We start from the raw sequence: 72089 nt of genomic DNA, 5'->3' as shown, positions 1-72089 counted from the left end.
ATTTCTATTTCTTAACGTCATGGAGTGTGAGAATGAAACTGGCATCTTTGTACTCTAACATGCAGAGTGTCATTGCAAAATAAAAAGCAAAATTCCCCTGTAATTTTGAGTGGATGCTGTAAAATTAGAAAGGAAACAGTTCAAGGCCAGGTTGGACAGGGCTTGGAGCAACCTGGGATAGTGGAAGGTGTCCCTGCCATGGCAGGGGATTGCAACTGGATGATCTTAAAGATCCCTTCCAACCTCAAACATTTTGGGATTTTCTCAGAATTAATCAAGGAAGTTCTGTTGTGCCTTTAATGCTTTTCAGAATCCATCACTATCATGTCTAAAGGGCCTTCTGTCCCTACTGGCAGAAGATGTTTAGAGTAATTCATAGCAGGCCCTTACAGGCCTAGACATTCACAGAATTCACAGAATTCACAGAATTCACAGAATGACTGGGTTGGAAGAGACCTTCAAGATCATCGAGTCCAACCCAGCCCCAACAGCTCAACCAAACCCTGGCCCCCAGTGCCACATCCAGGCTTTGTTAAACACACCCAGGCATGGGGACTCCACCACCTCCCTGGGCAGCCATTCCAGAACTTTATCACCTTTCTGTGAAAAACTCTTTCCTGCTATCCAACCTGTATTTCCCCTGGTGCAGCTTGAGGCTGTGTGCTCTGGTTGTGTCAGTGCTGCTGCAGAAAGAGCCCAGGGCCAGCTGAGCACAGGCCCCTTTCAGGAGCTGCAGAGAGCGATGGGGGCAGCCCTGAGTCTCCTTTGCTCCAGGCTGAGCACCCCCAGCTCCCTCAGGGCTTCCTCACAGGGTTTGTGTTCCCAGCCCCTCTCCAGCCTCGGTGCCCTCCTAATTCCCAGCTAACGAGTCTGGCTGATCTCCACCCATAACTTCTTTGAGGAGAAAAGTTTTATCATTGTGTTGAAGGAAACTCAGTGTGAAAGATGATGTATCCCATTAAAAGGATTTAAAAGTGAAACTCCACTCCTTCTGAAATCAATATGATTTGATTTCAAAGCAAAGATAATTTCACTAAAAATCGGCTTTGAGGTATCTGGAATCAAATAAAAACCCATAATTGAGAATAGGTTCTTGATTTGGTAACTCCCAAAGCACAGAATAAATAAATATAATGGTCTTAAACCAACTGACTGTGTGATATTCCATTGGGCTGGCCTATTTCAGCTGGGGTTTTATGGCCATGGTGCACTTTCAGTGCTAAGTCAGTGATGGATGGTTCCTCACAAAAATAATCATATGGTCTTTTTCAGATTAATTAACTGGGTGAGCAATTACAGAGTCCCAGACAAAATGTAGCCTTGACTTAAACAGAAAAATTCTGTTCACTTAATATAAAAAAAAAAAAAAAGTACAACCATTTGGCTACACGAAGATCTTGTTTTTTATCTGTTAATTTGGGTTCCCTATCAGGGAATAAATGTCTGCACCCATGAAATTTTTACCAAAGAAGGAAAAATGCAGAGTCTTTAGCCAGGTGAAGATAATCACTCAGGACCTGACAACTGAAGGACTGTTTACCAAGGTTAGCAGGGGAAAAAAAAAAATTAAGAAAACTTGGAACTGAAACAACTGAATCACTGATTCAACAAAAAGTGGGATATGAAAAAGCAGCACTGCTAGCAAGGCAAATGAGCTGAAAAACCAGCCTGGGCCAGGGGAAATGGGACCTTTCCCTGCCCCAGGAGGATCATTAGTGCCTAATCAGTCCCTCAGCATTCCCTGGGAAGCACTTTTACAGTGCATGCTCCTCGTCTCCTTTTTAGGGAAGCGGTGTGGAGTGGATGATCCCAGAGCCTTCTTTTGCCAAGGAGCCAAAAGAATAATTTCTCTGTATTTAATCAGCCTCCTTAGGCTTGTTCTGTAAGAGAAAGGACTGAGAAGAGGCAGGAATTTGTTGCATGTGGAGCACTTTAATACTGGAATCTCTAAGACATCCCAGCTTCCTGCTTTTAAAAGATATTTCTGAAAACTTAATCCCATTTTTAATTGGTTTGCGCAATTTTGGAGCTGTCAAGGTAAGGGAAGCTTTAGGGACTGTTGATATAATGACAGAACTCCCTTGCTTTCTGTCTTTGAGCTTGGAAACAGCAGAGCAGGTTGAACCCATTTCCATTTTAACCTCTACTTGAGATGTCTCAGTCATGCTATAGCTGCCTTAAGCTTTCAATAATGTCCAGAGCTATTTTATTTCCAAAAAGTGATGCAGAATTCACATTCCCCTCTAATGACTGAGTCATTAGGCTGAGCCAATCATACCCTGGGCAGTGTGGGCAGCAGATTGAGGGAGGGGATTCTCCCCTTTTGTCCCTTGCAGAGCTGCTCCAGCCCTGGGACCAGCACAGGGAGGACGTGGAGGTGATGGAAGGAGGCACCAAGATGATCAGAGGGATGGTGCAGCTCTGCTGGGAGGAAAGGCTGGGAAAATTGGGATTGTTCAGCCTGAAAAAGAGAAGATGTGACCTCATTGTGGCCTTGCAGTGCCTGAAGGCAGCTACAGGAAAGATGGAAAGAGTTTGCAAAAGCCTGGAGTGACAGGACAAGGGGGAATGGCTTCAAACTGACAGAGAGCAGGTTTAAATGAGATATTAGAAATAAATTCTTTCCTGAGAAGGTGGTGAGGCCCTGGAATACATGACCCAGAGAAGCTGTGGCTGCCCCTGGCTCCCTGGAAGTGTCCAGGGCCAGGTTGGATGGGGCTTGGAGCAGCCTGGGATAGTAGAAGATGTCTCTGCCCATGGCAGGGGGATTGAAAGAAGATCATCTTTCAGGTTGCTTCTGACCCAAACTTTTCTGGGATTCTGTAAAAGCAGCAAGAGCTTGTTAACAGACAGTGGGGTCTGAGTGTTTGGCTTCCATATTTTGAATCCCAATCTCCCAGATTTTTGTTTTCTAACAACTTAGTAGGGAGTTGGTAAATAATGTTGAAATTCATGCGAAATACAAAAAAAAATGTTCTGGTAACTAAGGGTACAGCAAGCCCAGAAGAAGCCTTAAAATTCACTCTTTTCCATGTCTCTCTGCTGATATTATGGCATAACCAAAACTTAGTAACCAAAATCTAAACTACACCATGGTATCCAGCACAAATCATTCTCATCCATTACTGGCTCCATAACAGTTTGGAAATGAAAAAAATATATTTCCCTTTCTCTTCCCATAAATCAATGGTAACTTCTCATTAGGTTTTATTTTACATGTCAGAATAAAACTTGAATGAGGCTCCAGAGTGCAGAGTCCTAGGCAACACTTTAGTTTTATTAAAATTATTTGCATCTGTTAAGATGCATATGAAGATTACTTGATTCTTTTTTGTTCCTCTTTCCAAAATACTTGGCACTCAACCTATGTGATGGAATTTAGAGTTCTGACCCTTAATACTCCTGTCAGCAAGCCGAGGATACAAATTGCTTTGGGGTTATCATAGCTCTGAAAAGACTGAGCTAGATTTAACCTGGTATTTAAATCAGCTTGCAATCAAATAGAAAAGCAAAAATAGAATAATGGCTCATATTTTTTAATGTAGACATCTGAGATTTTTGGGTTTTTTTCATCATATAGACCAGCACTGTTGGAACATTGGAGGGCTTTATAGATGATTTCATTTTTCATTTACCCAACAGGTTTGGTCAGAGATGTTGAAGATTTTTGCTAGATACTTCTGGAAAGATATGGTTTGGCAGTTAGAGAAGATCTTACGGGGAGGCCTGAAGCTGAACAGAACTCTGTGTGCAGAGAAGATCTGCCTGTTCCCAACAGGTAGTTCTTGTCAAGGACCTGCAGGTTCAGCTCAGGTGATCTCTCAGAAGTTGATTATTCGGGTTTGAAACTTAAATGTCCTGGAAATCAGCCCAGAACTTGCATTTAAGGACAAAATCAAAACAAATCAAAACTTTCTGGAAGTTACTTCTGAGGTGATTGCCGTGTTCTGTGAATTTAAAATAGAACGAAGCTGGCTTAATTGTGTTGACTGGGTCTGAAATACCACGAATCCTACGCCTTCCGCATAATCCTGGCAGGTTGGTGTTCTGTCCTGGCCAAATCTCAGTTGTACCAAAGAAGGAAAACATGTAAGAAAATGTTATTTCACGGAATTAGTCAATTTTTCACATGTCAGGAAAGCTACAGATGAAAGCTACAGATGAAAACTGAAGTGGGTTTTCATTTGTTCAAAAGTAGATTATCATCAAAAGAACAGAGCAGAAAGAAAAGTCTGTTTTTCTCTAGAGCTGAATCTATAACTTGTGAATAAACCTTTGACAACATTTCAGTTTATGTTGAGCTGGTTCAAATTATGTGCTCAAATTTTATGCAATATTTGGCTTCCAGAAAAAGAGAGAGCATAAAAGTGGGAGATAAATTGACAGGCAAACCACAGACTCTGCCTAGAAGTGCAGAATGTGCCTTGTGATTTCTGTCAAAGGTGTTTATGAGACCTTGTTATGTGCAGGTAATTGCAAGAATCTGCCACTAAATTCACAAAATGACTAAATTAAAAATTCTGAGCATTCCATCTGGGTTTGGGGAAAAATGCTCTTTTAGATAGAGTAGAAATACTACTTAAAGAAAAAATGAAGCAGCAAAAGCAGAACAGATTGTAAATGAGAAATGTATCCCAACAGAACTGCAGCAAAGAGTGCTACAAGCAAACCTTCAGCCAGACCGCCTCTGACAAAACGCTCTCCCAACTGCTCCCAACTATGTGCTTCTCTGCCAAGGCACATGAAGCAGTTCATTAGGAAGAAATGCCTTTATCTATTGGCCCAGAGTTGGGAATGTAGGTGGGGTTACACCACTGTGTCCCACAGAAGGGGCCAAGCTCCCACAAGAGGTGAGGTTTGTTGTGTGGTTGCCCCTTCTTGTTCCCCATTGCCTTTCGTGGTCAAATCTTCCACCCTGGCCTCTCCTTGTCCTTTTCCCTTTGGGAGTCACCTCCAGCTATGTCTCTCCTGCAACCCAATCTGCTTTCATGGTTCCACACCTCACACTACAGAACAACATTTCATCAAAACCCATTTCTAATTAATATGTGCTGGATTTGGTCCTGCCTCGGAGAGAAAGTCCAACTGATTTGGGTGGGAGGAAGATCAATCTTTGTTGTGTTCTTTTCTGTTAGGAATGTACCAAGATCCTGTGAAGCCTAATCAAATAAAGGGATTTGTCTCTGACAGTCTCTCTGTCTCTCCTGAGTCTTTAGGAGGCTGTTGAGTTCATTAAAAGCACCTTGGAAAATGTTGCTCTTGGAGACGGCGAAAGGCGCAAACATGATTAGCTGCAGATGAGCAATTTCTTTTTAAAGATCAGGAAATTAGAATCCAGGCTTTGGAAATCTTTTCTGCTCTGTGGCACCAGCAGTTCCTTCTCGCTGCACTTGGGAAGGATTATCTGAGAGGTGATTCTTTCCTTGCTGTGTGTTTGGAAGTGCACCACAGCCAAGCCAAGCAATGCACACCAGCACTGCTCTGTCAAGAGAGTCATGCTCTTTAATGGCATTTCCACCTCATGAACTGGTGTAAAATATTCTGCTGGAAACACATATTTCCAGGGCTGGAAAACCAAGTAAAAAATGGCTGGGAGTGCACCAGAGCATGTGCTGGATTGTGTAGGGGCTGCCTGCTGCCTTCGAGTCGGTATTTTCCTGCTGGGAGGTGCTCATGACCAGGGATTCGAGTTAACAGAAGCCAAACCAGAAACAAAATTGGAAAAATCCTATTTCTTTCTTTTTCTTTTTTCTTTCTTTCTTTCTTTCTTTCTTTCTTTCTTTCTTTCTTTCTTTCTTTCTTTCTTTCTTTCTTTCTTTCCTTCTTTCCTTCTTTCCTTCTTTCCTTCTTTCTTTCTTTTCTAGCAATACCTACAGGTCCAAATCAACCTTGTTGATTTGACAAGACAACCTTGTGTCTTTTTGTCTTGAGCATTGTACACTTAAGCTGGGTTTATGCTGTTAAAGATGACCAGGGCTGGGCCTGCAATCTTCCATAGTGATCTACTCCCTGAAACATTTTCACTCCGTACCGTTTTTCTCTTTCCCAGAAAATTCTCAGAGATGGTTCAAATACTACCACGGGTCAGAGCCTGTTCCCAGGAGGAGGTGTGGGTGAGGCCACTCTTTTTTTTTTTTTTACATGGACAAAAATTTAGTCATATGTCCATAAGATGAATCACACCACTTGCCTTCAGGGCCAAGGAACAGGTCCTGAACTGTTTGTCCTGCTTGTGTTGGTGTATCCTTTTGTAATCAGATAAAGGGCTTGCCTTTTAATACTTGCAATCTCAACAGAAAAGAAAATCAAAAGGGAAAAATAAAAGAAATATTATTTTCCAGATGGTACAGAGAGATTAAAGACATGTTTGCCTAGTGCAATGGAGCATTGTGCAGATGTCCTCGAGCTAGTGCTGACCTGTGGTTGATACATGCTCACCACAATGATGAATAGAATATCTTTGCTGGCCTGTCCAACTTTAGAAGTCGGCTCAAATTCCATAATAACCAAAGACCACTGAGAAGACAGTCAATAAAGTAGCAAAAAGACAGTTGAAAGGAGACACAAAAGGAGGAGACTTTATTATAATCCTTGTATTTCATCTGGTGTGTGACTCCAGCACGTTTGGTTCCATGCAAAACCTCAACTGCTGAGCAGTTGCTGGTGTCATTTTCTGGTGGCATTTCCCTGCCTCAGAGCTGCAAGTCCCTTCAGCTTTTCATGGAAGGATCATCGGACCACAGCAGTGCCTGTGATCTCCATTCGGCACCTTCCTTTTTTTATCTCCTGGAATTGTAAGTTTTTCACCTTTTTAGAGTTCTGAAAGAGTCTGAATCCTGATAGAACAGCAACATGAACTCTTTAATGTGAAAATTGGGTATTTATGCTCATCATGGGCCATTCCACCTTTTTTACAGAAGGACACCTCTAATCAAAGCATACTGAAACATCCCAGCTCAGTTTCCCTTTGCTGTGGGTGGATGAACTGGGGTTTTATGACCCTGTCCTACAGTAGTTTTAATGCTGACCACATTTCCTTGATTTTTGCCCCTTTGCCTTAACCACTGGTAATTTTCCCTCAAATCTTTCTGGCTGAAGACTTGTTCTGTATCTTGACTGTCCACCCAGTGAAATACTCGTGACTAAATTTATCTGCCTTTTAAGTTGTTTTTAAATTGCCCTTAGCGTGTGATGTTTCCTTATCTTGGACAAGAGAGAGGAAAAAGGAAGGAGGCTATTTCTGCCATCTCTTTCCTCCCTCAAGAAACCCTCCTCCCCCTTCCCTTCTCCCTGCCTTCCAAAGCTTTTGTTCATTTAAAATTAGCCCTTTGAGGTGTTCTTGGGAAAATCAGGCTGTGCACGGCGAGCAACTCCCTGTGGGGAGGTTTGCTGCAGTAAACACGGGGCAGAACCTCAGTGAGTCACCTGGCTGGCGTCCCCCCACTGCAGGAGGGACAGGCCAGTAGGAAACCCATAAAGAAACATGCCACCACCACCAGGGATACCTCAGTAAAACCATTTCCCATCCCATCCAGGCATCCCACCAGCAATTCCCTGCAAGCGTCAGTGCGCGCAGTAATTAGCGGGCACTGGATGCCTGGCTCTGATCTCATTGCCATTGTTTGACCAAAGGAAGGATTCAAAACAAGGCTTGGGGCCAAAAGTAAGGTCTAGAATGCTTTTAAAATTCAGGTTATCTTGCCCCCATGCTTTTTTTTTTTTTTCCTAATTTCCCTTGCAGCTTAATTTTAGTGACACCCACTGGCCAAGACTCAGCTGTAATGAACCCCTGGTAGCCCTGGTTGGCTGGGAGAGAAGGTGTTGTTGGCCTGCAGTGCAGCAGAGCAGTCTGCCCTATCTGTCTGCTCACACCTGCTGCTCAACCCAGCCACTCAGAAATGCTTGGGGTCACTGTTGCACCCAAAAATGCCTTTTCTGCAGCTTTTCCCAATAAAGGCATTGCAGGAGCGATGCAGAAAAACAAATTATCCTTTGCCAGCCTTTGATGAAAAAAAGAAAGCATGTGGGATGTTTTATTCAAACCACCTGTCAGGATCTTCCACAGAAGCTGCGTGAAACAGGAAGGAGAAGAAATACACAAAACGACCTTTTTTGGCATCTCCATTATCTGTTTTGTTGCTCTGCAGTGGAACACATGGATGGAGGCTTTGTTTTTCAGGAGAGGGAGGATGACAAATGCTAACAGCCTGCTTCAGGGGCTCTGCTGGGTGGAAGGTTTATTGCAGCTCCTGACAGTTTTGAGGACAGAGGGAAAGGGCTTTATTTGACATTTCAGTGGTACCTGGGCAGCTTGGATGATGAACTTCTTTCCCATTCTCTTGCTTTTCTTTACATGTGGTCAAACCTGAGGTTCTAGGAATTCCAAATCTCACCTTTCTAACACTGCAGTTCTGTAGATCTTCAGTGCTTGCCTTAAAACACTGATGACTTAAAGCTTCCTTGCATTTAGAAAACCTTGTTTTCAACGAGTAAAAGGGATTTTTTCCAAAGTCTTGCCCTGCACTGTAAATGTAATTCTGATACCATGGGATGAATTTATCCCCTATTTTCAGCTGGTACCTTCAGCCAAGCCAGCTCTTGTTGTGGAAGTGGAGCAGCCAGGGCAGCAGAGGTCTCAGCATGGGGGAATTGTTCTGCCAAGGGGTGTTTTGGTCTGGCCCATCAGACACTGACCCCACAGGGATGGCATTCACTGCTCACAGCAAACACGGGCTGGGAACAGCACATGGCTTTGAGAGGCTGCATAAATGAGGGGACTGTTCCTGAGCAAGGGCCCATCCCTGTGACACTGGAAATTTACAGCTCGGGGTGGAAATGGTTGTGTGTTTGCTGCCCCACCAAACAGAAAGCCTTTCTTCAGCTGGATATTTTACTGATCTGTTAGGATTTTGTGGTTTTATGGCATGGACACGCTTATCATGAAGGAAAAAAACACAGAATCAATGGTAGGTCTGATATTTCATCCAGAATAGAGCAGTGGCTCAGAACCAGGACATTTCATATTACATTTTCATCTTCTGTTTTAATAGACATCTTTCAAATTTACATTTTAAAACCATCTATAAGTTCATTTTCAAAAAAAAAAAAAACCAAAGACAAAGCAAGCACATATCACCTGTCAGAACTATAATAATGAATAGTGTTTTCAAATCAAGGATTTTATAAATTGAATAAATATCAGAGTTAAGAAGTCATGCATATGTACACTACCAGGAAAGTATTTCCTGATCTAATTTTTTTAATAATTCCTTCATTTCTAAAGATTTTTTTAAATTAAAAAATCAATTTTGCACATTTAGCATTTCAGAAGATTGATCAAATATGATAAAGAAAAACAAATAGGAAGCCATGCCTGAGTAAAAGAATAATGAAGAAATAAAGGACAGCAAAATGTTGTCTTGAAGTAAAACAAACAAACAAACAGGGGAATGAACCTAAAGAAGAAAACCATAAAGAGTAAAAAAATGCACAGCTCGACTGTCTATGGCTGAATTCCACCAGATTTCCATTGTGGTGAATAATAGAAGGTGGACTTCTATCCAAAATAAAATTTCATCTACCTTAAAAGAATTCTGCTTGTCCTTCCCATATCTGGTGGGAGGACAAGTCACAATGTCAGTGTTTCTTCTGCCTCAAAGATTTTACATAGAAGAGTTGTTTGTGGCTCTTACTCTGATGATCTTGATATCATGCACGGAAAATGTTAAGACTGTTTAGGAATTTTTAAAGGAAAGTTTTCTCAGATTTTGAAACATTTTCCTTCCTGAGCACTGATATTTGATGTAATTTGATTTTGCTGCGCAGAACTGTGCACCCCTTTATAAGGTAATGAGGAATTCCCTTCCTTTAATATTTGGAAACAAACAAAAAGGCAAAAAAATAAGTTTTGCCTCTTACATTTTGCTTAGTATACAGTTTCCATAACCTTTTCCTTTCAGGAACAGACCAGCAGATAAAACTTTTTCCTTAACATCCTTAATATCCCTGATTTCCTGTTGTATTCTGGTCCCTCTTGAGCCATGGCCCTCTGCTGACTAATTGAACAGGATGAACGGTGTGACATTGAGCTTCAAGACAACACACAGACAGGTCCTGTTGTTATCTACATGGAAAGATGAAGCTGAGGGTTGTCTTTGGATTTCCAATGGCACCACCAAACACCGGCATCAGTCCTAGGAGAGATTGGAAGTTGCTGTTCATAGCCGGTCTCTGATGGGAGCTTGTTGACCTCAGTGTGAGCTCCTTTCTCAGGTCAGTCTCTTTCCTGGGCCCTGACCAGCTCTTCTGGGCTCTTTGATACCTCCTTGCTCCATCCTGCCTCTCTGGTCTGTGTATCTTGGAAATATTTCCAATTATAGCTCAATGAACTGTAAACCACCCACTTAGATCACCTTCTGCATGCCCTGAAATGAATTTAGCACTTGTCTTTAACAACTTCAGAGGTTTTTTTCTGAGGAGAGTAAAGAATTTAACCAGGTTATAGAGGATGATACTTTATCCAGCAATGTCCAGCCCAGACTTCATTTTGAAGTTAAGTAAATACAGGTGCATGTGGAGCTGGTTGCAAAAATACATTATCACAGAAATATAAAATATTCTGTGTTGGAAGGGACCCACCAGGATCATGGAATCCAGCTCCTGGCCTTGCACAGGACACCCAAAAAATCCCACCCTGGGCCTGAGAGCGTTTTCTAAATGCTTCCTGAAACCAGGCAGACTTGGAGCTGTGCCCCTTCCCTGGGGATCCTGTTCTGGGGGAAGGACTTTTTCCTGATATCAACCTAAACCAAAAATTCTGTTTGTCTCCATCCAAAAAGGACACTCAGGCACGAGGAGCTCAGTGTTTTAGGGGGGCCCTAGGTCTGCCGCCCCATGCACACCTGGGATACTGGGAACACTCTCTTTGTTCAAGGGAACAAGCAAAGTGATGCCCCCATTCCCTCTATTATGAATCCCCATGGCTCTTTGCTATACATGAAGGAAAGAGTGGGGGAAATAAAATAAAACATAAAAAATTCCAGAAGCATCTTGAGGAATGTCAGGAAAAATCAGGTGGGCCATGAACTCAAGCTCTGTAGCTACAAGCAGTACTTGTTGCTTTCTTTTTGGAAATCACTGCAGATGTTCAAGGAAATTGAAGAAAACTTAGTAAGAGCCTGTGAAATGAAATCATGTCTTCCGTTATGAAGCTTGTTTGCTTTTTTTTCTGAGCCCCAGAGAGGATTTTAAAATGCTTTAAATTGTTTGTTTTGACTTAAGTCAAGATTAATTAAGTTTTCCTTGGATGTAGCTGGGCATGTCCAGAAACAATTGGATGAGTATGAAATAAAAGTGTAAATGGTAGGTAAGAACTCTAACTTTTCATATTATTTATAAATCCTGAGGCAGATGACTCCCACTTTCAATATTGACTTGAAAATTATCAAAGGAATAGGGAACCTTTTGTTCTCTTGATGCTTTTTAAGCCTTTCTTTGTAAATAATTTTCTGAAAAAAAAATAGTAGAAACTGATATTGTCCCATGAATTCCAGAGAAGTTAGCAAGTTCAATAGCTGCAAGGATAGGTGGATTTAAAAGCTAAATGAGATCATTTTAATTATGTGGCTTGAACACTTCTTAACCCAGGCCAGCATATCTAAGCCAGTAATTCCTGTGGTGAGTTTCATAACATCTGGTTGAGATAACCCAAGTGTTTCTTAACTGGGTTTCATAAGGCACCTCTTCATCTCAGCCCTCACCTCTTATCAGTATATGCTGTTCTATGAAATATTCCTGTTTTATCAGTAGAATAATGGAAGGAATTTTCAGGGGCGTCTCAGAGAGGGAAGCCCTTGAATTTCAGCTGACAGAGACTTAAGCAACATGAAGGACTTCAATGCAGGTTTAAAAAGGGCTTCTCCACAACCATGGGCGTGAGGAGGTGGAAAATGAGGAAGATCTCCTCCTAAACATTTCAAATTTGCCCAGAGTGCTCACTTCCCATCCCTTGGAAAACCTGAAGAATATCCTGCATAGCAGGAACAATTTTCCGAGCTGGTCAACACTTTTCTCCCTCTGTTTTCTTCATGTTGTCAGCACACTGGCTTTGGTTTCAAACCCAAATTAATCACCATGCAGGCAAACAGGCTGGCTCTAGAGGTCTGCAGTGTTTTCTTCAGAGGGTGGGTTTATTTTGGAGGTCAAGGGAAGAGTTGCCAAGCAGCTGCCAGGGCTGATGGATAGAAGGCAATTGCAGGAATGTCCAGAAATGTTTCATTGTTCTTCAGTTGTTTAAACAAATGGATGCAGGATGAACTCCAGGTTGTTCTGGGTGTGGGCATTGGCCAAAAGAGAGGACTTTGCAAATGCATATGTATGTATATTATATATAATATAATGTACAATATCTATAATATAATGTATATTATTTTTTAATGGAATTTTGTTGTTATTTCCACTGTTTCTGCATGCTGGAGAATTCCAGGAACATAATAACTTTACATTGTTGTCATTGTTGTTGAAAAAAATTATTCAAATTCAGAATTTGTTTGAGAAAGAATTTGTAAGAAGCTGGGACCTAATGGGCATAAATCACTTCACTCTGTTACAGTGATTGCTGAAAGTGCTGCTGATACCACCAAAAAAGCCTGACTATTTTTATCAGAAAACAGTAACTCCACATGCAGTGGTGTCTTTATATTAGAAGATTACATGAGCACACACCATGAGGCCATTTCATATTCTGGGTTGAAGAAGTTTCATACCCAATTGATTCCTGGAAAAAATGCCCCTTCCAGGAGTTGGGTTGAATTAGAAAAGAAGTTATGTGGAAAAGAAAGTTGTGGAAAAGAAAGCACAGCTTTTAAAGCTGAAATTTCTCATATGCACAAACTGCATGTGAAACACAAATAGCTTATCCCTCCATCATGCCCTAGGATTAATTAATTAATGAGTATTAATTTACAGAATGAAGACAAATAATGATGACTGAGTACCACTGAAGTGCCTGATATTTAAACAATACTTATACCACAAGAAAACACTGAAATTAGCCCTGAAATTAAGCTTCAAAATCTGTCTAGAAACCAACTGCTGCTGGTGGAAAGAATGGTGTTGCACATCTGGAAAGTCAGAGAGCGTTCGAGTGTTTAAAAATTGGGTTATGATTTAGCTCTAAATAAATGGTAAAAAATTCCTTTGCCTCACTGAGGCAGCACCAAGCCTTTAAACAGATTAATTAAACGTTGACAGTGGTAATGGCAGATTAAGGGATATTTTGCCTATAGAGGATTTGCTGTTAATAATGGAAGCTGTTACCAGTTATTAGGTTTTATAGGCTGAATTTGGCCTAAGTAGGAGAGTGAGGCCCGCTGTAAGTGGACTCATTCCCTGCTATCTTCAAAGGTATTTTCAAACTTTCTCATGTGGTTTTGGAGTTGTTGAAAAGGAATGCAATGACTCTGCAACCTGCAGTATGAAATATTATTCATCATTTTGACCTTTTGAGAAGGTTTGGGGTTTTGGGATGGTGTTCTTTATTGGTTGGATTTTTTTTTTTTGGGTTTGGCTTATTCTGTGGAAAAAAAAATGGAGATTAAAAAATCAGAGAAGGAAACAGTGGAGTGAAAAATGATGTTTTCTGAAATATTTTTACTGTGTTAGAGACAGGAGTTTCTTCTCCACCTCATATTTTGTTATTCAGGGCCGCCCTGTTTTCTTGCATTGACTTGAGATGTCAAGAAATCTCAAGGATATTTTGGTCACATTAAGCAGGAATGGAAAAATCAACTAAATAAGTCAGAATCAAGTCTTATCATGGGGAATATGGCCCTTGGAGTGTCTTAGTTTTCAGTTATCAAGTTTCCAAAACTATGTGCATCCCTGTGTAGGCTCTATAATTCAGGGAATAGACATTGTGGGGAGGGAGATGTTCCTGTCACCTCATTTTAAAACTCAAAGTTTGACACAAAAGTCAGCAGTTTAGGATCCATGCACTTATTCAAAGGAGAGGGATGTGTTTGTGAGAGCCTCTGGAGAAGCCTCTCCTTCAATCCAGGAGACAAATCCCATAGCTGTGATCCTCTTCCCATGATAATCAGTCCTGAGGGACCACAGCATGGGGATTTGCAGCCCAGAAAAGGCAAAAACTGAAGAAAAAGATTATTCTTTGGAAAGAGGACAACTTCCCAGGGAGGACCATTTGTCCTGCTGGCATTGGCTTGGACCCAGTCTCTCTGAAGCAAAATTTAAGCCTTGAGTCAAAGATGTTATTCCTTGCAAGGGCTGAGTAAAGAAATGCTGTGTCTGGAGTAAATCCTCGTGGGTGATGCACCAGGGCTGGCTGTAGGGGCTGTGTGCAACCTGGATATTGGCTTGTATGAAGTGAAAGAAGCTTTAGTGAGGAAAACTTTCCTTCTTCTGGTGTGTTCTTAATGCAGCTGGTCCTCTGATATCCCCAGAGCCTCAGGACTTTCCCTTCTTTCTGCTTCCTCTGGCAAAAAAGATTTTGTCTCTCAAATCACTCGTCTGTCTTTAGTTAGCAAGAAGGAGTGGTTCCCTTTGAGATTTATTCCCTGCTTTGGGGCTGAACCCCATATCTGCATCAGTGACCATTGCATTCCCACCTGGGCAGGGGCCTGCTCTGGCTTCCAGTGAAGCCAACAGGATCCATTTTGTGGCCTTCAGTGGCCAGCTTTGATTATCCTCTGAAGGCCAAAAGACAAACATAAATAAAAATGTTGATCTATCACATCATCAGCAACACAGAGCGAAGCATCAGGAAGGCATTTATTTCACATTAGGATAAAACTGTCAGAGAAGCCAGAATCATTAAACCTGACAGGACATTAACAGGCAGGAATGATTTAGAGGAGGCTGTCAGGGAAATCCCAAGACTGAAATATAAATTATGTTGAAACAGTGCCTATTCAGTGATAAGTTAATGCTCAGAAACACATCTGCAAGGTTTTCTCAGATCCACAAATCCTGAAGCAATTCCATATGAAATTAGAGCTTCTTCTATCAAGGCATCTTTCATCTCATATCCATCCCACTCTTGGAATGGTTTTAATACAGGCACAGAAAATATCTGGAATGACACCAGGAGGTGATTCATAGGCAAAACCCACGTGCAGAGGGTACACAAGTTTGTTTTCTTGGGCAGAGACCCTGCCCTTGGCTCTCTGGTCTGGAGATAGGTGGGTCTGGAGATAGGTGGGTCAGCAGGCATGCACTGGGAACGAAGTTGGAAAATAAGAAAAAATGTTCTTCCTCTGCCTCATCAGCTTTGATTATCTTCCTTCTTGTTTTTCTGAATTTTCCTCATGACATTAATAAGTAATCACAATAACAAGGGAATTAGAATGTCCCTGTTAATGACAGGGCATGGTCTTTAGAGCAGAGCAGATGTTCTGGGCATTCCATGCTTCCACTCTTGGCTCCATCACATTCCAGGGTCACGGGATGGTTGGAGTGATCTGGTTTGGGAGATTGCATGAGCTGCTCTAGGAACTCTCCAGCTGTTTCTTCCCTTTGGACTGATGGCAAACTACTGCAAAACATCTCTGTGGCTCCTTCAATCCCCAAAGATCTTCACAAACCAGAGATGTGTTTCTGAGACCTGCTTTCACAGCTTTCTGAAAGTCTTCTTACCTTTACTATGTTTCCCACAGGAGAGGTCTAATAAATGCTCCCATTCCTTGCCAGCACAGGTTTTCTGTTCAGTGCACACTTGTTGGTTTGGAAAAAAAATCACATTTAGTATTTCAAGAAGCTTTATGCTCATCACTTCCTCAGGGGAGTTATTATGCAATAGGTCTTGTTGGGAAAGTTTCTCCTCCACCTTGATAATTTGTCCTGGATTTTCTCTTCCTAGGGGTATATATATATATAATATATATGTGATATATTATTACTTCATATATATATATATATATATATATATATATATATATAATTCAAAGAAGTTCCTGATTCTGTTCTTTTAACACATCATTAAATCATATGATACCCCAGAGCCCTTCCTGTTCTACAGCTTGGATAAACTACATACTCTCATGAGCCTTTTGCTAATATTCATTATTTTTCCAGCTTGCTTCTAGGAAGTCAGCACAGCCCCATGGCTGCAGGTCTGGGAATACCAAAATTCAGTTTCTTGCTCTGCCATATTCTTTGAATCAGACTCTGAGTATTCATCATTAGTTCTCTTCATTCCTTGTCAGTGCAAATATTTTGCTTGCTTTCCTTTTTCTCAGCTTCATCAAGACTGAATCTCACACTTTGCTATTTTCAAGTCTCTTCTTGTCCCTATTCATCTTCAATTTTTCTTATTTTTCTTTTCTTTTCTTTTCTTTTCTTTTCTTTTCTTTTCTTTTCTTTTCTTTTCTTTTCTTTTCTTTTCTTTTCTTTTCTTTTCTTTTCTCTTCTCTTCTCTTCTCTTCTCTTCTCTTCTCTTCTCTTCGCCTTCCCCAGATTAATCCCCCCTATACATGCAATAGAATTTAAAGGCTCCTATTTTTACTTTTTTTGTTTTAACCTCCCTCTCTCTCTGGAAGGCAAAAAAAAAATAAAAGCTTTCCTCAGAAACGTTGATGGTTCTGGCCAACAAGTGCTGCTCTAGAAAGGAGCAAAACTTTCTTGTCTTTATTTGTGGCATGTTTTTGGTACAGGAAATACCCCACTCCCTCCCTTCTCATCTGATTCATCCAGTGATTTCAAAGAAAATAACAGCAGATAATTTGAAAGGAATTACGGCAATTTATGCCTGGTGGGCTTGAGAAATTTTGCAGTATCTTTCCTCTACTTTTGATGAAAACTCTAAAGATTTCTGTGTGGGGAGAGATTGGCAGGTTGTTTTTGTTGTTAAGCTGAGACAGCAATGTGTGGGTGGAAGAAGGTTTTGTTTGATTCAGTGCTGGGAAATGGGGGGGGGGGGCTTTAATCTTGCCTCCAATATCCTGCATTTCTCTGTTCAGTGGAAAACGCTTGGGTGAGCAGCTAAAAGTCTCTGGGAGCAGCGAAGTGCTGGACAGTCTTGGTCAGCAGCCAAGGACAATGCCCAGAGAACACCTAAAATTGTGTTCTGTGTCTGAAAGCCAAGGAGAAGAGAGGTCAGAAGGCAGCAGCTGCAGCAGCAATATTTGCATTGCCATAATTAACATGTAAATCAGTATATTTTAACCAGGGGAGCCTTAATGGGTCACCACCTTCCTCTTTATCCTGCCTGGATTGTGCAGATCCCAAAACCTAAATAAGCCAGGGGAATCTGCTCCATGAGTTGCTCATATTGCACATGTGGAAATAAATGGAATTCTTCATCCCAATCTACATCTTAGGTCTGAAACAGGTTACCTGATTTTCTTAGTTAGGGGCCAAAAAAGAAATTGGTAAACATTTTATTCAGGTCCTTAAAAAAAAAAGAGAAAGAAACCCTTTTTGAATCTGCCAGCAAAGAAGAGTTGGCTGGATATGGTGCCCACCTAGTGTGGGCAGGGGTATGGGCAGCAGAAGGAAAACAGGAAGAAAATGCTTCCTGGGAAGAACACTAACCAAAAAAAGAATTGTATTTTTTCCCCCAAACATGATTTTATTTCACATGAAGTGCCATTCATACTGCATGAGGACTTTATCAGGCTCTTTACACAATACCAAAGGATGCTCCATGTGGAAGTAGTCTGGATTAGCCTGAAAAACAAGGCTGGCTGCTTCAGTCCAGTGCAGGAATCCTTGATAACTCTGAGCCTTCTACAAAATTTAGACAGTTTAAAAGTGTATCTTAAGAGACAGGATGAAGTTGAGCAGAAATACAATTTGACTTGAGCCAAAGCTCACCTTTATAAATATTTTTTACTCTTGAATGTAAAGAGGTCTCCTCTCTGGCATTGTTCTATGTCTGTTTTAAATTGGTCATCCTGGCTGCAAAGCAGAAAATATAAAAACTTGGCTAAAAGCAGTGATTGAGCTTTGGCAGATTTGGCTGTTTTTTTTTTTTGTAGTAACTTTGAAGAAAGATGGAGAAGCGAAAAATAATTGTTTAAGGTAAAGCATGGCACAGGGATAGTGGGAATTTTCTGAAGAGTAATATATATGTGTTTTGAAATGAAATGTTCCTGGCCATGCTTGCACTGAAGTTTGGAAACAGCTTTGTAATGGGAGAAACAGAGGAAAGAGAGGTAGAGGTGACTGTGAGCTGGAGCTTTATGCATTTACTGAAGTCAGAATATGATATGGATTCTTTTTAACAGCAGTGAATTGAATTTAATTATGGAAGAGGTCATGCAACTCACTTCACTTCCAAGAAACAGATGCTGGCAAAACCACATGGGCCAGTGAGGAGATTGTGAATGTCATTCACATCCATGCAGAGGAAGCACATGGAATGAAAATGTATCTCCCTGTTTTTCTCTAATATTTGTGCTCCAGGGTTGAGATGGTTTAAGAGATTAAGGACAGGATATGGAAGATTTCAGCAGAGGAAAGCTTTTGAAATCAGGCTGTGGTTCTCAGCAAATGAAGAGGCTGCTGTGTGTTCAATAAAACAGTGCGGTTATCTCAGTCTATTTTATTTTATGGGGATGCACATGCAAGGCTACTCCTTCATGGCCCAATTCATTGCATTCAGCAAGATCAGAGCAAATTTCTCAATCAGCTCATGAATTTGAAATAGTGGAGTCAGAATTTGAACCAGGCTATAACTGATGCCATTGGAAAATCACTCTGCTCATCCCTGTACTGGAGACCACTGGCCAGTGCCAATTATGGTGACTTTTAAGTCAAATTTAATCCAGCTGTTCCTCTTTGGGTGCTTTTTATGGTGTGCCTGAGGGATTTTAAGCTGCATTAGACTTTGTTGGCTTTCATGGTCAGAAAAGACTCCAAATTTTATTCCTTCCTTTATTCCTTTATTCCTACCTCCTGTACTAGATGAACCAATTCCTGCCATCATGGGAATTTTTATAGTTCTTCTTGATAGAAATAGAAGTAGAAATATATCTGCTGTTTGCTAGTATATACTGCTAGTACACTGCTTGTAAACTACTACTGCTCTACTGGTCCAGTGTGAGGGAAAAGTCAAAAGTAGAGAAAAGTGGAGAAACTTTGTCTGCATTTTGCGGACTCTGGCATTTGTTGCTTTTGAACTCTGGACACAATAGGAAGAGAAAGAATCTGGAAATCATTTCTCATGCCCATCCTGCCTCTCTCTATGCCCATCTCCCTCCAAGGCCCCACACTGACTCTGTGAGTTATTAAACCCAGGTGATGCATCAGCCAGACATTAAACCACTTGATCTTTACTACCTGATACTCATGTTACATAAAAGGAAAAGAAAAAATGCAAAAGCCCTGTGGCCAAGCCAGCTAGAGGAAATGGAAAACCACAGCAGCCTGCTAGGAAGGAGGAGAGATTATTACAGTGCAGTGGGACAGAGCCTCTCCTCTGGAATTGTTAGGAACAAACCTTTAGGGCAGGAGCTCTGTCCTCTGCCCTCCACTGCAGGAGTAACAGGAACCAAATCAAATGTCTGCCCTGAAGATGTTAATCCATAATTTCTTTTGCTGCCAATGCCAGCATGTGGCACAACTGGAAGAATGGGAAATATTCCATGTCACCATCCTAATGCCTGCCCAGGAGAACTGAAAGCAGTCCTGCTGAAAGTCCACAGAGGAGATCCCACCACCTCATCCTCCTGTCACACTCTTTTGGTTTGAAAAGACAGGTGTCAGCTAAGGAAGGCAGGAACCTCCCCTGAAATGGAAAATGTAAAACCCTTCCTCTGAATTATTATAATTTTGAAATTAAGGGGCTCTCAGGCAGAGATATGGGAATAGGAATAACAGTTCTTTATTAGGGAAGAAAATAAAAATAAAATAAAAATGCAGTGATATAGAACATCACTGCCAGGGTCAGAGCAGTCCCTGTCCCCTGTGTGTCAGGGGGTGGCACAGCCCCATCCCATGGGGGCTCAGCCCTCCTGCAGTGCCAGCTGTGGCTCTGCTGGAGCAGGGATCCTGCACAAGGGGGGAGTTTTCCTCTGCAGCTCCAGGGCTGCTGCAGATGGGCCTGGGCTCCCTCTGGCCATGCAGGGCAGCAGAAGCTGCTCCTCTGGCAATGCACTGGGCAAAGGCTGCTGGGCTGGGCCAGGCTCAGATTTGATCCAGGGAGGAATGCTTGGCTCCTCCCCTGGGCGGAGCATCTCCCCATGGGATGCTGGGATTGGCTCAGCCCTGCAGGGACACTCAGTGGCCATGGAGAGCAGAGATCTCCTGCAGGGAGGATTGGCTGGGGGAGAGAGAAAGAAAAAACTGCCCCATGGACAGCAGAGAACTGCCCCAGCTCTGACAGATGGGAATAACAAACCCCCAGCCACATCTTCCAACCTAAGGCACACACCTTCTGCATCCAGGTGATTGAAACTGCCTGTGTTTGTACAATAAAACTGAACAGGTCCAGGTCCTGGGGTGTATCTCCTGCAGAAAACCATTTGTGTCGTAAAGTTTCTACCATCCATCATCTCTAACATGGTGTGGCTGTCTCCACAGATTTTTCTCTGGGAAAGGTAGGCTGATAACTTTTCAGAAACACCAGAGGAGGATTTAAGCCCTCCACACTTCCTGGCTGAATCAATGAAGCTGAGAACCTGGTTGTTACAGGCTGGGATGCTGGAGTTCACTGGCTTCTCACCTGAACTTTTGGAAGGCACCCAGCTACATTTCTACTGATAGTTTGGCCTTAGTTTCCCCCCTGAATTTGTAGAGAAGCTGAGCCTACGTGGTGTGATTCACATATTATTCCCTCAAACAGCACATGCTCTGGAAGTGCTGTGGATACTTTCACAGGCACTTGGTTTTAGCAGGGCTCTGTAGTCTCAGAGTCACTCCTGAATATGGAGGGGAATGCAGAAAGATTTGAGACAAAACATTTAAAATATATTTTCTGTCATCACGTGGGGTCGTGCTCAGCTGAACACTTGCTACTACTGGTGTATATCCCAGCCCCAAAGATCCTTATTTTCCATCAGCACTGGTTGAAAAGAATAGAAAATAGCAATAGATTATTGATCACGTTTTTCTCTGCATGTTGACAATCAGTGTAATAAAAGCTGATCTCTGTGATTATTACCATGAGTCAGTGAGTGCCATCTGTCTCTTGGCACTGATAACTCAGCCAAGATCAATATCTGCATCATCCTACCTTCAAGTCTTTCTTTTAAAAATTGTTTTAAATTGCTCTGAGTGATCTTTTTTTTTTAAGGGCTTTTCAAGCTTTTGGTCTCTCTATGGAATAAGTGTATTTATAAATCCTAGAAAACAGCTTTGGAATTCTTACCCATTAAAGAATATCTGCCTTATACATTAGCAACTTACCATGCTCAAAATACAAACAGAATTTCTGAACGCTTTTGCAGGAGCAGGGGGTGTGCAGAGCAGTGGACAGTGAGCCAGGACTCTTGGATCACCCAGGAAAGGCTCTGAGAGCTCTGTGGGCCCCCCCAGGTTTGTTTTTACAAGAAATCCTTGACACCAGCCAAGGACTGGTGCACTCTAACATCCCATCCAGATGGGAGTCAGGAATGTGCCTCTGCCAGCCCCTCCCCACCTCTTTCCCTTGGCTGCACAAATTCCCAATGGTTTGTCAAGCCATTTGTATTCTGTTTTAAAGCACAAAGCTCAAACACTCTGTGACTACTGGAAGTCTTCCAAATACCAGTTAAACCCCAGCCTGAAATAAGCTATTTTCTCCTTATTTGAAGCCTTCAAAACAATGCAAGCAATCTGCTTTCACTCTGTATCATCCACAAGGCCATGGATCACTGATTAATTTCTGTTTCTCATCTTCTAGGACTCTGTTTTGTCTCTTATCTCACATTTTATTTCCATGCATTGTTATCATGGAAGTTGCTGTCAAGACTATTTTGCTGTTATTTAAATTTTAAAGATAGTTCACAAGAAGTGCAGCAAAATTAGAGTGTTTTTCACCCTGTGCCAGTCCTAGTTATAATTAAAAAAGAAAAATGGTGTGGCCCCTGAAAAGTAAAGGTTTTCTTCTTAAGCCTTTTCTCTTGAGCCCCTGCAGAAGAGATCAGCTGTGCTAATGTGGATTTGCCACATAGCAAGGAAGGCCTATGGTATATTTTTCATGGTGTGTTGTTGCTCTAAAGAAGCTGTAGATGGTATTTAACCACTCTGAATACAGGTTTTGCTGTAGGCCATGGCCTGTTGTGGTCAGTGGCAGAAAAACCAACCATGAATCTGCAATTTCAGCCTGTGAACTGCTGCCCTGGGAAGGAGCATCGTTGGAGAGCAATTTTAGGTTTGAATCAAAGGCCCAGGGCCAAAATCTTCACAACATGAGCAGGGTGAAGCTGACAGTCCCTTGGAATAAATTGCTGTGCAATGCCCCATTCATCATGATTCTGATTTCTAGAGAACTGGTTACAGCATCACAAATGTACCATGAGGAAGGCAGTCTCACAGCCCCAGCTCTTTTCACCACCAAAAATGCTTTTTCTCCATCATTCCTTCACAGTGCACCACCATTGTTTTCTTCTCCTGGAACATTTCCATTTATTGTCCTGGGAAGATCTGTGCTGGCAAATAATATCATGGAAGGGTCCTGAATTATTTTCCCCACATTCTGTAAGTTCTGTTTCCACAGGATTTTTGCTTATTCACATGTGGGTAAAAAGGTTCAGAGCTAGGCCCAGGACAGTTAAACATCCCATTTTCAGGTGGTGAAGGAAAAATGCAGCTGGAAACTCTAAGTTCACCAAGTTTATATCTAGCCGATTATTTTATTCTAATTTTAACATGTGGTGAGAAGGGGGTGAAAAAAGTGGATATTTTGAGTTCGCTGTGTTTTTGTTCTCATGAATAGCTGGCATATTGCTTTGCCAAATGGCACTGTGCATCCATGATGGAAAAGGTTATGCAGAACCCCTCATTTCTCTTCAGAATAGATGCAGCTCCTGACAGAAGAGAGCTGGATTTAAAGATGATGCAAGGCAGACCTTGGGCACTGAGGCTTATCATGTTTGTCCAATTGTGAAAGTTGCTAAGCATTCAGAAAACATCATCATCCTAAAATACAGGCAGGCAACCCACAGAATGAAGTTTTTGAGTGTTTAATAGTTAAATCTGACATGTCATGGCTGGAAAGAAATTGTTGTGAACTACATTATTCTTGATGTACAACTTCTACATAGAGACAGCAATGAATCCAGAGAAACAGCAAAAGCTATGAAAAGGCTAAAACTGATGAAGAAAAAAGTTTCATAAATAACCTAATGCAGCAATGCTGGAGTGGCTTAAAAATAATATTGAAATAATGAGGCAGATAAGTGCAACAGAGAATAAGAGACCCAGTGCTATTAATGCAGAGGAGTTAGAACTGGATGATCTTTAATGTCCCTTCCAAACCAAACCATTCTAGGATTCTATGAACATCACCAGGAGGATAAAGCAATGTGAAAGAAAAAAAAATGTAATTTAAACTTAATGCAATAAACAGCTTTATAATTGTGAGACCTGTCAGATCCTAGACCAGTTTTCCAAGGGTAGTAAATAAATCTCCACAATGAAGAGATCTAAATTCAAGCTGGAGAGAGAAATATAAAAATACTCTAATAAAAAGGAATATAAAAATAAGCAAATGTAGAATTGATATATAAATGTTACAACTGAAAGACAATCAATACATAAACACTGCAATTGAAAGACACCCATAATGGTTTGAACTGAATGTATTTCCATTTTCAGTGTTTGCATCCAGGAATTATTTTGGAGAAGTTTCTTGGAACCAGAAATAAACTGGACCTTTCCATATGACTCTTCAGTTTTGTAAATAATTGGAATTGTCCACAGCATTTGGCTGCTGAACAAATCCTAATATATACTGATTTCACTTTCCTTGGAAGATCTCCAAACCTTCTGCTTAAATAACTACAACCAACAACCCTCAAAATATTTGGTATTTTTCTTCTACATGTGGTTTTTTTTCCAGCTGTTACTTGAAACTCTGACTTGTCAAGGAATATATTGGGTTGGAGACAGCGAAATTGGAACCAGGTTGTCTAGAAATATGTGATGGGTTTCACCTGAGAGATGAAGATATTTATATATTGATATTTATATATTGAGGTGCTTACATGGGATTGTGTCCTATTTCCCACTGCAGTCTGTGGATGTAATCAGTGCAGTCTAGAGAATAATAAAACGGATTGGATGTGTGCATTTTCCTCAATGCAGTGTTCAAAACTCCCTGAGTTCTGTCACTTTTACCCCTTGATTCTGTTGTCTAAAGATGGGGTCTTGTGCCATTTGGGGTAAACCCATATGGAAAAGGTGGGCATAATCAGGAGCTACAGATTTATGGACTATCAGCTGATTATCAGATGGAAAATGGAATCCCAAATAAAATAAATTCCCCTTGACACAAAAATATGGTGCCTTGATACCTATATTTAGGTAATTTAGTTAAATCCCAGATCTCAACATACAAGGATCATATGCACTTAGTTTGCATGTAGATATGAACACTGAGGCTTCTGATTTTTTGAGCTGAATGACAACAGAAATCATCATTAATAAAAAAAAAACCAAAGCTATAAATCCTGGTGTTCCTAACAAGTTCATGCACTTTCACACAGGTAATGAGTTTTTCAGCATGTAGGTTTGGTTTCTTTTGGCAGAATTCATGGATTGTTTAGTATAAGATGTGAATATTTTATCATTTCCTAGCTGGTCTTGGAAGAGAGATCATAGAACTTCCAATGACAGGAAAATAAAATACCTCAGAAAAAAAAATACCATGGAAAATACCATGTTTCAATCATAATACTGCCCTGTTTTACCCCCAAGGATTATGTCATGTGGAATCTGAGGGTGCATCACATGAAGTGAGGCTGTGGGAAAACAAATTACCTGGGCTTCTGGAATTTACTGACCATTTGAAATGTGTAGCCAAAGAAAACTCTGAGATTTGTCTCGTTGATCTTATTGTCACAGAGATTTGAGCTATCATCCCTTTGTGGAACAGGGATGGACCAGATCCCCTCCAGAGGTCCCTTCCAGCATCAACCACTCTGGCATTCTGTGAACAAGCAGAGTGTAAAACAATAAAATTGTTCAGAACATTTCAAAAAATAATTTTTTTGGTGTATAAAACATAACCTGGGAAAAAGTCTAAGATCAGACCACGAGAAAATGGAATGAATAGGTGAAGATTTTTGTCCTCACTGCCTGCTCAGATTTTTCTATCAGCTTGTAAACACTAAATGATTGAAAAGAAGTCATTGAGAAATGACTCCTGAGAATGAAAGTGATTTTTCAGATTAGAAGAGTGGGTCTGGACTCTTCTAATCTGAAAATCCCTGAGAATGAAAATGATTTTTCAATCATTTGAATAATTCAAATGATTGGATGATTTTTCATGTGATAGGAAAGGAACGAGATGAGAGATCAGAGGAGGAAGACAAAAGATTAATAACTTCCAGTTAAGACTCATGGAGGATTTTAGATTTGGATGTTCCCAAGGCAAAGTAACCAAAATAACAAGGCAAGGTTGTGTAGCTTAAGATCTGGGATAAAAGAGAAGAGATGATAAGAACCCAAATGAGATCTGCCCTTCAGTGGATGGACAGAAAAAGCAATATTAAATAAAATATTATGTGGAATGAGGTGGGATGACTCCGGACATGAAAGTTTTTCCCAGTAACACAGAAACCTTGAAAACTGTGGAATTTTGCAGCTCATCTCTAGTTCCTCAAAGGGAGGTGAAGAGAAGAAGCCACCCTGAGCAGGGTGACAACCCTGAGTGGACAGGGCTGTGTGTCCCCTGCACAGGGGCAGGAGCTGGGAAAGGAGGCAGAGTTGAGAGGTGGAAGGGGAAGCACGAGGTCAGGGGTGCTGTGAGTCATTCTGACACACCATTCATTATGTTTCCAAGCTTGGAGTGAGATTGTGTCAGTCCTGCACTTTTGTCAAGGTGGGAAGTGCTGGCATGAGCCTGTGTGTGTGTGTCAAAGAGGCTTCCAAAGGGATTTAGGTGAGGCTGAAGTGATTCCTTATGGGTGAGTTACATTCCATCCTCTCCCAGAAAGAGAAACAGTACTGGAAAAATGTGCACTGAGCTTGATGAAAGCTCAGGATGCATATCACCTTTAGCCATCTGAGGATGAAGGAGCAGCTCTTTAGGGAGAAGTTGGTACTTCCAGGGAATGGTTTGCATCACCTGTCTTGGATGCTGTGCTGGGACAGGATGCATTTCCATCTTTCAGTACCTTCAGGCTACAGAAATGTCACCCTTCCACTTCTCCAGGCTGAACAATCCCAATTATCTCAGCCTCAGCTCCCAGAGGGATTCTTTTTCTTTTCTTTTCTTTTCTTTTCTTTTCTTTTCTTTTCTTTTCTTTTCTTTTCTTTTCTTTTCTTTTCTTTTCTTTTCTTTTCTTTTCTTTTCTTTTCTTTTCTTTTCTTTCCTTTCCTTTCCTTTCCTTTCCTTTCCTTTCCTTTCCTTTCCTTTCCTTTCCTTTCCTTTCCTTTCCTTTCCTTTCCTTTCCTTTCCTTTCCTTTCCTTTCCTTTCCTTTCCTTTCCTTTCCTTTCCTTCTTCCTTTCCCTTTTCTTTCCCTTTCCCTTTCCTTTTTGCTTTCCATTACAATGATAATTGTCTTTAATATTCTGCTTCACCCCTAACCTGCAGAATTATCACAGAGATCACAATTATGGGAAATGGTGCTGAAGCATCCAAAGTCTTGCCCAGGCTTTATGTCCTTTCAGACATGCACAGATGTAAAGAAACATGGGGCATATAGAAAGTTTTCAAACCAGACTCTAAGATGGTGTTAGAAACCTCTCAGTTTTCTCCTTTTCACCTCTGTAAATTGGATATACAAGTGCTCTTGGGTAAGACTTCCCTGTCTGCCACTAATAGGAAGCATATGTGCAAGAATACACTGGAGAAACAGTTCAAGAACATGTTATTCTAGGAGAAACATTATTTATGTGATCCTGCCAAAGATATCAAGACTTTTGATTACTGGCAATGTATCTGCTCACTGGACAATTCACTACCCACCCCTGTGCAGGCAAAAGTTCCTACAAAATATCTTTATCATTTAGGACTCTGCATTAGGGCTTATTGTCCCCTTCTTTCACAGGTGGTATGGTTACAGTGAGTCACTCAAAGTGTTTATTCTGGAAAAGTCAATGCAAATGAGCCTTTAGAAGACCAAAATCTGAGCCTCAGTTCCACTGTGAGACCCTGAGCCCCAGCCCCTCAAGAGCTCTGATTTCTGTCCTTAGTGTGAGTGAAAGCAGTAACTGCAGAGTTTTGGAGTTCTGATGAGCACGGGGAAGGACAGAAGTGTGAGCCTTTGACCCCAGGCAGTCCTCACCCACTCTCCAGACCATGCAGACATAGAGCAGCAAGTCACAGAAGCAATTTCACCATTGCTTGTTATTTAACTTTTGTTTGTAACTATAGCTTTTGGCATAAAGATTCAGAAAGAAAACTTTGGAAAGTCTTGTGTGAGTTAAAAGTGTTTCTCTTCATGTTGATAATCCTTCAGGAACCAAAGAGTCCAGCTGCCCATGAACTGCTGGCCACTTTGCAGAGGGTGTGAAGGACTGAGGTTGAGTTCCTTTGGTTTTCCCAGTGTGGGAAAATTGCACCTGGGTGCAAAAGGGTCAAGAGATAAGGGCAGACAGGGAGCATACAAACACTGGGAACCCCAGAGATGGAGAAACAAAGTGCATCTTCAAAACAAAAAGCAATAAATAAAGTAGCAGTCTGCAGGAACCTTCCACAGAAAAAGTTACAGGCATGGATGCAGGGAACTGAGAAATTGTTTATTTTAAATGCAGTAGACGTTGGACCAAATTGAAAAGGCCTCCAGAAATGTGTGAAGTGGATAAACCAAAAAGCCGGGTTTGTCTTGTACTGAAACAATAAGGATTATATTTTAAAAATTGGAAAGAATTTTTCAGTGAGCCACCAGCAGTGCAGTTGTCTGTTCTCCTGATGAGGAAATGAAAGACCCTTCCTCAAGAGCAGGTAACATTGTGTGGTCAGCAGAAGAGACGCTTTTGGAAGTGGTTTGTCCTGTCAGCCAATGATTTTATTTTATCATATGATAAACATTTGTTATGTTATCAAGTGTTCCAGAGATCTTTCACATTCTCTGGGCTTCAGGAAACCACTGAAGAGAAGAAAAACTAAAGTTAATGTTGCTTCAGTGCTGTCTAATGGTAAGGAACCATCCCATGAGAAAACTGTGAGTTCAGTTTTCTGGTATCACAAGAAAGACAACTTAGTAAATAATCAGTAGGAAAGGAAAGATTAATTATTCAAAGTCCAATCAAAGTTGTTTTAATGAAGTCAAACTGAGGCTAAAATGTCTGGCAGAAAAGACTGCAAGTTCTGTGTGTGGGAGGAGATAAATTTATCTGGCAAGTGGCAAATGAGGCACTGATAGCTTTCTCAATGGCAACTATTGCAAAATAAAAACCAGTGGAACGTTTGGATGTACATGGAGAACATTCAGTAGAAGGTGGGAAGTGACCTTGCCTCTATAAACTGCTCCATTTAAAACTTGTTAAGTGATGTGTCCAGTCATCTAAACAATGGAGAGAGTTCAAAGGAGAACTGCAAACACAATCCAGGGCAGGAAAGGAAATCTTTCACTACAGAGCCCAAGAGGCTTAAATTTCTCAGCAAAAGGCCAAGGAACAACGTCATCCCATCAAAACAGCTGCTGCTTCACCACCTTAATGGCTCTACCTGGAACTGCAATCCCCATCTCCTTGAGAAGGCTGGAAAATGTTGTAGCTTGCTTTATATGTGGCTTTCCAGCAGGTTAAAATAGAAAATGAAAACAAACACTGCCACACTAACACCTTGAAGAATTGGAATTCGACTATATTTTGGGGTAGGGTGAGGCATCAGAAATTTCCATCCAAATCTTGCATGGTATTGAATATTCATGTGGCAGGGGATATTCTAGAGATATTCTAACCACCCACCTTACCTTCTGTGACCACAATATAGCCCTGACATCATTGCTTTTTAGGAGTGGGAGATATCAAATGGAAACAAAATATTTCAAACTGCCAATCCACTGGAAAATCTGAAATAAACCTTCATTTAATTGGTGTAATTTTATTCAATATGCATATTTACTCCTCATTTCAGTCCCATTTCAGATTACTCACATTGTATAGAGTGTTAAAAAGACTGGGGATTACATTTGGTAAATATATTATTTAAAAAAACTTAAATCACAGTCCCAGTTTTCCCAGTTGGGTGAGAGAGAATGTTCTTTTCAGCCATTGCAATTCCTTGGCCATGAAAGCCAAAATTTGTAACAATTTGATGGCCTCTACATGATTTCAGAATGATGGAGACACAAGGCATGGTTGGTCTTTCACCTCTGTGGCACTACAAGAACTGTGGCCTGGAGTGGTTTGGTATTCCCAAAGGGTCAGTCCCTGATTCTGAAACCAGCTATTTAGGAAGCCCAGCTGAGCTCAGTTATTGTTCAGATCTCAGAAAATTTATGCAACAAAGCCAAAACTCCTGCATGTGCAGAGAACAATGTCCAGCTGTTCCTTTTTTATTTCCCTTGAGCTTCCCTCTCTCAGATAAACTGACATTTTTCCTTCCACCGTAATCCAAGCATAATTCTCATCTGAAACATACACAGCTGAGCCAAACTTTGCTATAATAATTTCTTCAGTTATTAGCTTTCCACTCCTTACTATTCACTAGTCTGGATCAATGGTGGTGGATAATCAAAGGAAACAGGATTACACCCTAATCCAGATCTGCAGCTGCTTTGCTAATAGAAATGTCACTCCTCGGTGGCAGTGGCAACTGTCCCTGATTTTGAGGGGTCCAACTGTGCCTCAAGAAGCTTGGAAGGTTCTGAATTCCAGGACAGCTGAAGCTCCCATAGATGCTCTTTACATTCATGCTGTAAATGTCCTTGCTCAAACTTGCCAAATCCTGTTATTTTTCTTGTCTTCCAGACCAGGGAAAATCATCCAGACCCACTCTTCTAATCTGAAGAATTTCTTCTTCTTCCTCTCACCTCCAGTGATCCAGTCATTATGGAAAAGTGAATTAATTGCTAGGACAGACTTAATTTATGGAACACTCTTGAGCCCCTATTGCTCTCCAGCTGAGCAGAGACACATCCTTCGAGGACCCACACCTTTACCAGTGCCAGTTCCAAAATCCCTGCTCATTGTACACTTTTCCATCACAGGTGTTTCATTCATCCACAAGCTGGAGCAGTTTAGGGGGCAAAAATCTAAAGGGATTGCCTTGGGAATCCCTTGGAAGCTGAAGTCCACCCTGAGGAGTTCTGCTGGATGCTATCAGACTAAGAGACTTCTCCCCTCACTTTCAGGCCAGCTGAAGGGTCTGGGGAGGAGATTCCCATTTCCTCTCCTTCCCTCCAAAGGCAAAAAACAGATGCCGGGCCAATTGAAGAAAGTCATCCACCATCTAATTCCAGGGTTTTGGGATCCAGCTGTCATGTGAGTGAACTCCTCCTCATAGAGGGAGGGAAAATGAATGCTGACATGAGTTTTGACCTTTTCTCCTTGCCCTGGAGCTGGTGGATACACTATCCCATATGATGGGAGAAATCTGGTTGGGGTGAGAGCTGTGGGAGGGAAATGACTGCAGTTTGAGTCAAACCAGGCAACTGACTGTTTTTTCCTGTTTCTTCCTTGTTTAGAAGGTCTTTGCCATTGAGTGCCATCCTGCCTTCCATTTTCTCCACCCTTCCTGAAGACACACAAGTCCTCCTACCACGTAATCCATGGGATCAAGTGGGAATGCAGAGCAGGGATAAGTTCTAAAGCCCACAAACTCCTGCAGGTCTCTCAAAAGCAGTCAGTTGAAGCCATTTTTCCTCTTCACTGGTATTCAGAGTTAAAATTCCTACGCTGAGTTGATTGTCCTTGGGCTTTGCCTTGTGAGCTTTGTTTCTCAGAATCTCTTCTTTCTTTTAAATCAATCTTATGGCAAATGGCAACGATTTTCTTTTTATTTTTAATTCTTTTTCTGGAAGTTGGACAGATCACTGCAATCTTTATGTGCTATTAACAGCAATGAACACAGACAAAGCATTTGAACTACTCACGGGTATCCTGACAGCCCCACTGGAAGAAAAAGCTTGGAAAACTGTGTCATATAAAAACACACACACATTTCTACAGCAGAACATAAATACTGAGTCTGGAATTACTGAGAGCTCTGCAAACCCTGGTGGGGGGTGTAATTATCCCAGCCTTCAGTGGCTGAAGGGAATGAATGCACAAATTGAGGGTGTGACCCAGCTCTCTCCGTGCCACATTGGCCATCGTGGGCTCCTCTCTGACTCTCTTTTCCCATTTGTTAAAGAAAAGTTTCTTCCCAGCTGGCTGAGACACACCACCACACCATGTGCACATCCAGAATCTATTTCTGTCCCAGCCAAAGGGTTTATTTTAAGTTGCTGCCTTGTGGGCACTTGTGAGTTTTCCCTGGACATGGACCGTGACCCCAGTTTACCCATGGGATGGGGACTGCAGTGCAGGGATGGCACAAACAGGTCTGAAACCTCCACAGAAAGCTCTGGAAAATCTCATTTTATGGCATCATCACTGTTCTATGCTCTGCTGCAGCATCAGTGTGAGCACACTCAGGGAGGTGCTACCTCACCCTTAGAGAGCACAAATCCATAAGCACTTGACACTGGAGTCTTATTTCCTTATGACATCAGGAAGGGATGGAAAATTAGGAGGGAATTTAATAGGGACCATTTGCTGCTGCTCAGATGAGAATGGAGTAGTGACAGAACTACAAAATTGAGAGATGACTTTGAAAGGCCGAAAGTTTTAAAGCTTACTGGATCTCAGCTTTGCTTCTGTTATGGAAAGCTGGGACCCTGTATAATTTTTTCTTCTTTTTCTTTGTCTTTTTTTCTTCTTTTATTTTTTTTTTTTTAGATGTGCATCTCTGTTTTTTGGCAAACTTTCTATATTCCATGGTGCTGCACATTGTTGCTTTTCTACAAGGAAGGAAAAGGGTGCTTCCTATAAATATACTCATGTTTTTTGTGAATTTATTAGAATTAATTTAGAATTACTTCTGCGAGGAATAATTAATTCATTTCAGGTTGTAATTGAAGGAATAATTAATCCATTCACCACTTGTTCCTGAAGAAATGGGGTAGGTCTTGCTAATAATTGGTGTCACAGACAAGCACTGTGGTTTTGTGCATCAGAGTTCACTTGCAGGTAAAGATCTGGTCAGTGTGGTTGATGGTGTCTCTGAGCATCCAAAGTGGATTTACAAACAGTCATGTGCCAAAAGTGCCTGTTTCTTTCCACTGACTGCAAGGGCAACAAATAAAATTAACAGCATAGGAAGTGTCTTATGTTAGATGGGGTGAATGCTACTATTTCTAAGGACTTTCTCTTTTTTTAAGTGATTTTCAATAGTTATCACTTGTTCTTAGTCAAGCTTTGAGTTTTCTGCTCCTGTAAGCAAAGGAGGATGAAAGCAGCTAGGATTCTGAGTTTGCAGTAAGCTGGAAAAATACAGCTAAGAGATAATTATCAACCATTCATGATCAAAACTGAGGAAGTGATGGAGGTAAAGGCTTTGCTGGGATCTTGTTCTGGTGTGGTATTTCCCATTGGTTTATGTCTGGAGTGGTGGAACAGTGAGCAGGAGTAAAAGTCACGAGCATTATTGAGTTAAAAGGGGGCAGCCATACCCTGGAGGCACAAGGTTAGAATTAAAATGAACCTTGAGGATTATAAAACTGGTCTGAAGCACAAAGGAGGTTCTCTATAGAGAAAATTCACTGTACTATGATCATAAAATATCTGATAAAGAGCTACATTGACAGGAAACAAGAGAACCAAAAGAGGAAAGTTTGCAAGAAAATGAGTTGATCAGTCTCAATAAAAAAAAAAATAAGATGGAGAACCTTTAAAAATCTTCCAAATTTTTGAGAGGGAGGGAATTAATATTTTCCAGTACCCATGTTTTTTAGCTTTTATTACAAGGGAGATTTGGAAAATCTGGATGAAAATACTGGAATCAACCACCTAAAGGGGTGCAGGAATCCCCCTCCTGGAGGAAGGTCTTTGGGACAGCCCAGAGGAGCTGCTGTCAGGGCCATTTAGTGTAATGAAAATGCAGGGAATGCTCAGGAGCTCCCAAGGATGATCCATTCACTGCAATTTTCTGGCACAGCTTTCTGTAAGAGATACAAGTGCTCTGCCTATGTTGATTTAGTTTGGTTGCCTCATTTCTGCAGCCTTTATTAAATGCTGAATTCCTTTGCTGCTGCAATGTGGTCTCACAGATTTGACAATTCCAGCTGACGCTTCCCAGGCTGTGTCTGTGTGATAAACCTGACAAAGTTCACCTCAAGGCTTTTTTTCTGCTTGGGAAATAGGTCACAAGTTTCACCTCGAGGTCTCCCTTTTATTTTCCCTATCAGTTCAACATCCAGTGCCCTATAACACTTGGCAGTTAAAAGAAATTCATTATTCTGGAGAAGTCTGTGATGTTGAATCAGCACCTCGGACTGTGCCAGAGACAAGCTGTGAGCCTGAGCAGTGGAGCCACGGGGAAACAGAGCACAGAGCACACACAGTGATCAAATCTGGTGACAAAACTCATGGAAATCACATTAAAAACCTCCCTGGAAACAGCCAAATCATCAGCATTGCTCTCATGGAGCTTTGCAGCTTAAGGCAGCTGCAGCTTGGACTGTGCTTTAAAAAATCAGGCAAACTCTGCTCCACAGTGAAAATATTCCTATAGCAATAACAATGGTTTATTCACCTCCTGTGTTTGTGATGAACTACCAAGGCTTTCATTAGCACAGTCACTGGTGTGTCATGCCTCCTATTCCTGGCAGACTTATTATTTTATGTAACACAATGTGCGGGGCAAAAAAAAGGAAAAAAAAAAATTGGTCAACCTCCCAGCGATGAACTGGGCACAGGAAATTCAAAAGGACAATTGTTGCTAAATATGTACACTAAGAAAAATGAATAATGTTTGGAGTTCAGCCCTCAATGTGGTGGTATTTTCTGAGATTGAGAAACAAAATATTTCACAAGAGAGCTGGGTTTAAATAAAAAGTATTTGAGATGGTTTGTTTGGAGAAAGACATAAGATTTTCTTCTCTTTTATGGTAAGTGTTCATACCCCCTTTCTCACAAAAATGGCTTTCCCTCAGTGTGCATTGATGTTTGTTTGGTTAATATCTATTGCTGATATTAGAAGGGCAATTATTAATATATTTATGCTGCTGGAAGTTTGCTGCTGCTATCAGAAGAATGTGTGGCTTCTCTCTCCAGCATAAGCGTGGGGAGAAAAATGCCCAGTTTGGAAGAATTTGTCTGAATTTTGCCTTCTGACAGAAGATATTCCTGATGAAAGAGAACTTTTCTGTTCCTTTTCCCTGGCACTCCATGCTGTGTGCCAGAGAATAGGCAGTTGTGAAGACTTTGTGGTCCACATTACTGCATCCTCTGGAGAGATGCTGCTGTCAAACTTGGTGGCACAAGGAAATCAAAAGGATAAAGAGCTCTGCTTCCTGATGCAGGCTGGTTTAGCAGTTCTCTGGGAAATTCCCTTTTGTGTCTGGTTTGGAAGATAGTTATCTTTATTATTTCATGTCCCAGAAGTGTCAGAAAAAGGGTAATAGCTGTCCTGTCACTGTTTGGCAGCTGCGCAGCTCTCGTGGCCAGAGAATCAGGATTTCCAGAGAAGGGTAAGTGCTGACTCTGGAGCTGGGCAGCCCAGGCAGCCTAAAAAGTTGGTTAAATGCAGGCAGTGCAGTGTAAATGTCTGAAATCAAGGGCTGTGATAATGCTCTGAAAATGTTCGTAATGAGCATTCATTGAGGGGCAGGCAAAGAACATCAGAGCAGCTGCAGCTGTTTTCATGGTAGGCACCTACAACTGGGGACAAAATGCCACCCATGTGGCTTTGTTGTTTCTGTGATGAAAAACTCTGCTGTGCTGATGAATTTCTCTCTGCATTATAGCTGTTTTTTGGAAGTCCAGTGGGGTCTTCTGTTCTCAGAGGAGAGAACAACTTGAAATTGGAAGGAAACTCTCTGAGGACATTCAAGAGCGATTTTCTCTTCAGATGCCTTCAAAATCTCCTTCAAGAGAAAACAAATCTTAAATCATCTTTTCTATCATTCTGGGCTAAGTAGTCGGTGATATCAGTATCAGCCTCTGCTGATACTGAATTTCTTTTTAATTTAATTGTACAAACACAGACTTTGCCCATTTTATATTCACTAATAAGCTTTTCTCTTCTATTGTTTTATTATGGTCTGGAGGGCAAAACCAAAAAAAAAAAACCAAAAAAGGAAAGAAAATGAGGATCATAAACAAGGAATTGCTGTAGCAAGGAGGCTCAATATGTAGTGAAAAGTTTTTTAAAAATCCATCAAAAGAGGATTATGTTATCTAGGTGAACATGGAGGAATGTACAGACACTTTTTGTGTATAAGAAATAAAAAAAATTGTTCAGTCTTCAAAACCTGCTTTGATTTCACTGAATCATGAAGTACCTAAATGAAAATTCATCATGAGAACTTTATGCCTTTGGATTTTGCTTGTTAGAGGGTGACAGCCCATCTTGCCTCCCAAAAGAGCAGGTGACTCATGTGGTGGATAAATAACTGCTGATCCCCCCAAGAGGAGTTTGTGAGAATCCAGGTCCAGCTCCACAAAGGGATTTCAGTGTCCGGCCCCATGAGGGTATTGCAAGCTCTGAGTTTTCCATACAGGGTGTGGTGTTCCACTGTGGGGAACTGCAGAGAGAGTTCTCTTAAAAATGGGTGGTTGGGAATGAAATTAGGCCAAACTAGAGGTGAAAGAAAGTCAGTGCTGTATCTGAGAACTGCTTATTGGTAATGGAAACAAGAAGGAAAAGGAATCACCCAAACAAAAGAGGGCTAGAAGAGACAGAGAAGAAGGAAAGGGAATGGAAAAGGAATGGGGGAGAGGAGATGTTGCAGTCTGGCTCTCTGCAACTCCAAGACCAGTCCAGCTGGAGGGAGCATGGCAAAAATAGAGGGAGGGGAACAATGGAATTGCCCAAAAAATAAAGAACTTTACTAGCAAAATAACAAGTGCAGAAACTGCATCATCTGAGGGCCAAGATCCAAAGATGAGGGGCATGGCAAATATAACAATTTATAGGGATATTCTAAGGGCAGGGGTCCAATCATGAACATGAACTCAGAACATGACCTTACATGTTACAGGTCACGAACCAGCTGAGAACAAGGACCAGAAACATGACCTATTCTAGAATAATTCCATTAACATACCAACTCCCATGAGCACACTCTTCTCACCATGACCTGACCTGTGACCATAGGACACAGGTTCTGACCACAGGTCAGAACAAGAAACGTGACCTATTCTAGAATAATTCCATAAACATACCAACTCCCATGACCACACTCTTCTCACCTGACCTGTCGCAATAGGACACAAAATGAACTACATGCACGCTGAAACTTCCAAGGTAAAAAAGAAGGAAGTTTATTTCTCTACCTTGATATATATAGAATTCTAAAAGTGACCCTGGATTGGAGAATGAAATTGCCACCTAATGACACTGGTCAAACCAGCAGTCCATCAAATTTCTCTTCCTCCAGAAAGGAATCCGAAACCAATCATTATTTACATACAAGTGTCTGAGAAACTCCATTACAAAAATGTAAGCATCAGAAGGTTTAGAAGAACTCAGAAGAACAGGGTGACATTGACCCGATATTTCCCTTTCAGTGTCCTGCTTCCCACGGTCTCCGGTTGATGCCTCCTGTATTCGCAACCAGGGCTAAGCTACTGTTCATCCCAGCTGGTTGTGTTCCCACAAGGACAGAGGGAGAAAACAGAGGGGAAAAGAGGGTGTTCCCACCAGCTGATCAGGGAAGAGCTGTTGGTGTCCAGCTGGCCTGTGTGGCTTCACGGGCACGGCTTCCACGGTGGCGGCCGCACACGCGGTCAGTGGCGCTCGGACAGGAGGTGCAGGACCCTGGACAGAGTCGTGGTGAGGATGGCAGTGATGGGCTGGGTCAGGAGCCAGGACATCCCTCTGGCTGTCCTGAGCAGCCCAGAGCCCTGCCAGGGGGCTCAGAGACCCTGGCACAGAGCCCAAAATGCCTGTGGTTTTGATTATGACCCATGGAGCAAGTTACCAACCTTAGATGAAGATCTGCAAGCCATGACAAATTAAGTAGAATGATAGTAAATTTATCACAAGGTGAAAAAGTTGATTTTGGGGTTTTTAGAATGGGGGTTCAGGGGGAAAGATGGAGGGAATTGGGTGTGTCCAGCCTTTCTCCTTCTTCTTCTTGGCCTCCATCTTCTGCTGTGATGTTGGCACTTTTAGATTGGTTTAGAGTAGAAGCTCAGTGTCTAACATAGGTGATAGGTATTGGGAAGTGATTGTAAACATTGTACAGGTAGTTTTTAGTAGAAAGACATAACACTGCCCTGGGGGCAGGCAGAGTGCCTGGAACTGTCTTGTTGAGCAGACCTCAGGTGGACAGGAGAAAGAGTTTTATAGATAAGAAACAATAAACAACCTTGAGACAGAGAAATGAAGAGCTCTGACTCCTTCTTCAAGTGCCAGGCTGGGAAAAGAGACTTTGAAACTCTTCTCGTGGTCACTCTGACCAACTAGAGATCCCGACAGGCTGGGTCGGGGAGGGAGGGTTGAATGCAGGCCAGGCAAGGACATGGGGGAGAAGTGGCAGGGTATGGAATGAACATAAGATAAAATCCTCTGAATCTTCCCCCCTCAGGGAACTCCCCAAAGCCTTGCCTTGGGGAGACTTGCCATAGAGTGTTTCCCCACGTGGGCGGACAGAAAGGAGTTCCTCATGGTGGTCTGCAGCCCTATTGCCAATCTACATCAGGTTGCTTTACCCATTGGCCAGTTGATCCTGCCCACCCCAATTATTCATCCCTCATCCCCCCTACAGATTGCTGCCTTTTGCCCTGCCCTTTGTACCACCCCTGTGCCCTCCCATACTTAAGCTTGTGCGCTGCACATGTTCTTTGTCTTTTGTCCCTTGTTCCCCTTCGGCATGCTGAAATGAACCTTGCTGGAACTTGTCACCCTGATTTTTTAAGATTTTTTAAGCTTTCTGATGTTTACATTCTTATAACAAACTTTCTCACACACTTTCTGTAAGTAACTAATTGTTTTGCATTCTTTTATGGAAGAAGAGAAATTTGATGGACTGTTGGTTTGTCCAGTGTCATTGGAGAGGTGGCACTGTCACCCTCCAATCCACTGTCGCTTTTGGAAAACTATAAATGTTAAAATCAGAAAATAAACTTCCCTTTTTCTTCACCTTGAGAGCAGCAGTGTGCGCTTGTGCTCTTTCATGTCCTATAGTGACAGGAAGTGACCATATATAAGGCCCTTCTTCCTCTCTTCACTGAGCTTGCCATGGTGACTGTGGTGTGCATGGACTTGGCTGCTTTGCCTAAATGCTTAGCCAAACAGCTTTTCCACAGGAAATCCTCATTGGGAAATAAGATATAGGTAGCAGCAACCACCATCTGAACCCCACGCTGCTACAGCAGGGCGTTGGTCGGGGTACAGGGAGGCTGGACAGGCACGAGGGCAAGCAAGAGTCAGCCAGAGTAGGAGAGCCAGAAGGGCAGGGCAAAGGAAGCAGAAAATGGGACAAAAACCAGCAGCAAGCCCCAGGGACAGTGGAGAATATTGGCCCAGTCCATCCTTTCTTTGCCACCTATTGATGGAGACCTTTTCGTGACCTGGTTGGAGAAGCCCCTCCACCGTGTCTCCTACCGACTGCCCCATGTGAGGTGCTGCCAGGCTGAGGCTTCCCAGAGATGAGGCTTCCCCCACTCCTGGCTGCCCCCTGCAAGTGGCACCTGTGCACTCTTTCCCTCTCTTCCTCCCCTCTCATGTCTCTGACACCCCTGACAGCCAGCATTGAGACTGAAAACCAAATTGGATCATCACTCAGGGAGCAAAGCCAGCTGAGCAGCTCAGGAGAGAATTCCCATCAGCTGGCAGATGGAGCACACGTGGGTAGTGAGACTGGCTGGTAGTGAATCCCCTGGAGAGGGGGAAGTGTGTGAAATATTCCATCTTCCCCAGATTTAGGAGTGTTAAGTCAGGGATTCAGTCTAAAGCCCTTCCCAGTTTGCTCACACTGACAGGCGTTGGTTGTGATCAGGCAGTTGCTGCAGAGAAATCTCCAAGCATCTTTACCTTGTCTCAATTTCCACCCTGTACTTTTTACATCAGCAGCATGGAGAGGTTCTGTTTCTATCCAGAAAGTGATTTGAGCCCAGGAAGCAGCTTCTGAGTGTTGCTGCAAATCTGTTGAAGTTTGTGAGTGTTATTCTTGCAGGAGACTCCACCTGTGAACTACAACTTTCTGTATGTTTTCATTCTATCCGTCAGTGCTCAAATCCTCCCCATTTCTGAGATGTTTTAGGCAGGATACATGGATCCCCTCGTTCTTCCCTGCTCCATGGCTTTGCTGTCCTCTGTGGTGGTGAGAGTGGTGATGGCTCAGAGGGGTGAAAGCCCATGGGCACAAGTGGGAATTTCTGTTATCTCTGAAACTGGAGGTAAAAAAGCTTCCCTAGAACTGCTGCTTGCCTGCTGAAAGACTCATCTGGCAGGGTCACAGCATAACTAATTCTTCTCAAAAGAGGAGTAATTGTATTTTGCTGAACTCCCCCTGGATCTTTCAATCATTTGACTGCTGGACTTATGTTCATTCCTTCTGCCCTTAGACTTTGACTGTTCCTTCATCTAAGAAGGAAATTCGCAGAGATTTCATGTTAGCCAAGACTTTGACTGTTCCTTCATCTAAGAAGGAAATTCGACGAGGTTTCATGTTAGCCAAGACCAAATGTGAAGTCACTGACATTTGTTTCTTGTTCAGAAAGCAGAGATCCTGCACAATCTGATGGGTTGGATCCCAGAACAAAGCCTAGCACTTCAACAAGTACATTTGTTTTCTGAATGAAATGTTAAGGGACATTTGTGCTTCAGCCCTCCAAAACTGGATTTGTTTCACACAAAAAAGGAGTCAGCCCTGAGATCTTGGCAATGGAAAACCTATTCCTATGAGCTTGATTTTTCACTCAGCTGTCTCTAGTGTAAGTAATCAAAGAGAGGTTGGGAATACTCTGGTCTAAGTCACATGTGAAGAAACACCCCTCAGACATAAAGCTCATTTTTCTTTCTTGTTCCCAACAGATCTGTTCTTAATTGCCTGTCCTAAACATTGACTTAAGTTGGGCAATCATCTCTATTTCTAGAAAAATCCCAACATTACCTTTGTGAAGTAGTGTAGGTGTATCACTTAAAGAGATATTTAAGTTTCAGGATTTTTAGTATGTTGTGGATGGAAACAAGATAAAAGGCGCAAGGTTTTGTTCTGGGTTTCTTCTTCATGCTTCTTCTTGGGTTTGGGTGGCATTTTGTGATTGGGCAGAAAAGTCCACATTGCAAGATCTTTAAAATCAGTTATTGAGTTAAAAAAGAAAATAATCTAAGTGTCAGTTCTTAATTGGATAGTTTAGTCTTAAAAGACCTTGGAACAAGAGATTGTTGGTCATTTTGTGCCTTCTAATGAAAAGCTGCTGAACTCACAGTAGTAAAACTATTTTACTAATAAAAATAATAAACACTTGAGTCCAAACATAAACTACTATCTCAAGTGCTTTCAATTCAAACACAAAAAACCCAACTTATACCACCACAACCTTCAAGTGTGATGGATAAGTCAAAACCGTGCCCAGAAAAGCTGTCTGCAGAAACTCCAGCTTATCTGATATGCAGGAAATTGGATTTTGCCCTTTTTTTTTTGGGGCTTCTCCTGGTTTTGGGGTCTGAGTGTACTTTTTTTACTTTACCAAGCTCCAGGGTCTTTGCCATCAACCTGAGCAACATGGGATGGAGCTTGGTTTTTGGAAAAGTGACATAGTGCCCTGGGCACCAGTTAGATTTGTGTGGTGGTGGACATTTTGGGCACCAGTTAGATTTGTGTGGTGCTGGACATTTCTGAAGAAGTCCAACTGATGTGTGCTTTCTCTGCTCACATTTTCTCTCCCCTTTTTCCTTGTTACACTCACACAGTTGCATAATTTAATTTGTCCACAATTCCCTCTATTTGTGCAGAATATTTGTTCTTTTGTTGCCATCCCTTTCTGTTTCCTCACTTGGAGGTTCTTCTATGTACAGGAAAAATCTGTCTCTTTTATTTGTGTGTGTTCCCTGTGGTTGTCTTTAATTTATTTCAGATTTTTTTTTTCCTTTTCTGTCTGAATGACCGTTTTGTTGATTTACTGTGGCACAAAGTTCCAAAATATAACAAGAGAGGTTGGTAACATTTATGAAAAGACAAATGGAGAGTCCCAGAAAATGCAAGTGTGAGGTGACCAATGGGTTCCACACCAAGGTGGTGCCCCATCTTCTCCTCTTGAGGTACATTTAATGTTTGTGTTCCTCACGTAAAGGTCTGGCTTTCCTGGGCTCCTGTCTGTGGCACAGGCCAGTCAGGGATACCAAGAGGAGACTGCAGAAATCAGGGGAGCATTTTACAAGACTTCCCTGGTCTATTTTCCCACCTTCTGCAAGTTTTCCTTGGAGGGGTTCTTCCTCACCTTATCAGTACTGATACAGAGGTGGCTTGGTCATCCAGTTCCTAATTGTAGGAAGAGGTGAGTAAAGAGGGAATTTCCTGTGGACAAGGGTGACTATCTGGGTAGCTCCATCCCACAGAGGCCAATTTGGGACACATGGAAACTCTTGCAAACCGTTCACAGAGCTCTGCTGTCTCACTTCCCTGAGGTGTGTGATACATGTCCTGCCTGGGTTTTGGGCACCCTCTTGGAAGGACCAGGGAAGCTGATCACTGCAGATCTTTGTCTCAGACAGTGTTTGTAGTAAATAAAAAGTTCCACTGGACAGGATACAACTACAGTCAAGTGTATCTTATATTAAAATTCCACTGCATTCCACTATTTGGCTAAATTAGATTTTTGTTTTGTCTGTCACTTTGTTCCTCATTGAAGTCCCACTCTTTACTTTTCCTTTTTCACTGATGCAGTCCTGTTGTGTAAGTGTATCATAAAACAAAAAGGAAATAAAATTGGCTGTGTGAAAAATCAAGAACATCTGATGCCTAGAAAGAATAAGAACTTGGGTATGTCAAGCTGCAGACATCTGGGCTTTTATTTAAACTGTTTTCAGCTCTGTCACTGAATCATCTTTTGAAAACCAAATATATTTTAAAACCCCCCTTATTGGCTGTCTAATACTATCCAGGTGTGTGCTCAATTTTTTCCTTCTTCCTGGCATATTGTCCACATGAAAAAGCCTTGAATTAATTTAAGAACAATTCAGAAGATGTTACCAGTGCATTAAAGAAAGAAGAGAAAAAAGGGGAGGCAGAGAAGCAGGCTGCTTTTAAACACCCATCCTTCAAGAGTTGTGCCTGGGGAATTACCTCCTCCTTCTGGAACAGATTTTCCTTGGTTTGAAGTCAGAGCAGACCCCGGGATTTCCAGCTGGAGGCACCCACAGCTGCAGAGCAGGCAGGGATCTGAGAGCTCAGGGGTTAACCCGAGCCCTGTGGCCCAGCCCCGCCGAGGTAAAGCCAGGCACTGGGACCTTTAGCTCCGAGAGGCTCTGGCACTGCCGGGAGGTTCATTTTGTCTGCAAAACCAAGCATGTAATTTCCCTTCTCCCTTGCTGTCCCCTCTGTCTGGCCAGTCCTGTGCCCCAGCGGCAGCAGAGTCTCCCTGGAGACAGCCAGGGCAGCTGAGCTGACCTTCAGCAGGGTGGTGAGAGATGGGCTCTCCCTGCAGGACCTGGGCTAGGAAGCCCCCAAATTGGCTTTTTTCTTTCCAGTCAGGCTGGGGAAACCCCGAGATGCCTCCATGCTTGGAAGCAGAAAAGTGAAGAAATGACATAAATTTAAAACAATAACTTTTTAAAAAAATCATCCTTGGCATCCAAATTACATGCATTTAAAGCTTCCAGCTTACCACAGTGTTATGGCAGATTTACACAGAGATTAAAAATGATCCCTCACGAGTGAGCAGCAGCTCGTGTGAGCTGTGTAAATCCAAGAGTGTCCGTGCAGCCGCCAGACTTGGCATCCAAAACATCTCCGAGTCCACGGAGCCAGCAGAAGGGACATTTCTACCTTTTGTTTTTCAAAAGAAACAGAGCTACTGAAGCCTCTGGAGTGTGGATTTAGCTGTCAGTCTTATTTACTACTTTCAGCTGTTATCTGCTGCCGCTGAAGCTGAGTGTGAATAACTTACCAGCCTGCACTGAAAACTTTGCTTTCTGTTTCAGCTCCAGACAGAAATCCCATCAAAGCTTTCATCCCGATCCACACGCTGAAAGATGACACAGGAGTGAAAGAAGTGAGGCTGAAATTCCTAAGGCTCTCCTAAGGATTTTTCCAAGAATTTCAAAAAGCCTCTTAAAAACGGCGGCAGAGATCGAACGCCGTTAAGGGAGGGGAAAAGAAAAAAAAAAAAAAGGAAGAAAAAAACTTTGGCAGGGAAACAGTGTCTTACATCAATCTAGCAGTCAGCATCTATGTAGATGTTCTTTCCTCCTTTTGTGCAACACCCCTTCCCTCCTACAGACCACCCAAAGCCCTATAAATAATCCAAGGACTGTATTTTTCCTCCAGATTTCTCTTCAGACCTCTAAGGGAAAATATCAGGCAAAGGAAGGGAGAGAGGGAGAAGGGAAAGTGAGGAGGGGAGAGAGAGAGAGAGAGAAAGAGGAAAGATGGCTAGTGAATTCAGAAAGAAAATATTCTGGAGGGCAGTGGTGGCTGAGTTCCTGGCCATGAGCCTTTTCATTTTTATCAGCATTGGCTCTGCTCTGGGCTTCAACTTCCCCGTGGTGGCCAACAAAACATCAACGAGGTCTCAGGACAACGTGAAGGTTTCCCTGGCTTTTGGGTTATCCATTGCTACCATGGCTCAGAGCGTGGGCCACATCAGTGGGGCACACCTGAACCCAGCTGTCACCCTGGGGCTGCTGCTCAGCTGCCAGATCAGCATCTTCAAGGCGCTCATGTACATCCTCGCCCAGTGCCTGGGGGCAGTGGTGGCCACGGCCATTCTCTCAGGAGTCACCTCCTCTCTCCCAGGAAACTCCCTGGGGCTTAATGCTGTAAGTACAAACTTTGAATTCCTCCTTTATTTTGTTGTTTTATTTTTTTAGAGGAGAAATGTAGCAGCTGTAATTTACTAAAGACGCGGGGGTTCTGTTGGTGCTGGTGAGCTCGGAGAGCTTGGCTGTTTATTGTAGGAGAGAATCCAGTCCTGACTGATAACCAGGATGTCATAGGGATGGTCCTTCCTCCCCACCCTCATTTTGGAGCTTTAGGACATTCTGGTCATGATCAGTTTTGCTTATGTTCAGTTTTGTACACCCAGGTTGCTGAAAGGTGGCTTTTGATGCCAATTTAACACTGAAATCACTGGCAGTTTAGTGGTTCTGAGGGTCCCTAAGGTGACATGTTGATTAATGTGTATACACCAGTGTTATTTTGGCTTCTGGGAGTGTGATTAATTTTCAGTACTCAATTAATGGTTTGTGTGTACTGGTGATGGCTGCAGTGAAAACCCATGGGAGCAGAGAGGTGTGCAGCAAGAGAAATCCCAACCCCAAAGATGTGAGCAGTACCTGTTGCTTTAGGCAGAGTGCTCAGATCCTGCCTGGCAGAATCCCAGCTGCCCTTTCTGTGCATTTCTGGGCAAAAATTGGAAAAATCCTGAATTCTCATGTGTAAACTGGAGGAAAATGTGAGGCAGCTGCAGGTAACTGGGGTGCAGGTTCCAGCTCTCTCCCAGGCAGATGCTCGCATCACGCTGCCTAAAAACTGGCTGGCCACAACTCCTCCTCCTCAAAATGTCATTTTGCTGTTTTTGTTGCAGGATAATAGGAGAGAAAAAAGGATAAATACATTTCTAAACTTGAAATCAACCCAGTGTCAGAGCAGTGCTACAGCCACTGCAGGACACACAGTGCTATAAATGGAAATTCCTTCTGGTCACTTACTTGACCTGATCTCTTAAGAACAAGTACTTTACATATTTTCCTTGGCCTCTTTCTTTCAAAATATTCCTGACTGCAGTTTGTAAATTGAGCTAATTTGTAATCTTCTGCCCATTTGTTGTCACAAGGGTATTTGGGACGTAAAACTGCAAATGCAACCTCTCTTCTGAAATAACTTAGGCAAAACAGCAATATGGTTTTGCATACTATAATTTGACATTACAATTAATTCAGAACATGAGTCAAGTTTTTAAAACAGAGTAAAGTCTGATATTAAGGTGATTCCTGGGCAGCTCAGTATCATCCACCCTCATGAGTTGGCTGCTCACCTCCCTCTCTCCTGGTGCCTGCAGCTATTCCATCCTGCCAGCGCTTTGGAAATTCTGATGGGTTAACTCAAAACATTTTGAGGAAGAGGAGCAAATAATTTTATTGACTCCAGAAGGTTCTGGCTGCGAGTGTGATACTTGATCTTTTCCTCTGAAACCACTGACAGAGGGAACAGCTCAACCACATGGGACAGGGTGTCTGCCCAAGTGGTTTCCTCGAGAGGTCCAGCTGCCATTAAACACGGGAGGTCTGGTTTTGGTAGCACTTAAGCTTGGCTTTTCCCTTTTGCTTCCATAAAATCCTGATGACTGGTTCCTTCCTCTTACCAAAGCTCTAAACCTGGCCATTTGTGAAGGGGGGTGAAGCTATTCTTGCCCCTTAGTCAGTAACTCCTCAAGTTACAAAGGCAAAACCAGGCAGGGTGAAGTGTCCATCATATAAATTTTACAAATTGATCAGCAATTTCTGTGCAATGAAATAACAGAGTATGGTTTCTAAAAGCTCTGGTCTCACTGTTTGCCATTGGAAAATATTCAGATATTTGTTTCTTTTTTCTTTCACATCCACTTACAAATGTTCTGGCTGGAGGAGCAGTGGGGAGACCCCCCTGGGGATAGTGAGGGCAGCAGCTGTTCTTCTGCCTTGAGAGAGAGGAAAGGAAAGAAAAGGAAAGGAAAGCAAATCCATTCATTTCCCAGTGACAAGCCTGGAGTGCCTGGGGAGGGGAGGGCTGTGGGTCTGAGCCCAGGGCAGGGGGGAGCAGCAGCAGAGGGGCTGTGCTCGTGCAGGGCTGATCTCAATGGGGCACAGCACTGAGGTGCCTCCTCCAGCAAAGATCTGGCAAGGAGGAACCCCAGAGTTGCTTTTATTATGGTTTTTAACCTGAGGATAAGAAGGGGAGGCTCAGAGATGGCGTCCCTGCCAGCTGCTCTCTCTTCTGGCCCTTCTTGTGGATAACGAGGTGTGGATTCCCTGCTCAGAAAAGGAATAGAAAGAGAGTGCTGATGTTTGGGAAGAGGGTCTGGATGTTTGTGGCTTTGTCCTCTGTTCTGACCCTGTGCTCTTGGAGAGGTGTTTTTTACAGGAAAAATGTGGTGGGGGCAGTGTGTAATGGAGTGAGTGGCCATCCAGTGTTCCCAGTGGATACTGGGTGGGGTTGTGTGCCTGAACTTGGATTTCTCCTGCCTGGCTGCAGGTCCTGCGCTGAGGGACCAAGCTGAGAACCCATTTCCACTGGCTGCTCTCTAATCCACAGGGAATGAGGGACAAAGAGAGGCACCTCAACCTTTAGACCTGTTGAGTTGCTTCCAGAGACACCCAGCTACTCTTTGCCACGCTGAGGCTCCAGGCTTGGAAACCTCTGCTAAGAATCCAAAATCAAGTGGGATAAATCTGTGTCTTTCTCATTGCACAAAAGGAAAAAAAAATGTAAACACAATCAAATGAAGCACAAACCTCAGCCATGGACAGTACAAGGCTGAGGAGAAAGAAAGGAGGATGAAAATGCAGGATGTGCCTTTAACAGGTTCAGTATTAAGGTCTGGTTTACACTAAGACAAGCAAACCAGTCACACATTAGGATTTTGATCCAAACTGTGCTTAAGTCAACAGACATATTTTTAGTTACTTTGGCTGGTCCCAAGTAAGACATTTTGGACAGCACTCAGAGATGTATTTAGATTACTGAATCCTTTTAAGACACTTAACTTCCAATATATTTTAGTAGTGGCTTGTGCTCCAAAGTAAAAACTTTGAGAATTGGAGAAGCTGGAAGAGGAGTATGCAGTGTGTTTGCTCTTCTAAAAATTTAAATATTTTTCCTTACATCATCTTGTATCTTTTTTTTTTTTTTTTTGAAAGTTGGATTACTACACATTACAAATTTCCATTAGGTAAAGCTGTAAGAATAGAGAATACCAGATCCAAAATGCACTCATCTGCCAGCAGAGCTGGCTATTGTCTGGTGAGGACAGATCTGGAGTTTAGATAATGGAACAAACTACTCAGCACAGGCAGTTAATGACCAACAGAGAGCTCAAGCAGGAAAGAGAGGAGAGAAGAGACTTCTGTGCTGTAAAGTAACACAATATTTGCTGTTGAACAATGTTTATCTGGAGAACTTTCAGCAAACTTTTAAAAACATGGTCAGAAAATTTCTTAACTCAGGTTATTTTATATTTTTATATCTATTTTTCTATCCAACTATCTGTAGATATATATATCTATATATATATAGATACATATGTATATATATGAAAAATAGTCTGAGCTAAATATATAGGTATAGATAAATAATTAGAATTTTGTGACAAATGCAGACACCACTTCACAATTTTCACAATTTCGTAGTTTTCTGTATTTTGGCACAGTGATGAGAGTGCCAGGAAATATGTCCCCACACTCTCCGGGCTATAATTTGGAAACTATTTGAAAACTCTTCCTTTGAGTTTATGATGAAAGATATTATTTTAAAAGTTATAAGTGGATCAAAAATTGTAGGCAAGAAAAACAGACCTGAAGGTAACGTTGCTCGGGTAGATAAAGGGACAAGAAAAACAACCAAGAATAACAAATAGGAGGCCTTGGGTTTAGAAAACACCCAGTGGACTGATAAATGTTATTTGTGTAACTAAGGAGCTCTCTGGAAAAGCCAGAGGAGATCTGTGGTCAGTGGATTCAGAGGTCATTTTAAGACAGGTGAATATTCATATGGATGCTATTCCTGGAGCACGGAGAGTTCCTTGCTGCTGGAACACCCTTTGAATTTCTGCTGTGACTGGCTGTGTCTCTGCTGCTCCCTGGGGCTGCCCAGGTCAGGATCAGCCATGGCAGGGTTGGTGCACACCAGGGTGCCACGTCCTTTGTGGATAAACACCCCGTGTCCAGCTCTGGATTGCTCAAGGGCAGGGAAAAAGGAGGCCTTTGCTGTCTTTGACTCCTCGTACCAGGCCAGTATCTGCTGCTGTGACCTTCCAGCCTCACCAAAGGCACACCACAGGGCCACAGAATCATGGAATAGTTTGGCTTGGAAGAGACCTTAAAGATCCAACCCTCTGCCATGAGCAGAAACACCTTCCACTGTCCCAGGCTGCTCCAAGCCCTGTCCAACCTGGCCTTGGACACTTCCAGGGATGGGAATGAATCCTCTTTCCACAACTACTCCCACTTAGCTGGATTGTGATCCAGCAGCATCAGAACAAATTGGAACCTCAATGCTGGAGTTTTTTAGGTTTTCTTTCCTTTACTGCCTACATGCTCCATGTAGCTCATTCTGCTGCTTGGGGAAGATGAACAATCTTTTGTCTCCAGGAGAGTGGAGCAAAGGATGTGCTAAGGTATGTGGATCCTTGTCATCTGCAGATGACCTTTAGAGCATCCAGGCTGGTGAATTTTCTCCTAACAAATTTCCAATTTGCATTTCCAGTGCAAACATAATGTTGCACCAGCACTGGGAATTCCCTTTTGTGTAGTTGAGACCTGCCACACCTTTCACTGGTGTTTGTGGGATAAATACTGAAGTATTTACCCTGATGTTCCCCATTGGATGCTTCCCATCCTTTGGAAACTTCTCTCAGAGGGGATTCCCCATGGGGAATCCCACACTCCCCACATTTGGTCCACACCAGTGGCCTTCTCACCATGGGGAGCAGGGCTTGCCTGGTTGCCCTGGGTGACTCAGTGTTTGCCTTGTGATTTCCCTGGCTCCTCGTGCCTGCGCCCTACCAGCCCGTTCTCCAACCTCCAATTAAACAAAGCCAGCTCCAGTTGGAAGAACATCCAAAATAAACTGAGAGCTTGACAGTGTGAGGGGACAATTGAGTAAGTGATGCTGCTTTTCCTCTGAGTCACTGTGGAAAATTGCAGCTCCAGAGGTGCTGCTGGATGGACGAGACACGCAGCTGAGATCCTGACCTTTAGTGCTTATTGAAAAATCCTTGGATAACTTATTTGTTTTTTTCAATGCAGATCATATTTTGTACCATTCTCAAGTTTAGGACAGTGAGGAGTTTCATTCTCCCTGTCTTTGCCTTGCCTATTTTTGATCCAGGTTAGGCTTCTACTGCCAGCCTTTCCTCTGCATGCTCCAGGACTCAAACATTCACAAGGGACAAAAAGCTGCTCCATTTCTAAAATGAGCAAAATGGTTCCGGTACATGACATTGATCTGGGATTTTTATTTCTTAACAAAGACTGTCACAACAATAGCTCATTGTTCACTGTCAGTTTTTGCAGCAGAGGGCTTTTAAGGCTTGCCAGCATTGTACTGAGAGGCCCCAGGCAGGGCAGGTGGGACACAGGAAAGGCACCTGCTCAAAACTGGCCACGCTCTCAGCCTCTTTTTAATGAGTTCACACAGTGACAGCAGAAACATCTGGGCTGAGATGTAAACCTGATGGTTATCACCCATCCCCCAGAGAATTTGGGGTTATGGCTCTAATCCTTATCTCAGATCTCAGAGCTTTTTATCTGATTTCCATTTCCATGAAGATTTGCTTAGCGCCTCTCCAATAACAGAGCCGTATCCCGGGATTTTGGCAGGGAGCATGGAGGGATGCAGCAGCACAGCCTCTTCTGGGACAAGGAGAGGCCCTTGGTGCTCATCCTCCTGCAGCCCTGTCCTTTTGAGCTAAAACAGAGGAGATCAAAATGGGTTTTGTGCCAGGGGATCCAAGGATGAGCATTTGGAAAATGCTCTGCAGGCCTCAAAGGTTCTCTTCATTTATTTCTGCTTAGAAATGGTAGAAATTCCTGAAAAGGATGCACAGGGGTGTTTAAAACAATTAGTTGCCATAGATCTAAAAACATCATTAATTTGGTAGGTTAGTTAATATTAATGTTAACAAATATTAATACAAATACAAATGGAGTGGGATTTTCAGAAAATAATTTTTTCTGTGTTAGATCAACTGTCAAGCTAAGTAGGATTTAAGTAAAATTCATTTTGGCATCAGCCTTCCTGAGTGGTCAATAAACCATTAAAATTGGTTTCCTTTCCGTAGAGTTCTCTGATCACACCAAATATATTTGAGTATTCTGTGTATATTTGTGTGTTATGTGTTTGCACACCCCCAAACACACTCACACACCAGAGACAGATGGACAGAAAGATTCTTCAGATGAGATGAATCCAAATTTCAATGTTTAATCTAAATTAATTGGAAAGTTAAAAAAAAAAAAATCTAATAATAGGTGTGGGTTCTGAACCAAGATCTGACATGGCAAGGACAACAGCCCGAGAACAAATGGAAATGTCCACAGCAAGAGAATGAATATTATGGATTAAATCTGGTTAAATTGGTGCAGTGGTAAGGAAAAAAAAATCTAGGTTTTTGTAGCAGGGCTCGTGGGTTTTAGCAGTTAATGTAAACCTTCAGGGAGCTGAGAAAAACATTTCTTTAATCAGAGAATCCTAAAAAATATCACTATCTGTATAGATATTTTTAAAGGAAGCATTTTTAAAGCAAGGATACCAAACCACATCACAAGTACTAAAGGAAGAAAAGATAGCCCCTGAAAAATTTCCTGTTTGTGTCCAGAGGAAATTACCTGTTTTCTTTAGGGCAGTAGTACATTTTTGCTTGTTTGTCCATTCTCCAGCTTAATGGGGAGAATTCAGTAACAGAGGGGTCTTTACCTGGTACCACCATTGTCTCCTGGAGGTTTTTCTGGCCTGGCTGGGAACATTCTGAGCCCTGAGTATTTATTAATGTGTAATTGATGGGAAAATGCTGATCTTCCTGGCATCCAGAGCTGGGGCTGGTGCTTGACTGCTGCACATTCATTGAACTGAGGAGATCTGAGGCTGAGGCACAACATCAACCTGTTAAATCAAATATACAGAGCCTGACAGGCATCCTGGAGGAAACTATAAACAGCAGGAGGGCGAAAATGTGGCCTGAGAGCCTTGCAAGGCACAACTGGACTAGAAAGGAGTAAAGAAATCCTCTGTGTGCTTCCCTGGACGAGTCCTGTGCATCCCCTCTCTAGGAACCACTGGGAGGTGTCACAGAAAACTCAACTTTTCCAGGCTAATTCTGTGCCAGGTGGAGTCAAGGAAGGCTTTCAGAGCAGAAGGGTGGCACGTTTCATTACACATTTACACATTTACACATTTACACATTTACACATTTGCACACACAACTCCTCCTGAGGGCACTGATGACTGTGCTTGGAATGGGTAAGGTCAGGTTTGGCCCCTTTTCCTTCCTTTGTTAGGACTTCTTGCTTGATGAGCAAGGTTGGAGAAATGGAGGAGTTGGAATTGTTCCCCCAATTCCTGAAATGCGTTGCACAGGCTCAGAGCTGGTTTTTAACCCCATGGAAATGCCAAGTGTTCAATGCTTATTTATGGCTCATGAATTTTGAGAACTTCACAGATTTGCTGGAGTTTGTCTAAAAATATGAAATGAATATTACTTTAGTGGAATTGCCAACAACCATACAGTGAGGTTTCTGCAAATCCAGGTGTTATTCCAGTAACAACATAAAAAGGATGATTCTATTTGGCTCAAAATTCAGATATGCCCAAAACTCCCCACTGAAATACTATCTCCTTCTGAGCTGGTAATAGAGGAGATAATAAACAGCTCTGTGGTATAAATGAGTGCTTCAACTATTACAGAAAATTAACTATTTGCTTGGGTTTTGCTGGGAAAAGAAAAAAAAAACCAACAAAACCTCACAAATCCTCATCCTCTGAATAGAAGTTGTTTATTTCTCAGCAGCAACATTTAACAAAAAAAACCCCAAAACTTTTTCCAAGCAACTTTCCCAGAGGCACATCAAAAAAGTAAAAGTGTAAATAAAAAAAATTGTCTGTGTCTGACCAGCTGTGCTAAAAACAAGTCCAGTAGAGGAACTTTTACTGCCTGTCTTGGTCTGACATGCAAATTTTATGTGCTCTGGTTTAATACAATAATCATTCTCCCCTCTTTCTCTCCATGGCACTAAAACACAAAGCCCTGGATAATTTCTCCTCGGCCTGCAGAGGGTGGGAGGAGGGAGCTGAGCCTCGTTCCTGGAGGGTGTCTGCTGCCTAAGGAATGGAAAATATGATCTCTGCTTTGGGAATTGAATGAGTCCCCTTTAGGGCTCTCAAGGCTGTATTTATAGGAAGGATAATCTAGCAGAGGACAATGTATTTTGTCCCCAGGTTCTGCTGAATGCTTCCATTGTTGATGTAGGATACAATCCAAAGCTAATTTATAAGCAGCTTCTGAGTCCTCTTGTCATATAATTTTGAGTGAAACTCTTGAGATCTTTGCCTGTCTCTCCTTACTAAAGAAATGAGACTTTTGTACTTCCTGAATCCCTAATACTCAATTAATGGGTATAGAAACATCCATTTCAGAGTGATACTGTTAAATAGCAAGGGTAGAAGTGAATAACTGTAGTTAAGCAGCCAGGGATGAATCTCTGAATCAATTCTGACTATCACTCAAGGTTTATAGCTGTGGAGGTGTGGGAAAGACTTCCAGGAGAATAAAGGTATGTTATCAATATGGAAATCATCAAGTTCTTTTCATGACAGAGTTGGAGCTGAAAGAGTGAGAAAAGTCAAACAAAATGATAGGCAAGACAGTGGGATGTGGTTTGGAGGGAAGTAGAGATATGAATTTCTCACATCTGTAGAGCATCCCATTAAAGAACTTTGCCAGCCAAACACTTAAATGATAGCTAGTTGGCATAAAAAAGAATGATTAATATTTCAAAAAAGTGGGGGATAAATAGAGAATGAACCATCTAAACTATTGTGAAGAGTTTTCCTTATTCAGTAAAAGAAGGAAAGTCAAAGAAGGGAAATTTTAAGCTAGAAGAAAAAAATGCTGTAAGACGGCAAGAATTTACTTGAATAAAATGCTAATTTTAAGAAAAATGTCTGCCCAGGCAGACAAAAGGTAACAATTTAGGTAAGATGGTGAGGATATGAAAGGAAGAGAAGTCTCAGCCATTAAAAATGCTGTGAAATGCTGTGGCTTAAATTTTCTCCCTCAAAACCACACCAGCAGGCAGGACTTGCTCTGGTGTTTCATAAGAATGGGGAAAGCTGACATCCCCCTGCTAAAAAATAGACTTTTGCAATACCAGAGGCCTCTCTTTTTTTTTTTAATTTTTTTTTTCTGGAACAATGAGAAACTAATCCCTGTTATATGAAAGGAAGCTGGGCCCTGGAAGCTCCAGTCCAGGGCTGAGGGTTTGTTGGATGAGATGGAGCTCAGCCCATCCCACGTGGTGGAACCACCTTGCATAACAAAGTGTCTTATCCATGTAACGGGAAACAGGTTTGAACTTGATATACTTTCACTGGTAATAAGAAAAATATGAAGCCACTAGAGAAGTACACAGTGGGGTTTACCTTGGGCCAGTTTAATTTCCTGTCCCCGTTTCTTCTTCCAAAGGCGGACAACTCATAAATATCCTGTCCTAGAAAAAAAAAAAAAAAAAAAAAGAAATTTAAAAAAAAAATTCAAAAGGAAAGAAAACATATCATTAATTTGCCCAAATGATTGCTGTGGGAGGCAGTCAGCTAAACATGGCAGTTAAGGGCACTTCTGGGAAAACAAATTCTGTAGTTCCCATCTCCTGTGTGATGTTATGGAGAGCTGGAAGTGATGTGGCCGCTGCCCATATCCTAAGACATAAATCAGGTGTTCTTCTCAACTAATTGCTCTCATGTTCATGTCTAGAATATGTTTTTTGGGGTTTAACATTCTTCATTTGAATGTCTCTTGAGCCACTTTGCCTTCAATGCTTCCTTAGTTTCCCATCAGGTACATCTCAGGAGTTTTCTGAATAAGATGTGTTTTCTGTACATTTACTGAATTCCAGTAGATTTTTATTACATGACCTTGTTCAGATTCACAGTGAACTGAGGGGAAAAAATATTAATCATGGGATTGTTAAGGGTGGAAATGGTGGAATTCAGCTCATAGGAGGATGCACCTCCCTTGGGGTGTCTCCATGTTCTGCTTCTTGTCTGGGAGCTGTGAGGTCGAGGAGGAATTGCTGCAAGCTGCTGCAGCCAAGATTGATTCAGCTGATCATAAAAATGTGTCCACAGACAACTCTCCCATCTTGCCAGTGATTCAGCTCATTTCTTATGTGTGTTTCTGGTGCTTCTTCTGTCAAAACACTGACAGTAGAAATGAAGTTTAGTGGAATTATTCATGTGAACAAAAAAGGAAAAGAAGCCTATGTAGACTCTCTTGGAGATGAATATGGGCTTGTGTGTTTCATTTAACCCCTTAGAGCATGTTTGGTTCCTTAAAGCTCTGAATCCACTCCTCAAGTGTCCCAGATCTGAAGCCTGAAAAGCTCAGGGAGTTGCTGTGCTGTTCTCTGCCCTCTGACAATTTTTCTGTTACCTTAATGAGGATTATTGGACTGCAAAGAGAAGATGTCAAAGATTTCTCAGCAGATGCATCAAGGTACCAGTACAGGGAAAAAGGCAGTGTGGGTACAGATCACTGGAAAGGGTCCTCTGCACCCCAACACTGCACTAGAAGTGTTTGTGTCTCATTTCAAAGCATTTTTTGTCTATTTAGGAAGCAGAGATATTGGACACCTTGTATTTTGGATATTCTCAGCAACAGAATGGCAGATGTTAAGAACAGCTGTTGATTTTTAGTCAGGTCTCTAAATGTGGTACTGCTTCCTACTAAATTCAGATTAAGCTTTAGACAACACTGAAGCTTCTTCTACAAAATCTTCCACAAAAGTTCAAACTTTCCTTAAAAACCTGAATAACATCAAGAAAACACAAGCAAAGGATGACAAACTCGTGTTGGTTGTGCCTCCCTGGTTCTGTCAAGAACTTCAAAGAGCAGATTCAAAAGGTGCAAAATGTTATCTGGGTAAGACTTGCAAATCCACTGTGAATGGAGATGATATAAATATAAATATAAATATAAATATAAATATAAATATAAATATAAATATAAATATAAATATAAATAATAGGTACGTGTACATTTTAACTTGACAGAAGGGAATGTACCTTCCCATTCCCTTTCTAAACCTTTTCTGGGGTGTGCTTGGGATGGTGAACCCCGGTGCTGTTCCATGTGTACCATGGATGGTCCAGGCTGCTGCTGCAGTGAAAATTTACCTCTGATAAGAAGGCAAATAAACATTCTGTTATCCTACACTTACACACTGCAGATCCACAGGCCCCAGCAAAGCAGGACATCCAAGGTTTGCCAGGGTTTGTCCCATTTTGGAGCATGGCCCAGAGTCCTTGCTCTCACAGGAGAATATTAATGTTTCTGGCAGGCTGTGTAAAATTACATGGCTGGAGGAAAGCAAAAGGTTTCCTATGATATTTCCAGGTTTTCTTTGATCCCACTCAGCCCATCAATAGGTGTTGATTAGCAGGGAGAATGACCTCAAGTCACGTCAGCTGTAGGATGTATTTTTCCTGGAGGGAAAGGAAGAATATGATTTCCTCCTCTCAAAGATAATCCTTATCACAGGTTTTTAAAGAATAATTTTGCTCTTATTGTCTTTTACAGAAGCCCTTCAAGTGAAGGGAAAGCCCAATGGCTGGCCAGTGTTTAATATCTTAAAATGTCAAGGCTTTGTCAAATGCCAACATTGATGTGTCACACATCAGCTCTGGGTTCTCTGGGGTTGCATTATGTTAGAAAAGAATTTGGTTTCTTATCTGCTTTTGGGCATGTGCACATCAGTCACTTATTTGCTACCTGGCTTTTAAGTGTGGCCATTTGGCCTTCCAAATGTGAGATAAGATTTTCCAGAGGGTACATAGTCCACATGCTTAAATTGGTTTAGATACAAGGAAACACACTGGAAACCTAATTTGTTGAGAGACAAAAATCCCACAGTTTCTACAGTGAAAAAAAGTGTTTATTTTTAAAACTTACAAAAGCAATAGAATTTTAATTCAGAGATATCAAGTGTGAATTTCTAGATCCTGCAATTTTCAGTGCATCTTGTATGGATGCATTTATGTCAGACTCACACTTCTCACATGTAAGTGCTAATAATGAAAGGTTTCATTAATGGAGTTCAGTTTCTACTCTGTGGATGCTGAAGGAACCAAAATACCCATCCTTTCAAACCAGAATTCCCTTCTATTTGTGAATAAACTACTTCCAACTCAGAGGATATCACTCCTGCAGGTTAAAGAACAAGCTATAAGAATACATTATTAGTGTTTCAGAATAGCAGGCTTTAAAAATCAGATTTATGCTGAGAAAAGTCTCAAATGACTTTTTTTCATTGCTTAGGAATTTGATATTCAACTTTGTTACAGAGAAGAAACAAGAAATGTGAACAGCACCTGTGGAAAGTGAAATAGTTCAGTTAACCATCTTTAACTTTTAAGGTTTTTCAAATATTAGCTTTGGGGAAATTAGGGCATAAACCACAAAATCAGATTAACAGCAGGATTTCCCGTGGTTTCATTGTTCTGGACAGGTCACAATAACATGTAATTATGGTTTTTTGCCACGAATGACCCAGCAGTTTTTAATGCAGGGGCTCTGACAGATGTGATAACCCACTGATAGAACAAATTAATACAAGTTTTGCAGAGTTTGCTTCCTACTCTGAGTCACATTCTCAGTTCTCTGACCTGTGGCCAAGCTCATGTTTCATCCCATCCATTCAAGTGAGTTATTTCTGCTTAACATCAAGTTATTCAGCTCAGTAACACACTTGCCTTGACTTAATGGAGACACCACTGAATACAGCAATTGAAAGCAGAACTCAAAACTTGTTATAACATCAAATGGTTTACCTCCATGGTTTCTTGTTAGGCACAAGTTCTTAGCAGTAGTCCTGAAATATGGCAGCATTTCTGCTCTGTAATGTCCATTTCTGTGAATCACCATGGTTTCAATATGCTCTACAGCACTTACAAGAATCTCTGCTGATTTCATGACTAATAATTCCATTGGAATATTTATCCCTGACAGTTTCAGTTTTTCTAGATAATCCACTTCAGCAGGAAATTGAAGCACTCCTGTCAGCCCCTTGGGATTCCTTAACTGGGGATTTTTTTAAAATGTATCCCAAGGAAGTTAAATGAGCTTCAGTTTGAGTCTAGGGAAGCAAAAAGCAGTTCAGCTGTGAGTTAGGTGTTTAAGCTCTTTGTAGTCAAATGAGATCTATTAAAAAAAAAAAGGACTGAGCTTTCAAATGATCCCCTTCACTTCATCAGGTGAATGGATCTCATCTCCACTGACTACACCATTATCTGTGCAAATTAGAGATACATTGACTAAATGTTAATATCTAGAGAGGTTTTACATACTTTTGGTCTTCTGTCACATCTACCAGTCCCCCATAAACTCCATGGAAATCTCAGGGTATTTCCGTGGCATGTTAATTTACAGTCTAGGTGGAACATTAATATCTTTAAATATTAATGTGGAAGTCCCTGAAGAAATGAGTGTCTGTCCTAAGGCACCAGGGTTCACTTCTGAACAGTAAACTCTGCTGAAGGTGTCTCTCTGGCTGATTTGTTTCTCACCCATAGATCATTTCCACTCTCACTGTGCCCAGTGGCTGAGTGTTCACTTTGGCTGGAAGAAGCAACCACTCAAAAAAACCCAAACAACTGCTTATGCCTAGGCTTCAGTACAGCAGGGAGTGTTCCAAAACTAACTTCTCTTCAATTTTTTCTATTTTTTCCAATGTTTCCCCCCCTGCTGAGCAAAAAAGAACCCCAGGAGGGAAACGGATGTGCAGGTTCATATTGAAGAACTAGATACCACAGAACTTTGTTACACTGCTTGAGGTCATGCAGGAATATGAAATAACATTTTCCTTCTTGCCTCCATGCAGCTTTCAGAGGGAATCAATGCAGGCCAAGGGCTGGGAATTGAAATCATTGCCACCTTCCAGCTGGTGCTGTGTGTCCTGGCCACCACAGACCGGAGAAGGAACGACGTCTCGGGATCGGCGCCTTTGGCCATTGGTCTCTCCGTTGCCTTGGGCCATCTTCTTGCTGTAAGTTTCAGCCCTCAGAGGTTATATCTGCCCTCTCCCACCTCGGCGTGGGCCAGTGAGATGATGGGGAAGCTTCATCTGTGCCTCACCTGTGGTTCTCTTTCCACCTCCTAGATTGATTACACCGGCTGTGGGATTAACCCAGCCAGATCTTTCGGCTCAGCGCTCATCGCCAACAACTTTGAAAATCACTGGGTAAGTTGAGTAAATTTGTTTAACTCACGAGAGGCTCTGCAAACACATAACCTACAAGATCAGAAACATTTCAACACCTATCATTAGGAGCAAGTCAGAGAGTTGGCATTTCCATTTCACCTAACAAAGAATATTCTCCTTTAAATCCTGACCACCCTCAGGCAAACAAAAAGTCCTCAGGCTCGTTCAGTCTCTGTACTTAAAGTAATACAGTAGATTTTCTTTGGTTTGTTCCCCTTTATGCTTATTTATTTCAAACATTTTAATTGTTTAAGCCTTATTACACGGAATCCTGTACTGTGCATTTATTGTTTAAATTAAATTTGTAAAGTGCTACTGCTTAATTTAGAAAGATTCTTAAGCAGGTTTATAAACTGAAACAGATCATCCAATATTTAAGAGCTAATAAAATGTTCAGCATCTTAAAGCTGAGTGTCTGCTTATGTGTTTTCAAGGATAAGTGCTCTGGAAACACTATAAATTTTTAGATTATTCCTTGTGTTTAAATGTGGTTAAAATGAGGTTCTTCACAAAAATTTACTTATTTCACTAAAGCTCAATAAAGAGGGCTGATATAAAGTTGTAAATGAACATGTGTTCTTGAATATATAAAATGGGGCTTGTTCCAACTCTCCTACTCATGATTTTGGCAGCCAGTTACATAGGCACAGGTGGAAATTTAGTGGTAATACAATGGGGTTGTGAAAATTTTGGATATAGATTCCATTTTCATCTAAAGAGTAAAACATAAAAGGAGGATCCTGGGGAAATTTTGGCAATGTCTACCACTTAAGCATTATTATTAGGACACAAAAGGGAAGTAACTAAGTGAGGAGCTGATATTTTCAGAATTTCATAGGAAAATTATTATCCTTTGTAGATACAGAAGAAGATAGATGTAATAATTTGTGTTAAACTACTGATATTATGGAATAAAAGAGTTTCCAGACTCAGTAGTGCTTTGGCCTTGCAAAGACTTCAATATCTTCTGTTATTTCCAACAAAATCAACTTGTCTACTAAAATCCTTTTATTACATCTCCTTCTAAATTTTAATTTTCTTAAGTGGTTAGGCCAGTTCAATCACAGCAATATCACCAGCTAAGCAGCATCTAGGGGTAAATTAAGCCCCTAATTAAGTCCTCATTAAGTATTTCAAATTCACCTATCACTGGAATTTAATAGAAGAATGGAAACTACTGCCCTGTTGTTTTAGAAATTAAGCTCCCCTGCCAACTCTATCTGGAGTAGCAGAGATGTTTTAGCAGTAGGCAACTGATTTTAAATATCACAATTTGACAGCATGGTCACAGTTATTCACCTCTCATGGTGACAAATTCCTGGTGTTATGTCATGTGGTTAAATAAACATTCAGGTGGACAGGCTGCAAATTTCCCTGTGAAAATCCTCAGAGGAGCTTCAAATGCAGAAATACCCGATGCAATGGCTTGGATTTCTATTCCAGATTTTCTGGGTTGGCCCAATCATTGGAGGAGCCAGTGCTGCCCTGATTTATGACTTCATCCTGGCGCCCAGAACCAGCGACCTCACCGACCGCATGAAGGTGTGGACCAGTGGCCAAGTGGAAGAGTATGACCTGGAAGGGGATGATATGAACTCCCGGGTTGAAATGAAACCAAAATAAAGAAGGGCATGGAGAGAGGGAAAAAAAAAAGCAAAAAAAAGCAAAAAAAAAAAAAAAAAAAAAAGCAGCACATTGGTTTCTGAAGATTTTATCAGTGTTATAGACTCTTTGTAAACCAGCAAGCAGTACTTTGTTTTTTTATTTCAATACGGTTTTCCTTTTTTTATTTTTTTTTTCTGCCCCCAATCTTAATAGCATTTTTTATATCTGGGGTTTTTCAATTACAGAGTCTTTAGGTTGAGAAGTCATGATATAAACAAAATGGGGTGAAGTTTATTTAGGTCACCTTTGCACGACCTAAATAAATAGAGCTGAAGTTTAACCCTTCCCTTGGTACCACCCAATTTGAGGTGTATTTAGCAGGGGGGGGATCCCCTACCACATCACTCAGTAATGATAAATAATTCCAATGACCAATTTGTTTCCTGAAATAATAGATATTGACAGAGAATCATCTGTACCAATAACAGAGGCCTTACACTTGAAAAAACAGTATTTATACAAAAATGCAAGGCTGGCATCTAATGCCAGCAATGAATGGGAAAAAAAAACCAGTCTCAAATCAGTGCTCAAAAGCATCTTTTGGAAGGAAAAGTTACTAAAGATTAGTTGCTATGTAAAATTACCCATAATTTCCTAAATGATTGATCATCTTTGAGAAAAAAAGGGCCAGAAAAGTAAGGCAGGGTAAGAATTTCCAGAGTCACAGGATCTTTCAGACGTTCTAGTGTTTCATTCTCCCTAAACTTACATCCAGCTGCTTGTGAGGGAAGAATATATGTGACCAAAAAAGAAAAAAAAAAAGATATTTTAACTCCTGGGAAGTAATAACTAGAATTCAAATTGGAGAGTAGCAACAATGGCAACAAGAGCGACATGGTGCCAGTGTGCAAACAGGATCTGATGGTTGCTGTGACTACTCTGCTTTTGTTCACCTTGTGAAATTTATCATGTGATTTAAAGCAAAACAAAGAGAAAAGAAGTCCCCTTTCTCTGTGACCCTTTCCCAATAGCCAGCGCTGTGACATTCAGGGACCACAAACAGATGAACACACGGTTTATTTTCTAATGAGGGACAAATACATACCTGTAAGTCCATTTGGGGGGTGGTTGCTTTGTTTTTTATATATATATATATATATATATATAAATGTTTATATATATGTTTTATACAGAAAGCCTAGTGTACTGTTTTGTAAGAAAATAAGAGCATAAAAAGACAAGTGGAAAGAATTGCAGCAGTGCTTAGCAAAATAAACGACACTGGAAATGAGAAAGAAAATTAACAGTCTAAATGACGTGGAAGATTATTTTCTGTTTAAATTTGTGTGTGTGTGTGCTACTTATGATTTCCTGAGTAACCCAAATCATTAGCTGGTCTTACCTACTAACAATAGAATATAGTTCAAGCAGACACGTGCTGATATACTTGTTCTGCTCTAAAAAAATTTCCATAAGAAATGAGGCCCAGAGGAACTGACAGAAAATCAGCACATTCCAGCATTCAGCAAAATCCCCCAGAGGTAATGGGATGGATTCTCCTCCCTGAGAGACAGTATGGGATTGGGAGGTGAGGTAGGATTGGCAGAGGAATCTGTATGGGTTGGATCATTTCATCGACTTGAGCAGATGGACAATGAAAAAAGAATAAAAATGAAAATTACCAGCAAAATAAACCAGAATATATTTTATCTTTCTTGTCTACATTTGGTGTGCTATCCCATGTATTGCCTATGTATATAGAGCATGATTGGATTTTGGGGTGGTTTAAAAATAAACAAAATCAGTTGTGCTAACATATGAGCTGTTCATGATTCTTCATTTTTAATTTGTCATGTAATGCAATTAAATTTTCTGCACCATTTTTCAGGTGCCCACCTGTAAGCCTGCCAATTTCTGCTTTTCCACTCTTCACTTGATGCCTCTCTTTAGGGAAGATGTTCTTTGTTTTTATGGCAGGCAAAGCAGATCCTCAACTGGAAGTGAACTCTTCCAAATTGTACTTGGAAATGAAGCAGAGAACCAGGATCTTGTACCCACTTCCTAGAATATCTTTCCAATTTTATCTGCTGTTGTCCCAGTGCCTCCATTGACTCCAAATTAACCCTTTTTTACCTTACAGAATCTCTGGGCCAGAGAGAGAGCCAGAACAGTTGCAGGACTCACCTGCAGTAAATAGTTTGTTTTGACAAGTTTCAGGTAACTTAAGAGTTAATGGTGCAGAAAATGTGAAATTTGCAATTTGTTCCTTAGCCTACACCTTGCAGAGAGCTTGGCTTATTTTTTTTATGCTTCAATGTCCAAAACTGTGAAGACAAAACCCACTGTCTTTCCATTTGGGTTGTGATAGGACTGCATCATATTAGCTGCTCTAGATTAAGATCATTAAAATAATAAATAAAATAGATTAAAGATGTACAATAATTGTTTCCCTAGTGAAGAAACAAACAAACAAAAAAAATCAAAGTAAATGAAGTGTGATTTGTTTGTGTATTTTGTAGAATAGCAGAATCATTGAAAGTTTTGTGTGGGAAGGGACTTTAAAAATCATTCTATTCCAATCCACTACTGTGGACTCCACTAGACCTTTTATTCACAGGGATAATGTTTAAACAATTTACAGTAAAGCTCTTAAGAAAAAAAATGTATTCAAGGTGAATTCCAGGCTTAAACCCCTCCATTCTTCTTAAAGAAGGAGAAGCTAAATGTGTATTTTAAAGTGCTTTTGTGGCACTTAGACCCTGAACTGAGAGCAGGGATTCAGGGCATGGCTGCTAATGGTGCTTCCACTCCTGGCACAAATGGTTTTGCTTTGTGCTAGACAAGCACCCTTCAAACTTATCATTGGCTCATTAAAATAGTTGAAACATACCCAGCAAAGAAATTAAAGGCATGAAGCAGAAATATCGAAACTGCTAACAAGTGTCAAGTGGGCAAATGTGATTGCCCAGAAACTCAACAAAATGTCCCTGACAAAGCAAGCCTGGGACACTGTTCAACCAGCTCCTGTGGTGTCTGCACTGAGAGCTCCTGATCCACGGACTGATGGGGGTTGTCTGTGCCCTGGTGATTCCCTGGGCACAAACCTCTGTATTTATCACACATTCTAACAGGGAAAGGCCATAGAATCCTAGTGGTGCCTCAGGTTTAGCTTTTCTATTTTTCAGATTCTGTGCTGCTTCAGTGTGTAGTTCTGTAGTTCTTCATATCAGGGGACGGTGAGCTCTGTGCACAGAGCAGGGAGACAAAACAATTCCTGCTCCAGCTGGGCACCAAGGACAAATGATCCAAATCTCAGCCCAGGAGCACAAACCCCGTGGGCTGGAGAGAGAAAAACAAGCAGGGTGGGACTGCAGGGGCTAAAGCTGGAATGGGACAATGAACTGCAAGATGCAAATGGAGCAGAACTGATCCCAGGGAGAGACCCCGGGAGCGCTGGTGCATTTTGGGGCCATTTTGGTTCATCTTGGGTGCAGCCCTGGCTGGGCTCTTGTGCTGCCCAAGGTGGATCCATGGAGGCCTTTGAATAAATCCCTGCTTTATTCTTTAGCTCTGTCCAGCCTCTGTTCTAGGGCAGCCTTCACGAGGCATCAGTTTCTGGTGACTGCAGCAGGACAGAAGGCATCTGGAAAAACCCCCTGGACCAGAGTCAGAGGGATGCTTTGGATTGGAAGGGAGCTGAAATGTCATCCAGTTCCAAACCCTAGGAACACCTAGGGACACCTTCCACTATCCCAGGTTGCTCCAATCCCCATCCAGATTGCCCTTGGACACTTCCAGGGGCAGCCACAGCTTCTCAGGGCCACCTGTGCCAGGGCCTCCCCACCCTCTGAGTGAAGATGATAAAGGTTGGATGCTTCCCTGGATTATCCAGGAACCCCCTACCATGGCCTCAGGTATCCCACAGCATCCCAAACACCCACACTCTCTGGAAAGGAAAGAGCACAAGGAAACATTCCCACATACAGGAATATGTTGTCAGTGCCTATATGGGGCACCCCAAACATCCCAAATTTTTCCTGGGCAAAGCTGAGCAAAACAAAGATGTTCCAATTTGCTTTTTCTGAGGGCAGGGTGCCATCCCAGGAGTGTTCAGGTGTTCCCACTCTGTGGTTTGCCCAGGTGACAAAGCATCCTCTGCTTATTCCAAGGCAAGACAATTTACAAAAAGCCTGAGGAAGGTGCTTTGGATTCATCCCTGAGAAACCCCTGTTCCTCCACTGACTCTATAGACAGATTTGGGCCCTAACTTTTACCCACCTATCTTTAGAACTAAATGCATATTCTGCCTCCCCATTGTAACTGCTGTAATTTTAATTTTAGATTTCATCTTGCTCTACGTAGACTTTTAACACGTGCAATGAAAGAAAGGCAATTGAAACCTAACATAATGACAGCCAGCACTCCAGGAAACTTCCATTGTCCTTCCATATCCACCAGCTGCACCAGTCACAATTCACAGCTTAATGTTTTTAAAAATTAGAGTAACACAATAATACAAATATAGAGTTTCTCATCGTATTTCAATGTTTTTGCTGTTTTTACCCAGCTGAAGTTTGGACACGCCAAGTGTTACACAATAAATTATATTAGGAATATGGATGTTATGATTCAGTTAGAGCCTGGGCTTGTGTAAACATCTGTGTTCAAACATTTGTGTCAAGAAAGGTTCTGGGTTTCATTCAAGGTTGATGTCCTTGAAAGTACCAAATTTTTTGTATATAAGTTGTCTGATATTACCTAAATTAGCCCAGAATTCTTTCTGGGGGCAAATGCATCATTTTATAGACTTTCCAAAGCTGAACCATGAAATAGAAACTCTTCTTAAATAGATTAATTGCTAGTTAGACATTAGACATTAGCCATCTATGAGATCACTTCGCTTTAGGTTCTCAAAATTAATTTGCCAGGCAGGGCTGTGAAATCTTCCTGAGAAGGCTCAGTCCCTGTTGACTTCAAGGCTCCCCTTTGCCATTGGAAAGTAAAACTTTCCAGGGACCTGTACTCCTGACCACTCCCAAGTAGCCATGGATGCCTGCCCATGGCCATTCCTGTTCCTCTACAGGCCTGCTGCCTGTAGTTCTGTGATAAATTACTGTATAGTCCAGGATTTGGTAAGGGCAGAGCACAAAATAAACACAGGAACACAGAATGGATGGAGGGAAGTGACACAGGCTGACTGGTTTGTGGATGTTAATAGCCCTCAGAAGGATTCATTCTCCTTTCACCTTGGCTGAACTCTGTGCCCTACTGCCCCAGAGCTACACCTGTTTGAATAAGAAGGTTTCCCCTTGTTCAATCATTTTGTTATCAGGTTTATAGGTTTGGATTAAAAAAAACCCCACAAACTCAATACACTCCCCTGCTCATGATTTCCTGAACTTCCTGATCTGTCATGCCCTTAAGTTTGCCATGAACTGCCCTCATTGTGCCTTTTCCTCTGTTTTTTTCTATTCTTGTCTTAGAGCAGGAATTAAGAAGCTGGTGGAAAATGATCAGTGTAGTGCTAATATTGGCCCAATTTTTGTAGCATTTCTAGACAATTTTTACCTCTTTCTCACCTTTTCCTTTACACTTTATTTTCAAGGTCATGAGAAGGACCATTATCAATTAGAGCTGATCCCTGCATTTAATCTCTTCTCCCTTCAGCTTGTGCTCAATTCCCTGCATTGAAGGGTGTATCCTTGCTCCTAGACAAAACCCTGGAGGGACCATTTAATAATTCATTTTTCCTTTGCCATTGAAAGCAAACAGAACAATGTTTCCTGGAAGCATGGGAGCCAAACAGAAACTCTTGACTAAAAGTGGCTGTTAAGTGCAATTGCTGGAAACAGTCATAGTTTTTCTTTTTTTTTTCCCTCCCTGAGAAGTAAATGGAGCACTTGCAGGTATCCATCTGTCCAAAAGACAGATGTGACTGTAAAAACACCAAGCTGCAACACACACTTGATTTCCTTTGGGGAGCTCCAACTTTTTCTTGTTTCGCCATTTCACATTATTGCTTAATCAAGAAGAACCTGGCATGAAATAAAGGGGAGAGAGAGAAACGATGGGCCTGCCTGATGCTATATCCTATCAGTGCTGTGTGGGAAGAGTGTTACTGTGTTCTCTGTCTTGGAGCCAGATCTGATTTACTCAAAATTATTTAACATTGTTCAAGGAGTGGAAGAGGAACTAAATTATATTCCTATCTGGCTTAACAGTGGTTTGTGTTGTCATGGCAATGTGAAATGGTTTTTTTTTGATACTAGGGAGAGGCAGTTCATGCTTTCATGTGGGCTGTAAGAGACCTGACCTCAGCTCTGTCAAGACTTGAGCCAGGCAAGGGAGTGAATCTCAGACACCTATTCCAACCTGTGAAAAAAGACCTGTGATGTGCCAATTTTACACATATTCCTTGCTAATCCATGTAATTTGATTTCTGTTAATCTTCAAAGTGTGCCTCAATGAGCCTTTCTTTGTAAACATTATCAATAAAGGGTACCTGATCAGATAGACTGTGATTTATTTGCCACAGGTGGGTATTTTGTGGACTTTTTTTTCCATTTGTGTAATTTCTGAGGCTGCCAGATTTACATCATTTTTAATTAACCTTTGCCTAGAGAATGCACAGAAAATGCTTTATGACTCTAGGTTCACATTTCCATTTCCATGGCTTGTAGGGAAAAGACTGGAAGGAATGGGAGAGTTGTACTTCACTATCAAAAAAAAAAAAAAAACACCTCAAGAATACTCAAGAATACTCAAGAATTTTCAAAATTTGCCATAAGAAACTTGGATGAAGCCACCTTGGAATAGGAGGTTGTGCTGGTTTTGCTAGACCCACCAGAGGGGTACATTTTAGTTATTTTATTAGAAGTCATATCATACCACTTGCTCTTGGCTCTAGCAGACAAGAACTTGATAATTTCATTTACTAATATGAACATATCCTGAAGTAATGTATCTTGGTGACATTTTAGGAGGGTGTCATTCTCAGTTGTCACCTCTCTCTGCCCAGTGTGTGCACAGAAATGAGCTTTTCCAAAACTGAACTCCAACAAGGTTGTCCTCCTGTTATGAGCAGTATGGGAGTGGCTGCTTTTGGAGAACTTGGAGAAATGACTGATTTCTGTCTCCTGCTCAAGCTTTGGCGGGAATGAAGCTGTGAATCTGCTCAGAATTTGAACTTTTGGCTTTGAGGGGCCCTAAACCAACCTAGTCCCTGTGTGAACGCTTGGGTGATTTGGGCACTTGAGATTCACATGTTTGAGTTGTGTTGCTGTCCTCACTCAAGTCCTTTGGCTTGTCACATGAGGACTCCTCACATGGATTGCAAGCACTTCATGCTTCTATTGCATCTGACCTTTTGTCAAAGCATCCAGAGTGGTTAATTATTGTGCTGTGGTTTCCAGTGCATGAACAATAGCCTCTTTCTTTCCCTAAAGGATTGTTTGTCCAATTAACTGCCTTTGTCTGATATTGTTAAAAAGCCTTGACTTTGACTCCTTGATACATAATAGCTCTTTCCTGAACCCATTCAAACTTTGAATTCATTGTTAAATTTTAATAATGGCCTCAGAAAAACCGTAGGGTTTCACCACTATGCATTTATTCCAAATATAAACCAGCATAAATGATCTAAATTGTGCCCAGTCTTATGAACTTTGCTCAGTAAAGTCACTTGGATGATTTGCATGAATAAAAAAAATGGAATAGAAATGGAAGAGCTGCAAAGTCTGCAGATTTAATTAATTGGCAATGTATGGGATTTAGTGGTAGCTGGGGTATGGAAACCAGTGGGATCCCACACTGTGCCAGGCTGGATCCTCAGACCAGCATCTGACTTCCTTGTGACTCAATAAAAAGTGGGTGTAGCTGTATAAAACTGTCCATGGAGTCTTACATATGGAAAAAACACAGATGTGGCCCAGAGTTATGTAAAATTACTGATGAGTCTGTGTGGAACACACATCTCCAACTCTTGTTAGCCCAGTGAAGATATAAAACAATTCTTCTGTGAGTTTTGATGGAAATGCAGGTGGCAGCTGATATTAAGTTCATAGACATGATTTGGACAGCAGTTTTTATTGTTTCTTTAAAGGTTTTGGATTTTTTTTTAAATTATAGCTTTTTTTTATTTCGGAGGGAAACATTATCTCTTCATACAGCATTCTGTCAATGTTTTGAAGCAGATTATTATTTTTAATAATGTTAGGACACTGCATAATTCTGTTATTCCAGGGAAGATGTATTTTGACTTGCAAGCCAAGACTTATAAATTCAGATGTTGGCAAGGCAGGACTTCACTTGTGAGCTGATTTTCTAAAGGCCCAATAAAGTCACTGCAAGTCTACTGAATTCACTTAGTGAAACATGAAAATTCTTCAAATGATAAAATTAGGATTAACTGGATAACCGAAAACTTCCCTGACAATATTGATGGGATCCTGATAGACTCTAATAGAAACCTGTCTCCCTTGTATATGCCTGTACAGATTTATATAATCAGGACACCAAGACAGGATCTGTAGTTTTGAAGAGAATATTTTTTAAAACCGCAAAAAATCCAACAAAAATAAAAGGATTTGCAATATTTAACATGGATCTTTACACTCCAGTTTTTACCTTATAGCTGAGTTTGACAACTAAAAGGCAAATATATAAATTATCAAAAATAAAATGTATTTCCTTGACAGAATGACAAGCACTGGAGAAGGCTTTAAATGTAGTCTTGTCTGGTGAGAAAGAAGGATTTTATATTCAACTGTGTCAACTGCCTCTCAATCACATCTAGATATAGACAGGAATTATTTGCCAGTCCCGAAATAGAAATCCAGCAGAACACTAAAATTTTAGTACACAGTTGTCTGATTAATCCGTGCCTCAGGCTGGTGGAGGCAGTTTGGCTGCTCTGCAGAGATTTTCAGGATCTCAGTCTTCCATGAGACCTGGGACAGAACTGGGGGCATTCCCTGGGGATACCTGGGGCCAAAATCTGCTCTAATGGAGATGGAAGTAGGAAGGACAGGCTATGGGGTCCCAGGCTGTAGGAGAAACCTTGAATTTGGATATATAAAACAATGTTTCTAACAGGAGGGTAAGTGAAATGTCTTTGTATAAAACTTTCTCTGTCCATGTCTGTGGCCTCCAGCAGCCACCTAAAGCCAAGAAATCTCTGGCAGTGACATAAAAGTTCCATTTTCCCATATCCAAATCCAGCTGGTAGTTCACTCAGCTGTTCCACCTTCTGCCTGATGGTTACATGTGGAGGCCTGAAGCCTCCCAACCCCTCTGGAGCTGAGATTTCAGCTGAGATTGCACCCAGAGGGGGCAATGAGGCTGCAGAGGGGCTGGGAACACAAACCCTGTGAGGAAGCCCTGAGGGAGCTGGGGGTGCTCAGCCTGGAGCAAAGGAGACTCAGGGCTGCCCCCATCACTCTCTGCAGCTCCTGAAAGGTGCCTGTGCTCAGCTGGCCCTGGGCTCTTTCTGCAGCAGCACTGACACACCCAGAGCACACAGCCTCGAGCTGCACCAGGGGAAATACAGGTTGGATAGCAGGGAAAAGATTTTCACAGGAAGAGTGAGAAAGTTCTGGAATGGCTGCCCAGGGAGGTGGTGGAGTCCCCATGCCTGGGTGTGTTTAACAAAGCCTGGATGTGGCACTGGGGGCCAGGGTTTGGTTGAGCTGTTGGGGCTGGGTTGGACTCGATGATTTTAAGGTCTCTTCCAACCCAGTCATTCTGGGAATTCTGGGAATTTTCCCAGGAATGGATGCTCCCTTAGACACCCTCATTTGTACAAGGTCAGCCCTGGTGCCTTTCCTGCTGCACTTCAATCCCTCAGGATCCCTGGGATGCAAACAGGGGCCTTGCTGCTCTGTGCACTTCTGTTTAAGGCAATCCCAGAGGAGTGGTAACTAAGGAAAACCGTCTGCAACCTGGAGTTTTAAAAATAGAAGCAGATGGCTGGAGCTCTGCAACCAGCTGGGCTGCGCTTTGTAAAAGCTCGTGAGCGATTTTAAGGTCAGGCCTGCACTGTGGGAACAAACAGCCCCTGTTGTGTTTGAACTGGAGACTGAAAAATGAGCCACAGCAGGAGCTGCTCTCTGATTCTTTTCAGAGCCTTTCAGGAAGGTTCTCCTGCTTTGTTCCTTCAGCCAAGCAGACTGGAGATGGGACAGGGCTGGCTGTGCTACAGAGAACGTCCCTTGTCAGAATGCTGCATTTCTCCCTTTCTTTTATCTTTGATTTCATATATTCTTCATTAACTTTTAACCTGACATGGTTTGTTTCTCCTCTTCTTCACACTGGAATATGTCATTGGGCCAGCCTCGATTTTAAAATCATAGAATGTTTGGGTTGAGAAGGAGCTTAAAGGTCATTTCATTCCAACCCACTGCCATGGGCTGGGACACATTTTGCTGAACCAGATTGCTCAGCTGCCAATTCCACCTGGCCTTGAACAGTTTTAGGGTTGAGGCATCCACAAACTCTCTGGTCTTGGTATCTTTCTTTGCTTAGCACCTGTCCCTGATGATGATGATGATGATGATGATACATCAAGTTTTAGCTTTTATATTTTCAGATTCTGTGCTGCTTCAGTGTAGTATGTAGTTCTGAGCTTCATATTAGGGGGATGCTGAGCAATCACAGAGCAGGGAGACAAAACCATTCCTGCTCCAGCTGGGCACCAAGGACAAATGATCCAAATCTCAGCCCAAGAGCACAAACCCCGTGGGCTGGAGAGAGAAAAACAAGCAGGGTGGGACTGCAGGGGCTAAAGCTGGAATGGGACAATGAACTGCAAGATGCAAATGGAGCAGAACTGATCCCAGGGAGAGAGCCCGGGAGCGCTGGTGCATTTTGGGGCCATTTTGGTTCATCTTGGGTGCAGCCCTGGCTGGGCTCTTGTGCTGCCCAAGGTGCATCAATGGAGGCCTTTGAATAAATCCCTGCTTCATTCTTTAACTCTGCCCAGTCTCTGTTCCAGGGCAGCCTTCTCAAGGCATCAATGATGATGATGATGATGATGATGATGATGATGTGTTTCACATCTTTGTCACTGCCTTAAAAGAAATTTGTTTTCTCAGTTCTGCAGCATCTTCCCTCATTGGCTTTCAGAGCAGATGTTCTTCACCCAGCAGCACACCAGGCCAGCAGCACTGGGCTGCTCAGCTCCCACCCTTCTCACAGGGCTTCTGGCACATCCATGTATTCAGGTCATCCATATTTTGGAGTAGGTAAAATTAGTAGTCTCTTTTTCATTTTCCCTGCCAAAATATCCAGTAGCATTCCCACTGAACAGCTTTGACTTGGACTATTAATGATGGACCATTTATTTTGGTTTTATTATCTTTGTCTTGAATTCCTTTATATTTTTTTTTTCCACAGAAGAAGGACACTTTTCTTAAATATATCAGGTTTGAAAAAGATGCCCTAAAACATTTTATAGACCTGGATTTCCTCCTTAATTTGTGTCTAGAGCATTTCCATAAAATGCTGTAGAAGTTGCTGTCTCTATTTTCAGCTGGCTGAAAATATCTGGATGTCCTGCTTGATTTCTTGCCTTTACCCAACCATCTCATTAGAATTTGAAATGACAATAAATATTAGGCTAATAAACAAATAGGGACATAGCACAAGCTGAACTCCCTGAAGGCAAAGCTTACATTTCTTCCAGTGAGCAGCAAACCTTCAATGACATCCCAGTGCTGAAGGACATGTGTCATCCTTCGGTGATGGAGTTCTGAAGAATATTTGTGTTGAACAAGAAAACCACATCCCTGAGATGTCAGGACACGACTTGAGGCCTCTTGCAGAGAGATATCA

At 41.8% G+C, this 72089-nt stretch overlaps 1 protein-coding gene across 1 annotated transcript; it reads left to right on the top strand.

Moving 5' to 3' along the window:
* Window positions 1–43387: 43387 nt before the first annotated feature.
* On the top strand, window positions 43388–62076 carry AQP1 (aquaporin 1 (Colton blood group)). Its single transcript, XM_071428490.1, has 4 exons — window positions 43388–44246; window positions 58275–58439; window positions 58554–58634; window positions 60099–62076. The coding sequence occupies exons 1-4, from the start codon at window positions 43857–43859 to the stop codon at window positions 60276–60278; spliced, it is 816 nt and encodes a 271-aa protein (XP_071284591.1). The 5' UTR covers window positions 43388–43856; the 3' UTR covers window positions 60279–62076.
* Window positions 62077–72089: the final 10013 nt, after the last annotated feature.

This window comes from Agelaius tricolor, unplaced genomic scaffold (assembly GCF_023055355.1).
Source record: "Agelaius tricolor isolate 1412-34295 unplaced genomic scaffold, bAgeTri1.0.p SCAF_6, whole genome shotgun sequence".
Classification (NCBI taxonomy): domain Eukaryota; kingdom Metazoa; phylum Chordata; class Aves; order Passeriformes; family Icteridae; genus Agelaius; species Agelaius tricolor.
The sequence above is the reverse complement of the archived record's forward strand: the minus strand, read 5'-3'. Positions and strand labels throughout refer to the sequence as shown.

Bases quoted from the DNA above. Each gene is read 5' to 3' on its own strand.
- AQP1 (XM_071428490.1), top strand. From the start codon at position 43,857: ATGGCTAGTGAATTCAGAAAGAAAATATTCTGGAGGGCAGTGGTGGCT. The intron at 58,440-58,553 runs GTAAGTTTCAGC...TCCACCTCCTAG, and splicing joins CCTTGGGCCATCTTCTTGCT to ATTGATTACACCGGCTGTGG. The intron at 58,635-60,098 runs GTAAGTTGAGTA...TTTCTATTCCAG, and splicing joins ACAACTTTGAAAATCACTGG to ATTTTCTGGGTTGGCCCAAT.